At 46.0% G+C, this 60,948-nt stretch overlaps 2 protein-coding genes across 3 annotated transcripts in view; both read left to right on the top strand.

Annotated features, from left to right (window-relative positions):
- Positions 1-4,353: 4,353 nt before the first annotated feature.
- Positions 4,354-40,446, top strand: LOC144102447 (sodium-coupled monocarboxylate transporter 2-like; the record flags this gene model as incomplete). The annotated part of the gene is made up of 15 exons (XM_077635716.1): positions 4,354-4,549; positions 5,126-5,259; positions 6,608-6,862; positions 11,311-11,376; positions 11,926-11,977; positions 22,490-22,557; positions 24,427-24,584; positions 27,576-27,716; positions 27,805-27,934; positions 30,018-30,106; positions 35,177-35,286; positions 36,033-36,100; positions 36,193-36,279; positions 37,178-37,362; positions 40,181-40,446. Coding segments are annotated over 15 exons (1,854 nt in total), but the record flags the coding sequence as incomplete, so codon positions are not given.
- Positions 40,447-49,903: 9,457 nt separating this feature from the next.
- The window catches only part of LOC144101798 (sodium-coupled monocarboxylate transporter 2-like), a 25,799-nt gene continuing 14,754 nt past the window's right edge, over positions 49,904-60,948 (top strand). Inside the window, exons 1-5 of one of the 2 annotated variants that reach the window (XM_077635015.1) lie at positions 49,904-50,113; positions 50,943-51,083; positions 53,248-53,502; positions 54,106-54,171; positions 54,878-54,929. In XM_077635015.1, coding sequence (XP_077491141.1) covers positions 50,973-51,083; positions 53,248-53,502; positions 54,106-54,171; positions 54,878-54,929 — 484 coding nt within the window. In that variant the 5' untranslated portion in view covers positions 49,904-50,113; positions 50,943-50,972. Of the gene's footprint in view, positions 50,330-50,942; positions 51,084-53,247; positions 53,503-54,105; positions 54,172-54,877; positions 54,930-60,948 lie in introns of both variants that reach the window. The other variant, XM_077635014.1, reaches the window with a different exon arrangement.

The following is a 60,948-nucleotide window of genomic DNA, read 5'->3' as shown; positions in this document are numbered from 1 at the left end:
AGGATGTTTATCCACTTCCTCGGATTGACGACGCCCTCGACTGCCTCCAAGGTGCTCAATTTTTCTCTAGTCTTGACCTCCGATCCGGCTACTGGCAAATCTCCATGCATGAAGAGGACAAAGAGAAGACAGCTTTCGCCACGCCAGATGGCTTATATGAATTTAACGTTATGCCGTTCGGCTTGTGCAATGCTCCGGCTAGGTTCGAACGCATGATTGACACCGTACTCCGCGGGTTGAAATGGAAAACTTGTCTCTGCTACCTGGAAGACATCGTAATTTTCTCCTCGACTTTTTCTGAGCACCTCGCCCGCCTCGATGAAGTTCTAAGTGCTCTTTCCGCGGCCGGACTTCAGTTAAACACAAAGAAGTGTTGCTTTGCTTCCACTTCTATCAAAGTTCTCGGACACGTCGTTAGTCGCAGAGGCATAAAACCAGATCCTGATAAAGTTGCTGCAGTACTGCATTTTCCCCGCCCCACACGGATTAAAGACCAGCGCAGTTTTCTAGGACTCGCCTCATAATTTCGTCGTTTCATCCGAGGTTTCGCATCCATCGCCGCGCCTTTGCGTCAGTTTCTTGGAGTCAGCATGCCCTTCGTTTGGTCTGAGGCCTGCGAGGCCGCCTTTACTTCTCTAAAGCAGGCTCTCACATCTGATCCGATACTGGCTCATTTTGATGACAGCGCTCCAACGATTTTGCACACTGACGCCAGTGGACACGGAATTGGTGCCGTTCTTCTGCAGCGCCAGCAATCTTCGACTGAGCGCGTGATTGCTTACGCAAGTCGTACCCTGACTGCAGCGGAGCAGAACTACACGATCACTGAACAAGAGTGTCTTGCAGTTGTCTGGGCCGTTCAGAAATTTCGCCTCTATTTGTACGGTCGCCAGTTCACCATTGTAACTGACCATCATGCGTTGTGCTGGTTGTCGTAACAGAAGGACTTGTCTGGGCGCCTCGGCCGCTGGATTCTCCGGCTCCAGGAGTATGATTTCACAGTCACCTACAAATCGGGAAAAAAACACAAAGACGCCGATGCGCTCTCTCGTTGCCCCCTCGCCTCCGCAGAACCTCTGTGCTCTCCTCCTGTTGCTTCATCGCTCCCAACTACTAATTCCATCGCTACCCACGCCTCGACGGCCCTCGTCTTCATCTGTGAATATTCATCATCATCTCGCATCTTCGTCTTTTGAGGAGTGGCCGCCATATTTGCCAGCGGGAATAAAGAGCTCGCTTGTTCCACAGTCTCACAATATATAATTTGTTTAATGATGAACTCATTAATCACTGAGTTATAAGCGATTAAAAATAGTGAGGTGACTAGTTATTTATGACGTCCCAAAATCACTGACCTCGCTAGTAAATCACCAATTCGATATGCTAATGACGTCGCCAATAAATCCCCAATTGGGTTGCTATATATATTTATTATGGGGGCCGCCATCTTGAATTCCTCGGACAAAAAATTCCACGCCGAAAGCAGGTGGTAGCAGACCCCAAGAAATCGAGAAATATTTTGAACAAGAGCTACCACTCTTAAAATGGCGAGGTGAATAGCACCCACTCAAGAGAAGCTGTTCACAAAAATAACAGGGCGTTGGTACACAGCATCGACTACTTACTCAATAAAATGCTGTTAACGGCCGCCTTTAATGGAGGAAATAGTTTGGCGTCTCCGTCAATTGTTTCGGTCCACGTTTCTAACGCGATAGTTGTTTTGTTTTGTTTTTTTCATGCAGGCGCATTGGGTGCACGCCCAAGCATTTGCGGTCTTGTACCTAAATTTCCTTTAAAACTTTCTGAACGCTGCTCCACTTGAACTTGAACTTTCAAGGTGGCATCTGAGACCAGTTCTTAGGTCAGAAGCAAAGAAATCAAGCAGATTCCCGTCTCGTATTTCACGGGGACCCACGATAAGGAATGTATGCCACGATGGAAACCGTTTCCTATTTTAAAATTGCAGTGTCATCCTAAATAAATTTAAAATAGTTCAGAGTAAGATTTGTCGACGCATTATATTGTCCTCGCTGGCATGTGGAAAAACAGACAATTCATTAATTACCCATACCATATGCTGTGTATCCTTGCAAACGCGACGTCCAATACTGATATGTCTGATTTGGCCAGCAGTGCTTAAGTGTCCTTGGCATTTATCAAGAGCAGTTCGGCTGGCAAGGAGACGGCTTCTCATCCTGACTGACGCAACACACTATGTATCTCAAATACTGTCGCGTGTGTGCGGGGCCGACGATACGCATCGCGCCCAAATGAACCTAGACTGCACCGTGAAACTGTAGCAGCGATACAGCGAGAGAAATGAAATACAGCCAGCTATCCGGAGCTTCGCTCATGTATCGCAGGCCTTTAACCGCACTGGTTGTCGGGCTGGCAATCACAAGGCGCCGCAGGTATCAACAGTCACGTGGTCATGCATCTGCACCAGTCGTGCATTCTGCTCTCGAACTCAGGCACGAGTACTAGACCGTTTCTCGCGGGTTTACTGAAAATGTATCCAGATTGGATACAAAAGCTTTTGCAGATTCTCAGGCTCAGTAAAAAAAAACAGAGCCTAAGCATGAGCACACTTCGAACGACCGCCAGAAATAGCGTAATCTGGTTAGACTTTTCTCCATGAGGTCACCAAGAGTAGGACACCATCACGCCACTGATTAATAAGAAGCGCCCCTCAAACGAAATCTGCCTTGATTACCATGGCGCTCGGCTGTTGACCCAAAAGACGTGGGCTCGATCCCGGCCGGAGCGGTCTAATTTCGGAGGAGGCGAAATGTTAGAGGCCCATGTGCTGTGCGTGTCAGTACACGTTAAAGAACCCCATGTGGAGGAAATTTCCGTAGCCCTTCACTAAGGCGTCCCTCATAGCCTGAGTCGGTTTGGGACGTTAAACCCCCATAAGCCATAAACCATTTAAGTAGAAAAGGTTGCTGTCGACGTCATTTAACTCTTGTAGCACGGAAGTTATTTAGGCGCGTACTTCATCTAAATTTATCATCTAAATAACCTTGTCTTGCCGCCCTCCACCTTTCAAACAGTGGATGCGCTTGTCTGATAACTTGCTAGTTGATGATCGAGCATATGTGCAAAGCGTATACTAGCCCACAAGCGCGTTGCTTTTGTCGTCTACTTTAGCTAAGTTTCGTACGCGGCGCTACAGCATGCGTCGAAATCATAACGTCAATGCCCAATTTTCAAACGACATACTTGCAGGGATGAGTTCGTAGCGGGCGCAGTGGATTATTTTTATCACAAGAATAAGCAGTACGATGGCTGGAATGCCCCAGAAACATAATTTCTTTTATCATTTTTGCTGTCACCCCAATAATTTTTCCAATACTCGACACAAACGTTGTCTGATTACGTGAGCATTAATGCGCACTAATGCGATTTAGGCGCTGTCATTTTTTTAATGCCTAACTGATTTTCACTTTGCATTCTTTACGGTTTAGAAATGGGTACACGGAAGAGAATATTGTTTAAGCACTGCACACCATTGAATAAATGCAGTGCATAAAAATTTCGGGCACTCTTGAGTCTTTTTAAACCGCTGTTTCCAAAGAACATCGCAGTTCCTAAATGAAGGCGATCGGTGGACTTAAGCAAAATAAGACGCAGTCCGTCCTCTTTCTATAATCCTTAACACATGTTTTCAACTGAATCTATTCTGGAAGATTAACCTTGCGGCTGATGGAAAGGTTGGCAGTTAACAGGCGGCTGTTAACTATGTCCTCTTTCTCAAAACGCCAACGTGACGTTCAGTTGTTTTAGCTTTTAAATATATTTTCCATGGAGCGCATAGACGACGCATTAGCAATTTACTGAAGAACGCGATGAGAAGCAAAAAAAAAAAGTCTTTAGCATCAGGACCGTGCCGCTGAAGATACTATGGGGTCGTCACATGAATCCCTCTTGTATAATTTTTGTCACCTTTCACGGCAGTGTACCATTTTTTTAAAATGTCAAGCACATGGGAGGCTTTAACAGTCCTCTGACAGCGATATCCCTACTTGCAACATCTGGCACAGAGTGACAGCGGGGTGTGCCTTATATTGTCGCTGGGGGGGCGTCGGTATACAGTGCAAGCAACACCGGTCTCTCAGTGAGAGCCCATTGCTGAATGTTGCCGCTTCCCGTCGTTCAGTGGTTTAAGAAGGTATGTTTCCCCAGCTGCAGCTGCTAGCATTGCGCGGAATTGTTTTTTCTGTATTTATCTCCTCACACGAAGCTGAAAATGGGGGCGGAAAAAGAAAATGAAATAAAGAGCGGCTCTTATTTTTGAGCAGTTGGAACTGCTACCAGCCAGGCACTAGTTGATAACAAAAGCAGCTGCTCTGACGCGACAAAGCTGCCGCATCGAGAGCGAGCTTGAGCAGTCCTGACACGCGTGCGACACCGGCTCTCTACGGTTGGTTGAGCCTTGCTGAACAAGTTCGTTCAGGAACGCCACCGGCAACAACTGCATTAACAGAGAACCAAAGGCAGAGAGGCGCTGGACAGATAAACACGCTGCACCAGGAGACCCACAAGGCAGGTAGGTCCCCTAAGCTATAAATGCGATAACTATCAACACACCTATTCCGGACAAAAGTCACGGTAAGCACCTGATTGTTGATGGCACCACGCATTTGAAACACCATTCGAAAAGCACGAGGAAATTTCAGACAGGTTATACGGAGCGAAAGCTGGATTAAGCATAGTTATACGCGGTTTAGCTTTGGCGCAACGCAGAGGCGGTATCGCACAGCCGGCGAGCACTGGCCTTTATTCAGCGAGAGCGAATTACGTGCGGCGACAGCTGCGACAAGTCACGTGGTATGACGTCATAGCCACGCCTGCGGTGAGCCTCCAGTTAGAGGTCAAATCCAAGCCTCATTTGAACTTCAGCTTTGCATGCGAGAAGTGGAACTTTCGCTTCAAATTCTGTCGCTCATTCCTTAGGAACATGTGGCAGAGGTTGGTGCACTTTGCTAGCTTGTCTGCATCATCGTTTGCGGTAAACGACCATGGTAAACGCAGCCAATTAAAAACAGTAATGATATAGAAGATACGTTTTCGAAGATGCGTTATCGGATACGTTAACGCAAGAAGAGATTATGTGTAAATGCAGCAACAGTCATCGAAGAGGGAAACATGACAGCCTCGAACAGTCTCGGCGCTGCGGACTGCGCCGTGTTCGGCGTACTCACCGCCCTGGGTTACCTGGTCGGCCTCTACTTCTCCGTGGCTCGTCGCTGGAGTAAGGTGGGTTTTTAATACACCCGCGGCGGCTGCAGTAGTCCGGCTGTCCTAAGTAAGTGAAATGTTTGCATCTAAAGCAATACGTTGAAATTTTTAAGGAAATATGTCAGAGACGTAAGTGTTCTTAAAGACAAATAAATCAGCATTCAAGCAAGCGAAATCTCCGACGTGATTTGTGCGAAATGGCAGTTTTTTTGTTTCTGGGTAGGCAAGAGCTAGTTGTTGTTTGTTTGCTCAGACAAATATTCACATCGCGGCTGTGGTGCTATTTCATTTTTAAAAGCGAACAGGCGAAAAATAACTTCTCAAAACACTGAGCTTGATAACATGTATCTCTACATGGTCATTTAACGGATCTATCAGATATCACCACCGGTACTATTATCCTTTCCCGCTTTTCCATCGCTCCGTGTATCTTCCAAATATAGATCTGATTCCCTTATTCACGAGCGCTCATCATTCAGTACACATCTGACAAATCATCGTGTGGCGCTGTCGCGGTCTTCGTCCACTGTGACAGCTTATACAAAATGTCGTGTGTGTGAAAATAGCCAATAAAATTTGCGTCGCAAACCGCACTAATTGGATTTCTTGAGCCCTGCGTGGGTTCTTTATACAGAAAATAATTCTGAGCAAAAGGTGAGTGGTGAACAAAAGGCACACATTCGCATAAATACACACTCCAGGAAAGATGTACAACCTGCATCAATATTTGTAAAACTGACGGTGTCACTCGCATTGACAGTGTCACTGATCAACTTATTAATATTAACCCTACTAGGTTTCTACAGCGTAATAATTTCCTTTTACCTAAAGTTAGGACTAATTACGGAAAATTTGCTACCGTGTTTGCTGGCATATCCCATTGGAATTCCTTACCGTGTGAAATTAAAAGATTCACTACTTTTCACACATTTCACCATCGTATCAAAACTTATTTAATTGGATCGCTGTCTAGTCAGCAGATCTAGGCAGCAATATCCCAGTTTTTGGTTGTGTGTTCTATTATGTAACTAAGTTGATATTTTACATGCTAATTTTGTTTTCATTACAGATTTCATTGTTACCGTTGCTTTTACTTTTATTGCCACCGTTGCTTTCTGTACGTTGTATCTTAACACTAATTACGTACTTCACTGCTTCACCTTATTTGTTATTCTACCCCACTTGTTTTGTTCTAGGAGGTCCCCCCGACAGTCATGTACTATGGGACCTCCTGCTGTACTACTTTTATTGTATTAATCTTTTTCAAATGCATTCCTGAATAAAATTGAATTGAATTGAATTGAAAAAATAGGAAACCACAACGCGAGAGTTGTACGTAGGAATTAGAGTCAATGCCGCAACCCAGGCGCCTCCTGGCGAGGGGGCCAGCCCCGAGATGGAGGCTTTTCTGGGCAGCCGCACTCTTCCGGCGTCGGCGCTCATGGTCTCCGTCCTGGCGTCTTCGGTGAGCGGAATGGCCGTGGTGGCCTTCATGGGCCACTACTACGGCCACGGCTTCCACTTAAACTGGTGGATGGCCGCGATGCCGGTGTCAGTGGTCATCACGTCAACTGCACTGGTCCCGCTCCTGTACAAGCTTCGTGTTGCCTCCATCTTCCAGGTGAGCCCGTGGTGGATACCTCCTCCAGAGAGGTGCGCGTGATAGTAAGATCAGTACAAATGGTAACAGTCACTTCACTGTTGAGAGCCAATTTTGAAGCGTTAGGTGAAGCCGATTTCGCCGTGAGCTGCCGGTTGACCTCAAAGTGATCCGGAGGTCATGTGTGGCTATAGACCTTACCAAAATGATCAACCATGGTATCGCACCATTTGACCTTTGACCTTGTCTTTTGGCCTTTACCTTTCACTTTTCGATTCGCCTGTGGAGGAAAATAGAGTAGCAACGTAAAATGAATTTGATTTATAAAGGGAAAGGCGATAAGATGAACATAAAATCCTTCCGACCGATTACGATAACAGCAGTTATATACAGGCTGGCGATGAAGGCGGTGAAATTAAAAATGCAGTCATGGGTAGAAAGTGGCAGAAAACTAAGAGAAATTCAAGACGGGTTCAGAGGGGTAGACGCTTAGATGATAGCCTGTTCGTGCTTACCCAGTGATTAGAAATAGCTAAGGTGGAAAAGAGACCCTTGTATTTAGCTTTCCTGGACATAAGCGGTGCATACGAAAACGTGGACAGGGAACTCCAGTGGAACAGATTAAAATATGAAGGTATTGGTCATTAGTAGCGGTCATGAAGCTATCGGTTGTTAATTGATTTCCTACAGGAAATATATCGAGAAAATAAAGCTAAATTGCATGGGCAGGGATTAAGAGTACGACAACTGTCAAGGTACACAAAGGATTAAAGCAAGGTGGTCTTCTATCACCGCTGCTGTTCATGCTTTTTATGATAAGTACGGAAAGAAGGCTACAAGGAAGGAATTTAGGCTATAATTGGGCGTACAGATTAGGTGGAAAGGTTGTTGAGCAACAACTACCGGGTTTAATGTATTCGGACGACATTGATCTGTTAGCAGAGAGCCAGGAAGATTTGCAAACTGTGGTTAATTGCTGTGGAGACGAAGGAGACACTCTAAGTTTGTTTTAGCGCAAACTAAGTCAGGTGTTATGATTTTCAACGATACAACTGATCAAGTGCTTACAATACAATGCCATGAAATACCCCGAGTGGCCGAATAAAAATATCTCGCGGTATGGGTAAACGAAGGGCATATGTACACGGAAAAGAACGAACAGTCTCTCGTAGCAAAAGGGCGAAGAAATGCCAGGATAATGAAACGTGGGGCATTATGGGAGTACAACAAACATCAAGTGCTGAGAGGTATTTGGAAAGGAATAATGGTGTCGGGGCTCACTTTCGGGAATGCAGTTCTGTGCTTAAGGGCAGAAGTTCAGTCCAGATTAGAAGTAAATCAGAGAGCTGTTGGAAGATTAGCATTAGATGCCCAGGGGGAAACCACAAACGAGGCAGTACAGGGGGATATGGGCTGGGCAACGTTCGAAGCACGGGAAGCTCACACTAAAATACTATACGAAGAATGCCTGTGGAAATTGGACGATAACAGGTGGGCAGCTAAGGTATTTAAGTACTTGCACAGAAAGGGCGTTGACTCACAATGGCGCGATAGAACTAGGAAGCTAACCAGTAAGTATGCGAGACATGAGGACAGAGAAAGAAAGAGCATTAAACGACAGGTTAAAAACATCGAAGGTAAAAATTGGATAGATTCAATGGAAAAGAAGCAAAGTGTTGAACTATATCGGTACTGGAAAAGGCAGATCAGGAAGGAAGCGTTTTATAATAACTCGAGATGCAGTGCCCTACTCTTTGAAGCTAGGCCAGGGTGTCTTAGAACGCGCAGCTACAAAAAGAAATTTAACGAATAAGATGACACATTTTCTATGTGTGGTAAATCTGTAGAAACAATACCTCTTACTAAACCCGCCTAACACACACCTCAAACACACCTCACACTTAAATGTGATGCTGTCCATCCCGATGTCGATGCAGGCACAGTCCCTCTTCCTGACGCCTTAAGGTTTAGAAATAACGATGGTGATGTAAATAAATCTGCGGTGGAAATTAGGAAAAAGCGATCGGAAGATTATTGGCTCATAAGCAGAGAAATGACATAAGTTTAAAAGTGTAGGGAGACGTATTTAAAGAAAATGACGAATTTTAATAACTTACAACGCAGTTAAACATACAAAAATAAAGTAAAAATAGCTGAGCATGGTGGCAACCGCCATCACCCCGTTTCAAAGGGGACGCTCCTACCTTTCGTCCATCCATCTGACAACCGCGTGATGTCTTACGATGGAAACTGACGTTGTGACGTCAGTCTGGGGGGAATACATATAAGCCGGAGCCATCCGCTTCACTTACACGCCATGCAGGAGTGCAGCGAGGAACGTACGTATAGCATTCATTGGGTGACCAAACTCTCGCGATCAGCCATTAACTCAACTTCCACCGGCCAAGGTGGCAGGGTGGGCGCGCTGCCTATCCAGTGTGCGGAACGCACTCAACGTTACAGACGCCAAGCCGCGTCAACTTGCCGAATACCCCATAGCATTTGCTCTCGAACCTGATTCAGCAGTAGTTAAAAAGCAGGTAATCTTATTTTACATTTGCGCCGATGTAAGAAGAGCAACAAGGAGGCCGCCTATCTAAATGAAACCTACTTGTCAAGAAAGGTAGAACAATGTTTTACCCTTGTGCCTAGAGGGCAATTGCTGTAAACATGCTGTAACCTGTCATCCTTCAGAACTTCCAAATCTCTGTACATTGTGTTTTTTGTAGAGGCGGATACGAAGAGGTGCTACTTGAATCAGAATACACCGTCTTTTGTGGTTCAACGCTAAATGTGTGTTAAGTCACGACTAATCTGCGGTAAGGCTACGATTTAAGATTCGCACTTTATTGAATCGGCATGTTACAAGCGTTTTAAGTTGAGCGCTTACCTGATATAACATATCGTCAGGTCATGAATGGTTACTATAGACGTTTCTTGAAAACAGTGCGCGCGTACATGAAAAAGAAGTTAGAGAAAAGTTCTGTATTAAATACTCTGCAACCAGAGATCCACCCCAAAAGGAAATTCGGTCTGTCAGTCTGTCCTCTGTCCGTCAACTTTTTCTCTTGTTTTTCACTCCAGAAACTTGTGTCCGCCGGATGAGATTGCTGCCCTAAAATCTAATCCTGTACATTCGGAACTCTTGAAAATGACATACATGTTGCGTACAGCCCTAACAAACCTAGATAGGTGATTTCTAAATTACATTTTTCACGCCTCTGTGAGTAAGGTCACTAACCGCCTGTGTAAGCATATTCTGTGTCGCATATGCTTATGCCCCAAAGAGATAGAGAGGGTTTATTCACTTGAAAGGTAGAGAGGTTGGCCTGAAAAATATCTGCCCTGCTACTCTGCACTGGGGAACGCGAAAAGGAGGGAAAAAGAGGGTTACGATGGGGAGGGGGGGGGGTGATGATGATGAAAGGAGGCAGATGAAAAAAGACAACAAAAGGCACACTTTCTAACATCACAAACGCAAGGCAAGGTGTCCCAAAGGTGCCCTCCCCAGCCTTTGCATGATATCGCCGCTAAAGTTACCAGAGCCTTATTCGGGTCTCAGCTCCGATATGACAGCTGCCTACTGTCTGTGTTTGTCGCCTTAATGAGCTTCCTGAGACAACTAATAGAGTCCATACAAAGGTGTTAGGATTTTTTTACATTTCCTCTTTCATAATATAAACAGTCCAAGGCATCCCATGTTCTTGACCATTTTAAATTGACTGTTTTTTTCGAATTTGTTTGTAGCAGCAAATGAACTGTGCTAAGACATTGGCTGCGGCGGGAGCTTGGTAAGAGTGTTGATAGTCTAGTGCTATAGGTTAATTGTCGAAAGTTTAAAGCTGGACGGCGAAATTTGCAAAGCTATTTCTAGCGAAGCCATGGCACATACTGCGTGATAAAGCTGCCCAACATTTAAAGGCTCTCGATCCATTGCGTATGACTTCTTTGTCATAAAGAGCATGCACCGTTAACTTTCTCTCGGTTTCGCTTCCTTCCAACTGCCTGTTTCATGATGTATGCAAGCTGTACTTTTGAAATATTTCGGACACTACTGTTGTATTAACCAAGGACACAAGTTAACTATTTGGCATTCAAAATTCCGGTTATGTCTCTTTATTATGTGTCGGGCACTTCTGAGCACAGTTTTGAGTTAAGCTCTCCCTTCTGTACTTTTTTTACAGATGAGGTGAACTTTGCGTTGCTGAATTCCGCTAAGGTTTAGTCATTTAGAAGGGTAGATGTGTAGGTCAGTTGGTGAGGCATCAAGGGGCGGTACACCTCTGTCCTGTGTCTGCTGTGGTGTACAGCCCCTTTAATAATTTATTCAGTGTCTATTACTCTTACTACTTTCTGAATGACTTCCCTATGTTGCTGTGTGTGGCAGAGTTTATAGCTTGTCAAGCATGCGCATAATCTTTTTACATCATATAAGAATGCACACCTTTATTCATTTTCATGAACTCAAGTACTTGCGGATGCGTTTCGACAACAAGGTCGGCGTCACGGCTTGTATCGTCTACTTCGTTTTCAGTGTAAGCAATATTGTTGAAACTTTTTATTAACGTTTAACATCAATCTATATGTGGTTCTAGCCCTTACTAATATTCCAGATCTAAGGCAATGACAATGAAACATAGCCACATTAGCTGATCACCAAGCCTGCTTTAAAGCAGTTAGATTAACGGTAACATAAAAGCTTGCTGATGGCTTTCGTACGTTTTGCTTGTCTAAATAGAAATACTGTAAGGACTAAGTAGCACACATATGTGCTATCCACTTTGTTGCATCATTTAGTCCCTTTTTTTTTCGCCATATATTGAATCACACCTATATCAGCCTGGATGATGAAATGGTGTAAATGAAAGAAATGACTACTAGATTGCATTCGCACTGCAACAGTGCGAGTCATTGCACTTGGCAAGTTGTACAAGGACCAGCTTCAAGGATCTTTGAACGTCCAGGTATGACAAGCATGCAAATTCACTCGCTATGTGTCCAATTACCTGGTCACATTTGCATTACAATATTATAATTTGACAAGAAAGGTTGGTCGTTTCACAGTTCCTATTTATAAAACGCAGCAAACCCTCGGCGCAGTGTCTATCTACAGCGCAGCCATAGGGGTCTCAACAAGTACGTATTTCGTTCTTGTTTCCGACTAAGTAAAATGATAGCTTATTTAAGCCCATTCAACGCAATTAACAATCAATGAATACACATGTGCTCCTGAGCATAAAAAAAGCACGAAATGTTAAAACTGCGTTTCAATATTCACCGAAATGCTCATTGTCCTTAACTTTGCACTCACCGGGGGACACAAGGATAATCACCCTATATCAGCCTCAGTTCTCGCCCTAGCTACGCTATATGTAGTAGCGACGCATGGAGCTGTTTGACTCATCCACGCTGATTGTGGCAGGTTTTCGTGTCATACAGTGACTTGGCCGGGGTGGCTCAGTGGTTAGGTCGCCCGGCTGCTGAGCTGGAGTACCCGGGTTCGAACCCGACTGCTTCAGCCGCGTTTCGATGGAGGTGAAATGCAACAGGCGCCCGTGTGCTGTGCGATGTCAGTGCACGTTAAAGATCCCCAGGTTGTCGAAATTATTCCGGAGACCTCCACTACGACACCTCTTTCTCTCTTCTTTCACTCCCACCTTCCTCCCTTCCCTTACGGCGCGGTTCGGGTGTCCACCGTGATACGTGAGACAGTTATTGCGTCATTTCTTTTTTTCAAAAACCAATTTTCAATTTCAATTTTCAAAGCTTCTTCACTCATTCTGAGCATGCGCTATAAGTTAACGAAAGCCAGTACACAGCAAAGGCACAAGTCCAGTTTTTATACAAGGCCAAAAGGACGCCCTCCTCTCAAGCAAATTCTTGGGATGTGCGCATGTGCTACGCCATCAACTGCTAACGCCAGACCAGTCTGATGGTTTTTCCGTGAAGTATGCGTTAATGTAAGGTTATACATGTGTATTAGTTGTTAGTTGATGTGTGCATGCAAGGTTGTTATATGGCCTTGACACCTGCTGCGCGGATGCTTGTTCAGTCCTTCTATGACATTTGTCTTAACGCCTGTGTACGTGGACGTGCATTACGTCTTTGAGACCTAACGCATCTTGCTGTATTTTGACATCAACTCCTATCTTCACTCGTTCTCCTCCTGTGCCCCCCTCTCCTGCCCCTCCAGGAGAAGGCTAATAAAACACTTCACTTGCTCGACCTTCACAATTCGTGTCCAGTGGGCGCCAACTGCAAACTAGACAACGCGTTCTCATCACTGACGATACTTCCAGGACATGCTCGAAATGATATCCTATGTGTGTCTGTTTTTCGCATGGATTCTAAATAACTCATAAATCTTATAAAATCTGTCCGAAAGCCTATAGAGAGTGTCAAATAGCGCCATCAACGACACAGCGGGGCTCCTGAGAGCGTTCTAGACGCGTATGTGATTCACTGCGCACTGCACACCACACAGGAGCACACTGGCAAGAACTGTAATAAAGAGGATCTGACTGGCAACTTGTTGTGTGCAGATTTATTGAGCTGGCAGTAGCAAGTGGCAACCAATTTCTTATCCAGAGTTAATGAAGTGAAATGGACTGTCACAGTATTGAAATTCGAAAATAAAGTAGGATATTTCGTTTTCAAATGGCATTACCAAGAATTTATGGAGGAAAACTTCTCCGTTCCAGCCTCTCAAAAAAAAAATCACATTTATCGCGCCGTGTTTAAGAATGGCGAATTTATTTTTTCGTTCAAAAGCCGGCAAAGCTGCAAAGTTATAGATTGCATTGTTCCAAGCAAAGTCTTCGCGGCTCGATTGCAGTTAAGGATATTGCCATTGCACACGCGTTTTTCACTCTCCATTTAAGTTCTCAAAGAATGAATAGGAGCTGCAACAACCTCTGTGCTTCGCGGTTGCCATGAAGTTCTCGTTTAATTTCATTTTCCACTTTATCTGGACAGTCTTGATCCGCCGAGGAGGTTCATTACGTCACAAGCATTCTTTCCAGCATCTGATAATATAATGGCTGTCGACTTCATGCTCACTGCGGCAGCTTAGTATAAATCTTCTTCGGATATAACACTTATAGCCTCTGCGATAGCAATGCACGTTAAAGATACCCACAAGGTCGCAATAAATCCCAAGTCTTCCGCTTCAGCGACCGCATCACTCTCTTTTTACCACCTCTTTCGTCCCTTCACGGGGGGCACGGTTGTAGCGTCGCATTTACACCGCATTTACCTCGCATTTACCCCGCATTTTTTTTTCCTCTTAGCCACCCGGCCCCCTTGAAAATGGCGTGGTCTCGGTCTTTCTGAAAGAAGCAAGCAGTGAAATTAAAACGTCTTGCGGCAGAACTGTACAAAGAAAAACGCGTATTTGTAAAAGGCTTGCAAAAACATGTTACCGTCAGCGCTACATCTATAATGTGGAAAGATGGTCCAGCACCGACGCCAACGACAACGAAGCGCTTGCGCCCCCGTTTACTGAGGTAAAGAAGAAGAAGAAGAATCGCGTCGGATGCTCGTGCTGGAACGCAGCCGCTTGTATCCCAGTCTCTCGCCTCGCTGGCTCGTAGATTACTTGTGCTAAGGTCTTCGTCGCCGGCGCTTCCAACGTGCCCAATAAACCGCTCTACAATGCGATTAGAAAGTACGCTTTTGTGTTTAGATGCACTAATCGGTGTACGGGGAACTTTCCCCCGGCAGAACTCGATGGCCCTGCCCGCATAAAATCTCGATAATGAAAACCACAGCACTCCTCTGCTGGATAAAGAAGCCGTGAAGTAGGCGGGTGTCAGCCATAATGGCCCGGCCATAAAGGCGAAGTTGTAGACACAGTGAATGGTAAATGGGCACGGCCTCGCTTCTCCTTCCTCCGCACCTTGAGCGAAAATTTCAGCAGCTCCTGACTCATCAATTTTCTTTTTTCACAGAGCAGCTTGCTTGATAAAAGACTAATGTTGTTGCTTGGTCCTGTGCTACGTTTCCATTGTTCTTCCTACTTAAGCACGTCTGTCGGCGAAGCCTTCCAGCAACTATGAAAGCACTCGAGTCCAGCTTTCTCGGGCAAAAATATTTAAAATTGGAAAACTATAAGTCAGTTTTATGAAAATATTGAAGGTAATGGCCCATTATTGTGATATGTAGTAACATCTTTCTTTTAAAGTGTCTCCATCGACCGCATCGAACAGTTAAGACTGCCGTAGAAAACCAAAGGAGTACGCTTTCCACGAAAGCAAAAACGTGAAAAGAAAAAGAAATACAAGACTGCCTTCGGGTGATCTGCGGATATATTGATTGTTATAGTGAAATCTTACATTATATGAAAAAACTGCGTTCATAAATGGTTTCCCGCTCAAAAATGCTTTTGTCCGGAATTGCTCGGTACGTGCCCTTCTGTGTGCAAGGAATTCTATAGCATTGCGAGCAGTTTTGGAACAGAGCTCGGGGAATGCATGCTTCAGGTCCGTAATTTTTCTCTTTTTTAAATCCCACTTTTACTCAACGGATGTGCAACTCAACGCACTCGAGCATCCCCATCCGACATATGCACGCTGCCTGCAGCTGGCCTGTGGTTGAGGTGCACAGCCCTATAGCCTACATTGAGAAACGTCGTGTCAAGGACAGCGAGAATGGGGGACTGAGACAAAATGTAAAAGCATAAAACAGGTGAACTAGAATAGCGGCATCAGTGTGTACCATCTCTGTTTAACGGAGGCAGCAGCGCACAGTTAGAAAACGTTTTTCGTGCTTCTGCTGGTGTATCACGGCGTAAAAATGACTGACGTGGCTCAATTTTTATATACAAGGTCTCAAATGCTCCAGTTTTCTGATGAATGTTCGTGTGTGTGTTTGCACGTGCTAGATGCTGTTATATTTGAAGCTCCCAAACGGAATTTGTTTATTCATTTATCAGCGTGCCGCTGATATCAAAGGCATTGCGCAGCTATATCCGATACTTGCCTAAAAACGATACTACTGCATGTCACACAAGTCTGCCAGCATCGATAAAGAAATGAAAGCAGTGCGAATAAAAAACACACTCCTTAACCGACTGTGGGAGCAAATGCTTGATACATCCAGCACCAATCGGAAAATGCAAAGGAAGCAATGAAAAAAAAAACAATCCCTGGAAATTATCACAACAGAAAGAAGCATATATAAATGAACAGGCCAGTCTCAATTGACCATTTTTCGGCGGGAGGTCAGTTCCAGCTCGTTGGTCTACATAGAAGCAGAGCACAAAAATTAGCAGTGGCTTAGCTCAGCTCGGCTATGCCAGGATATACGTTGCGAAAGCCATAAGGCATACCTTGGTTAGCCTTGTTTAACCTTGATTGCAAGTCCAGGTTAGTCTGGTTGTCTGGCTAGTTGTTCCCAAGTAGTTCGTCATGTGGTTTGTCACGTGACCAGTCACGTGACCAGTCACGTGGTTGGTCACGTGGTGCGGTGCACCACGTTGGGAATGCGACCACGGTGATCGGAATGCAAGCACAGCGAAACTGTGAGTTCGTGGCTATTGTAACTTTAGCTACAAAAAAATCTTTTCATGCGTCACAACATCTGTCCAACTTTCTGTCCGGGGTTGGAAGCAATAAATTCACAGGTACGGCGATCGCTAAATAGAGCACGCACCCTGAGTGAAAAATTGGAGGTGACGCTTAAGCTCCGCCTTAAGGGTATCACGCGATAGCTTCACTATGTTAATGGCCCTATATGCAGAATTAGTCATTCTACACTTAATATTCATATATCCCTGGGAGTTCACATACCACTACTGGCGCGGTTGTGCAGCGGTTAAGCAATGCGCAACTGCCCTGCGCAGGCAGGTGCTGCCCCCGGTGTGGCTTGTGTGATCCAGATTGCTCTTCGCGTGCAACCTCTATCAACAATTTAATTTAACTGCCGCCTTCCACGGTTCGCACTTTGCTCACAATCCGGTGGGCAGGATTTGATGACGCCACAAGGTCACACGACCTAGGTGGCCCACCTGCCTCCTAGGCTACCTTCCGGAGGGTTTTTCGCGGATTTTTCACTCATGGTTAACGAATATACTAGCTCCATAACGCTATCGCGTTAAAACAGCGTTTGGCGCCACCTAGGTGGGCGCCTTCACACCCCTCCATCGGCCTTGCTTTCACCCATCATGGATGTCCTCCTTTTTGAATGACCACGCTGAATATTTGGCGGTGCTTCACCCGAAGCACTCTCCTACTATCTGCACGTGGTAGCGATTGTGGCTCGGCTTGAACCAGTGAGCAGGCCTGTGCACTTTCCTTTTCTTTCTTTCTGGCAACAACAGACATACAGGCAGACACCCGAAGCACTTGTTAGCGCGTTGACGGGCCTAGAAGCCTTCGGGCTTAACAGTTTTCTACCTTCAGGAACTGTGCAGTGTACCGCTCAGGATCAAGTTCCTTGACTAGGACATACCCAGCAATCCTGCACAAAAAGAATTTTAGAGCGGTAAACTATTTATGAACGCATTTTTTTTCATACAATGTAATATTTCACTTTAACTTAAATCAATATATCTAAAGGTCACCCGACGGCAGTCTTGATTTTTTTTATTAACCGTTTTGCTATCGCCAAGAGCGCTCCCCACTGGTTTTCTACTGGAGAGAGAGAGAGAGAAAAAACATTTCATTGTAAGAAAGAAGACCGGAGACGATACTGGGTGGGGTCCTCAGTCCAAGACCCCACTGGCTTCCGCCGACGCTTTGGCGATGGCGACTTGCGCCTCCTTGTCTTCCAGGGTGCCGCTGGCCAGCGTCGCGTTGTGCGGCTTTAAGTGGTTCGGCCTATCTAAGCTTGACCGTGCAATGTGCGTGAATGCGGGAATTTCGCCACGCCAAGGACATGTATCTGCGTATATTGTTGGATAAATGAGGTGTAGGTGGTGGAGGTAGGGGAAAGTAAGTGTTTGGGTGCGTCTCAGGTGGTAGGAGTCCTCCGGGGAAGGTTTCTTATATGGCGGGGGGTAGAGACACCTATTTAGGCGGAGGGCCTCTGGGCGGGCCTAAGAATGGGCTGAGAGGGGGTAGGAGTAGAGCCAGTGTTCCCCGCTCGGTTGGTGTAATCTCAAGCTAGGGTATCCGCCCTAATATTGCCATCGAGACCTGCATGTCCTGGGACCCACGTGATGGCATGATCATACTGGAGATGGCCGCCCAGTACGCGGAGAGCCGTGCGCGGGACACGTCACTCGTATCGGCTCTACAGGCAGCTTGGCAGTCTGTAAAAATGTGAATGCCGTAATGTTGTGGGTCGCTCATTTTGATGGTGATGGCTATTGTAATGGCTTCTGCGGCCGCCAGATCCGATGCCGTGAAGCACGCTCCAAAATAAGGGGAGTTGGCGGGATTGACAGCAGCGCAAGCACATCTGTGGGGCTGTGCACAGGAAGACACATCCGCATACATAGCCGAGGTGTCTTGGCCGTATTGCCTACGGAGGCTGCGAAGACGAACATATCAAAAGAATGGGCCATTACCATCAATATTACCATAAAAGTATTTTACAATTTTAAAATTTTCAAAATTTTTGCTCGAATTTGCTGGGCTTGTGTTTTTAGGTCAGCTTGCGAACCCTGCAAAGAACTTATTTCAAATCAATTAGCTTTGCAGGTTGCGCTTAGACATTTACATATTGCCCGACTTTCTGTCGTTTTATTATTGCTTTTCCTACATTCTCCTCACACAGAAAAAATAAGTGAAGGCCTGGACCAAGAATGCCTGTTACTTTCCATAACCTTCACCAGCACGTTATAATTAAGAAACTCTTGTCACGTTTTTTACACAGTTGTGCGTACACCTTTAGGAAATAACTCCGGCAGTTTCACCATTGAAAACTGATTGCCTTTTATTGGGCCTGCATCGAATTGATGGGCGGAAAATAAATTTTAGAAGAAATGATCGTCCGAAACGGCTAAAAATTCACACGAACCACGCTACGCAGAGCAGTTGACATCGAAAGGAAACTGTTTGATTGGCTTTATGCTTGGAATTCTGGCCCCCGATCTCCCCTGAAAAGCAGAAGGAAGGGAGTAATATGGGAATGGGATATGGGATATAAGGGTGAGGTTATGGGAATTAGGAGGGAGTGGAGACAGCGGAATTTTTTTCGTATTTCTGATCCCTTTGATCTCCTTTCCAGGCGTCCGTAGAGGACGAGCACTCAAACTTCAACCGATAGTGCGGCCCTCGGCCTGCAAGCATACTTCCATGCCACGGGGAACGTCTGCCGGGGTCTCTTGCCATCCAAGACAGGGTAACCTGACAGGGGCTCGACCGAGGCAGTCTAATCTTCTCGAGTACCTTTCCCGCTTGATACTGATGGTGACCAAGAGAGGGGGCTGCATTCGCGTGACCGTCACTCCTCTGGCCTGTGGCCTCTCTCATGGCCCACCAGGGAGGCGCGGAGCTCTCTAGGCCTTCCATCGATTATTTTGTTCGACGTGCGCAGATCTAGGCGTTCAGTGAATGCGCGAAAGGGGATTCTTCTTAAAGTGCATGAATTTCATGACTGGCTGTCTCTAGCGGGTGTCTTACTTCCTTTTGAAAATCTTCCCTCCCCCTGTTCAAGAGCTTTGTGGGCTATGGCAGCTGTGATGCAGGGCCTCTACCAAAGCTTCTCCATCGACTGCTCGACGTTTAAACGTTGTTGACTGCAATGCCTACCACCAATAGCAATCGCGTTCGAGCAGAAAGCAGAATTGCAGACACAAATGCAAGAAGTGAGCAGAATGCAGCGTTGATTACCAAGTGGCGGTTTCATTATGTTTTTCACACTGTGCGCACACACAAAAAAACAGCCCGAACAATCAAAGTAGCTTTTGTTCGTAACTTAACATCTAGCTTCCAGTCAGACGCAAGAACCAAAATATGTGGTAGTAATCAATATAATAGTATTCATCAAAATGCCGTTTTACGGCATTTCCCTTACAAAAATGATATATAGACAGTCAGTAGACTTCTTGTCGACTCTATTGCCTGTCTATAGATATTTATTTTTGTCTATTTATAGTCTATAGACTGTCTATACACAAAATTCTACTAAAAGTGTATGGCCATAAATCCATGGATTGTCTATTGACTGTTTATAAGATTTGCATTGCCTATAGACTGTTCTCCAGAGATTGTCTATGGAGACTCTATAGACTTTATAGAAAGAAGTCTCTGGACACTGTATAGACTGTGTAAATAAATTTTTCTAAGGGCTTTGCTCAACACTTCTTTCAACGGCTATATTTAAAGCTTCTTACAAAATCTTTACGCCTTTCGAGAATGCCTATTAGTAAAATACTCAAGAAAATAAAGACAAAAAGTTAGGCCGCTACTAATCTAAGTTTAGTACGAGTGGTCAGCCCTTCCTGGTGCTCAAAATGGTAAACACTGTGATGGCGCCACTACCGCTGCCCTGCTGCTACAGTGAACTAGAATGAGCAGTGTAGCGGGCGGCTGTCCCCTCGTGTCCATAACGGCGTCGCCAATAGGTGTCCGCGTTCAAGAGTTTCACATCGCATCACCGCCAGAAACAGGCGGATCACCATGTTGATCAATCGTGCGCATTTTTTCTGCTAACACACTGTCGGATTACTGGATGCGCAAACTCAAAGGAAAAAAAATTGGTGGTTGTTTAGCTCTCGTCAAACCTGGAGTGACACGATAGCACTAGCTGGCCGGTTGGAACTTGCTCAGTTGAATTGCAAAGTCAGTCTTTCGCCGCTCCGTTTCACTGGGCCTTCCTTCTTCATCTTCGTCCCACTTGACACAGCGCATGCGCCCAGCTGTTGCAGCTTGGTTTCGCCGGCGCGCCGCGCTGCCAGCAGCAGCTGCTGCTCCGCACCACGTGGCTGGTCACGTGACCAACCAGGTGATGAACCACGTGATCAGCCAGCTGCTCCGCACCACGTAACAGCGTGGCGGCGCAGCCACGCTGAAGGCTCGAAATGCTACCGAAATGTAGCTATCGCTACAAAACTCGTATGACACGAGCTCCGCCTGAAGGGTATTAAATGAAAATTGGCTTTAAGGAAAGGAAATGACGCAGCAACTGTTTCACATATCTTGGTGGACACCCGAACCGCGCTGTAAGGGAAGAGATAGAAGGGCATGACGCGATAGCGTAAACAGGTAACTTTAGCGGTACGGGGTCCTCTGCATATCACCTCGCAGAAACGGACACTGTTCTTTATATGTATAATTTATTGTACTCACCTATTAGTTTGTATTTTGTTACTTCCTTTATTTACCACGACACACAGGGCCTCCATTTAACCAAGTTGAACAAACGTTCCTCAGTTGTCGAGTGGTAGTGCGCCCGGCTCACGGCCCAAGGGGTAGTGGCTCGAGTCCCGTCTCGACCACTTTTCAGTGCAATCGCTTTTCTTTCTTCAGAGAAAGTACGTAATGGTTGTGTAAATAACGCTACAAACCCGTTTACAAATGAAGAACTCTGTAGTGGCGTCATCACTGTTGTACTTTGCGATCGTATTGAAGTGTTTGAATTACCCTCCCAAGGTAATTTGGTTGTGACGTCAGTACTCTCTCGACCTATGTCGATTTTCTCGACACACCAACGCCAACCATACAACGTCGGGCTCTCCGCTGAACGGAACGCTGTAGCGTTAATATTTCGTCGTTTCGGGCACCAGGCACACGGCGCAGCGCCAGTTACGAATTCTGTTCGCTAGCGAACTTAGCCCCGCCTTAATAACACGTTCAAGAGTGGGCGACTGCAGCGCCGCTCCTGCAGTCCGCCGATTGGGCGGATTAGTGGGTGAGGGGTAGAAGTATTCGGTTGCGCAGGTAAGTTGGTCTTCACCGAAGGGTGAAAGACAGTGGTGATTGGGCATTTCGCTGAGCCGACAGATTTATACAAATGTATGTATGACATTCCTTTTGTCCTCTATGTCTTCGTATGGTAGTGCTGACCTACAATGATGGGAATGGGGCATGCAAACGGGACAATTACTAAGAAAGAGCACGCAAAGCTAGGTGATATAGGCTGAGACACCTAGCGCTCTAATTATCGGCAAGCACTTGTTCACAAGCACGCCGATGCACATGGAAGCACTTGCGTAACTACCGGACGCGAAACTCGGAGGTCGTTGGTTTGGATCCCAGCGGCGGCATGTGGATGTTTTCTTCTGCTTCCTAATAAATTGCTTTTGTAAAAAATAAATAATTACCCTATCAATCCACCATTGATGAACACAAATTATTAAAAAATCCGTTTTGTTTCCTTTTTTCGGTGACTGTTGGCTTCCGTCATGTATCTCGAACTTTGATATTTTCACCGCACTCATGACGCGCGCACTCTTTAGAACGCAATGCGTGTTGTTGAAAATTGGTTTTGAGTAAAGGAAATGACGCAGTAACTGTATCACATATCTCGGTGGACACCCGAACAGCACAGGGGCGCCTTTTTGCGTTTCGCCTCCATCGAAGCTCGGCCGCCACAGTTGGGTTCGAACCCGGGTACTCCGGCTCAGTAGACGAGCGCTTCAACCACTGAGCCAACGCGGCGCTTCAATGTGTGTTGTTCTAATCCACCTTTGATCATAGCCCGCCATGGTCAACCGATCATCTCATTACATTAACCGGTTCGTTTCATTCTTATTTCTTTCAGTGTTTCCAGTGTCTCTGCTCTACTCCAACATTGCCATTGGTCTAGCAGGCACCATTTACACAGCTTTGGTAACGTCGGTTTTGATCTATTTAACTTCTGAGGTTCAGTTATACAAGTGGCTAGAAATGCTTAAATGTCCGACCATTCTGCGGTGCACCCCATTTACTGAAATTTATTGGTCGTTAACTAATCCCAAAATAATTATCAACATTTCGGGAGCCGCGTGGCTTTCTTGTTAACACTGAAGCCATTGGCACTGGACAGGGACCAATGAATTCTTGCAACTACGTTTCCTGACCACGCGGTGTACCGTGAAACCGTGGACTCCGTACGTGCAGCCCAGTGTCTTACTGGCTTGAATCACCTTCTAATATGCACATCGGGGATAGAATGTTTCGAAAAGCGTGCTTGCACTTTCAAAAACTCTGGGTTTATATTTCATGCTCTTAAGACGATGCATTTGTTACGTGCGGAAAGCTTCCGGAAAGTTAGATTAAAAGCAGCAGCAGGACACTGTCCTGCAACAAAACTGTCTTAGCTGACACCTTGGAATGGTTTTAGGCTTGCTGTCTCGTGAATTAGTAACACTGGAAATCTACCCCGAGTCTTGAGCAAGCAGTTGTACTTCTACGGGCTTAGGAATAAACAGTAACGGCAAATCGCCAGAGGTGCCTTACTTCAACAACGAACAAGCCTAAGAATAACATCCAGTGCTTCGGCAACCTTTGTTGTATTGCTGTAGCTACAGCGCAGCGTCTTAAGGGGAGAAGTGGGGACCAGAGGTGATTTTTTGTTTTTTTTTATGTGGAGCAGTGAAATGTGGCAAGCTTATTGGGAAGTCCGCTTAATGCTTAAATACAAAATTTCATTGAAATGTATTGTTTTTTGACATCATAAGCTTTCATATGGCATCATTGCTGTACCAAACTTGCAAAAAGCCTGGCGTGACAACAAAACAAGGTAGGAGCCTGCAGTCATCATTAAATTATACCCAAAAGAACGGTTGATGCAATGACAATTTTCAAATATATTTATCACCGCAATTTTTCCTAATTCTGAAATCCAGGAACGTCACTGCATAAAACCTTTAACCATGAACAGAATGTAATAAACCGCCTGAACATCCGTGAGGTCATTGTCATGTTAAGCTTTCTGCTAGCAGGGAAGACCGGTAAAAAAACACTTTTGAGAAAGGTATAGGAAGGAAGAAAAACTACGACCTTCACGAAGATTTCAGCCAATTTGTTGCCGCCTACGCTCACAAAAACATTTCTTAAAGTCACTTCTGAGCTGTTTTCGCGGAACATTTTTCAGGATATAATCAAAAAGGCCTTGTAGGTGCCAAATATGCGGTTTTCTAAAATTCGTTTCTTTTTCGAGAATTTTGCGATTTGATCCCCGTGTTCCCACTGAACAGCACAAGGCCCAGGAGGGCTGCGGAATAATTTCGACCACCTCGGGAACCTTTAAAGTGCACTGACATCGCACAGCACACGGGCGCCTCTGCGTGGAGGCGAAATGCAAAGGCGCCCGTGTGCTGTGCGATGTCGGTGCACGTTAAAGATGCCCAGGTGGTCGAAATTATTCCGGAGCCCTCCACTACGGCACCTCATTCTTCTTTTCTTCTTTCATTCCCTACCTTATCCCTTCCCTTACGGCGCGGTTCAGGTGACCAACGATATATGAGACAGATACTGCGCCATTTCCTTTCCCCAAAAAACAATTATTATTATTATTCGGCGGCCGCGTTTCGATGGAGGCGAAACACAAAAGGCCTCTACTTTATAGCTTCCCTTAAGGCGCGGTTCACGTGTCCGCCGATGTGTGAGACAGATACTGCGCCATTTCCTTTCCCAAAAAACCAATTTACCAGGAAAGCTTGTAGTTTTGTTGAAAACTGTAAAGTTTCAATTCATGGCCCTATTTTTGCATCGCAGGGAGGCCTGCGAGGCGTCGTTTGGGCGGACTGCGTGCAGGCTGCTGTGATGCTTGCGTCTCCAATTGTAATCACTGGAAAAATCATCTACGACTCCGGCAGTGCCAGTCCGCCACTGAGGCCACTCAACAATTTCAACTTTACAGATTACATGCTCCGGTATGGCATACATTCTCAGTATTTGAGGATAATTTAGACACATTGGAATGCACTACAACATCAGGGCTACATTCGCACGATTGTTGCGCGCTATGGTATAGCTCTGTCATCCTCTCCCAGCTCTCTTTACTGCGCAGTGGCTAATAGCTGGGCAGTTGTATTCGCCTTACGCTTTCACCAACATTTTGTAGCAAAAGCTACATTGGCCAAGAACTCGCAGTTTCGCCATGCTCGCATTCCCACCGTGGTCGCATCGCACCACGTGACCGATCACGTAACCAAGCGTGTGACGAAGCACGTGACCAGCCACGGCGCCACCTCCTATGTAATAGCTTTTGCTACGTATATCCCGGCATAGCCGAGCTAAGCCACTACCAATTTTTAACGCGACAGCGTTAAGGAGCTCGTGTCGCAGAAAAGCCCTTGTCGGCGTCTTTGGCCGTGAGCGAAAAACGGCGCATCTCGGTGGACACCTGAACCGCGCCGTGAGGGAAGGGATTTTCCTTCTCTTACGGCGCGGTACGGGCGTCCAGCGCTAATTGTGAGACAGGCGTCATTTCCATTCCTTAAAGCCAATTTTCATTTCAATTTCCTTCCCTTAAGGCAAAACGCTAAGGCGCCCCTGTGCTGTGTGATGTCAGTGCACGTTAAAGATCCCCAGGTGGTCGAAATTATTCCGGAGACCTCCAATACGGCACCTCTTTCCTCCTTTATCCGTTCCCTTACGGCGCGGTTCAGGCGTCCAACGATATATGAGACAGATACTGCGCCATTTCCTTTCCCCTAAAACCAATTATGCTATTATTATTATTATTAGTATTATTATTATTATTATTATTATTATTAGTATTATTATTATTATTATTATTATTATTATTATTATTATTATTATTTTTATTATTATTATTATTATTATTATTATTATTATTATTATTATTATTCCCTTGCGGCCCGGTTCGGGTGTCCACCAAGATATGTTTTATGTTTGCTTTCCTTAAATTGTACTGGCGAGGGGTCGCACCGAAGGACGATGGCGTTCCGTGGATTCCTTGGCAATGCTTCAACACGCTGTCGCATCCTGCTCTTAAAGGCGTAGCTTAAGCGTCGTCCGAATTTTTTCCTCCCTCCCTCCAGACCGGCGGCGCCACAAAACATAAAGGAGGGAGCATATTAATCATGAATATACGTGAAAAGCTACAAACAGACATCATCATTATCATAATTATCAGCATAAGTCCTTTCTGATATCCTACAATTACCCCTCTCATTTGCAGCTGCGGCCACTTTGCCCAAGCAGCCTTTCTACACTCTGCGACAACTTTTTCTTGCAATGAAGGAGAAGCTATGGTGCCTAACCGCGCTCTCTTTTCTGACGCCGTGGAATATGTGTCCAGTACGTTGTCTGTTGAGGTGTCACACAAAACCTAGCGGCGTCCCCTGAAAACTTAGTCGGGTCGCTCTCCGCGGCTTCCCCAGCATCGCGAATATGCCGGTCGTGCGGGTGCGCGTTTACTATTTCCTCGGTGACAGCAACCTAAGAGGGGTGAAAGCTTTTCATTCTTGTCATGCACCCGACGTTGCAGCAATGCACAGTCCCCCTCAATTCCGCTTGAACACAACATGCTTGCCGTGGACTATAGTGTCACAAAACCTTGCGCAACGTGGAGCTCAGCCGTGAAAACCCTGAACAAAGCTCGTTTTCTGTTAGTTGTTTAAAATTACTGCCATCTTCCGCGCATTACGTTTCATGCAAAAGGTGACAGGTCCAATTTGTTTTTCTGTGGAGCGCATGGTGACCGCTTCGCGTGTCCGTTCAAGCGCACAGCAGCGACAAAAGCGCGCGGAACAGTTGCTTCAAAGGCACGCTTGCGACGAACACGGTAAATGATAACCGACAATGTCTTTGACCATCTATGCCGAAGCAGACAAAGTAGTGAGGCACACTGCTGAACAACAGAGGAGCACCTATGTTAACGTAAGCATCACTGATGTTTGAAGGAGATTGCGTAGCATGCGATTGCGTCCTCACGCGCTGTCACCTCCTGTTTCCAAAACTGAGTGTGCAGCCATAACATAGTCTCAAGTGCATTCTTCAACATGACTGCAGCAAAAAGAAAAAACTTTTAAATGACAACTAAAGTTAGTTTGACAAACTGCTGTACTGCTGTGAGAGGCACCGTTTCTTCCCCTCGGGTTGTACCATCCAGCGCTTGCGCTGACAGCGAAAGAACACCCGCTCACTTTTCTTTTTCGCGCGTATTAAGAACCGCGCAAACTACAGGGAAAGAACCAAGACATTAAGAAAGGAGAGAAGAAGGGAGATAAAAAAGGAAGGCAGAATGTAAGGCACGAAAAGGCAGCAAGGAATGATGGGAGTGCTATTTTGCTACGAGGTGATACGATGTGTACCCATAATGTGAACATGATCATTCAACTTGCCTGCTTTCAACCTCTGAGACCTCGTCTTCAGGTATGCCTTCTGCACAGCTCGCAGGAGGCCTGCCTAACTGAAGACGTTTGCTTCCGAGAATCTAAACTTTGTATGGGTCTGCAAGATGTTTTTTTGCCAACGCGACATTCTTTGTCGGCTGAGTTAACTCGGTTCTGTATAGCATTCCTCGGTAGCACTGCTCTAGCGCTTCAGTATATCAACGTTCACCTATTTTCCTCCCGTCTGCAGTGCCATGTGATCCTTAAGACCCCCTCTTAAACGCATCAACCTCTCATTTCCCTACCATGTATATTAACAGGGGCTCATCTTTCCATGTGTCAACTTGGGCTACACCCCGATCTGCGCTGAATTTAAAGAACAGCACCTCTAGGTGCATTAACTCGTATTCTTTACTCATTATTCACTTCAGCTGCGAGATATCCCCACCAAAAATTACTGCTCTGAGTAATGACTAATTCTGAAACACGTCATAAACGAGATAAACAAAATGATGATGCTCATAGCGCCTGCTCTTCCCTCCTCATTACTTCAACTTCAAGAACCAATTTGGATCTAGCGAGTGACGAGAACGTGTGGAGTAGCCTGGTGGGAGGGCTGCCTTTCTCTCTGGTGCGTACAGGATTTGACCAGATGGCGGTGCAGAGATTCATTGCGGCGAGAACGCTGCGACAGGCGAAATGGCACGTACCACTTTTATTATACATTAGTTCACAGATAGCAACTTTAAACGTAGCCTCTATGCAAAGCGATCCTTCAATATTGCTCCAGGATATCAGTGGGCGGTCCGGCCGGCTTCGCGCTCTTTCAAATCCTCGTGGGACTCGGATCTGTATCCTTGATCTACTGGTACAGGGACTGCGACCCACTGCTGGCCGGTGCCATAACGACCCAGGACGAGGTAAGAAACACTCGTGATTCCTGTGCGCAGTGTCAAGCGGAGAGAAGCAAGCACGATAAATTTTAAGTGAAAAACAGGAAACTAGGGACAACATACAAACTCAGGTACACAGAATGACTATGCGGGTGTCTCCAGTAATTAAACGAAATATTTCGGCTCGCCAGAACGAAATGATTATGAAAGATTAAGCGCAAACTAACAAGGTCGCAGGCGAAAGAACGGACAGTACGGGCAGGAAGTACTCAGAGCTTCTCCTGTCCGTCCATTTCGCCGTTTTGCCGTCACTTCCCTAATAAAAGTGGTCTGTAGACAGTCTATAGACTTCTATAGACTCTATTGCCTTCCTATAGATATTTCATTTTGCCTGTCTATAGACTGTCTATAGACAAAAGTACAGCAAAAGTGTATCAAAATAAATCTATAGATTTTCTACAGACTGTCAATAGGATTTGTATGTCTTTATACTATTCTCTAAGATTTGTCTAAAGCCAGTCTATAGACTATATAGACAAAAGTCTACGGACAGTCAATAGACTGTCTAAAGAAATTTTTGCAAGGGTTCGCGCTAACACGTCACACTCGCCAAAAATATTGCTTCGTTTGCGGTTGTACGCCACTTTATCTGCTAACTGCAGGATTTATTGCCACTGTAATTCCCGAAACGCTTCGCATTGCAGGATTATGATTACAACCATCCTGTGCGTCCGCGATGCCAGCACATAAGGTCATCACGCGGAATAGCGCCCTATTTCGACTACTCGGACACCGAACTATATCCCCCAGTTTGGCAACAGCCCGCATGGGCAGATAAACTTCAGTAAAATATGTTGCCTCGAAAGTTGGTTCTGCATGTTAACTTGTACCCGCCGCGGTGGCTCAGTGGTTAGCGCGTTCGGCTACTGATCCGGAGTTCCCGGGTTCGAACCCGACCGCGGCGGCTGCGTTTTTATGGAGGAAAAACGCTAAGGCGCCCGTGTGCTGTGCGATGTCAGTGCAGGTTAAAGATCCCCAGCTGGTCTATATTATTCCGGAGCCCTCCACTACGGAAGGAAGGAAGGCACCTCCTCTTCCTTTCTTCTTTCACTTCCTCCTTTGTCCCTTCCCTTACGGCGCGGTTCAGGTGTCCAACGATATATGATACAGATAATGCGCCATTTCCTTCCCCAAAAACCAATTATTATTATTATTATTATTATTATTAGTAGTAGTAGTAGTAGTAGTAGTAGTAGTAGTATTAAGTTAACTTGTGAAAGAAGGCGCTACATTGACACACAAAAATACAGGACAAGCCCAGGTGCCAACTTCCAACTGTTTATTACACCATAGAAGCACATATATTTATAGCATCCAGTTATGCCCACATTTGCAACTTCATGCTTAGCACTTGCCGAAACTTATCACACCGCCTTATAATTGGCGTCTGTGCTTGGAAGCTGCAACGTGGGGCCTGTGTTTGTCTTCCTGCCCTTTTGTGTGTGTTAATGTAGTGCCTTATTTCATAAGTTAACATGGGCAGATCAAATTTCAAAGTTTCGCATAGCTTCTTGAACGAGGCAGTGACGATTACGCTATCGTAATAACAAGGAGCATTGCAATAACGCTTCGCATTTTCCTTTTGATTGCATCAAGCCAGAAGCGTTGATTCATCTTTCAGCTGGTCGACGGGCGCCTTTGTTCTAAGTAAACTTTTTGTCAACTGCGCGCGACCGTCAATAAAACCTCGTGCGACTTCGAACAATACGCAAAGCGTGTAGCCTGCGCTCATCACCGCCTATAACATCCCTCGATAAAGATTGGCAGTTCAACATTCAGGGTGTAGAACGACAGGTCACAGAAGTGTTAGTGGTAACATCTGGTGATATCTGGCAACATCTGGTAACATCTGGTAGCAGAAGTGCAACTTTGGGAAAAAGTGCCGGTGTGGCATTACAGATATGATAAAGAGATAACGTCTTCACAAATCTTGTGTCGCAGAAATGTTGCACTGTAACAGCTTCTTACTACTTGCCTAACCTGTACTTCCATGTGTGCAGAAAGTCTTGTTCATAGATTCTTTATCAGCAATTTTTTTTGTGTTCGACAGATTGTTCCATACTTTATACGAGAGCGCCTCTCTGATGTGACACTTCTTCGAGGCTTACTGCTTGCAGGACTGCTTGGTGCTTCCACAAGGTAACGTGTAAACAATTCATTTGTTTGGATGCCATTGCGACACTAAATTTAGTCTATTAGCAATCGTTCAAAAACGTCTTGACTCATTTGGATTGTAAAGCATTCATTGCGTCGACAGCAGGTTCCAGGAGACACATACTAGATGGCCGCTAGCCCATTGCTGGCGGCTACCTCACTAGCCCACTCGATTGCCCGTACTTGAATGTTAGGGTCCGAGCTGACCAGCACGGCCTCCCACCGCTCGGGAGAAGGGAGCTGTATCAACTCCGTTGGAAGCGGATCATTTGCGCAGTTCCAGAGAATGTGGCCGTATGTGGTCCTTTCACCTCATTTATGGCAGTTAGGGTCGTACTGGCCAGGGTACATGAGGGCAATCACTGCCGGATTCAGAATGGAGCATGCTTGCAGTCGGCCCCAGGTGACTTCCTGCGCTTTTATTAACGATTTGTGGGGAGGAGGATATGCGCGCCTCTCCAGCCTAAAGTGATGGGTGATGTCATGAAATGAGATCAACCCGACCCTCGTGAAATTCGGGTCGGATGGCGCACTCACTGCCCGGTGTACGAAACATGAAAAACGATGAGGTGCAAGTATTGCTCAACTTAGGACTTCTCACATATTGTTTTCCGTTCACCTAACTTCTCGCAGAAAACGCTCTTATAGATACTCAAGAAATAATTAAATTCCTGAAATAATGGTATTTTTAAACAAGCACTAAAGAATGAGATTCCTTTATTTATCTAATCCATTAAACAAGTATATTCATAAAGATAGCTGTTTAAGCAAGCTGATAGCTAAGCGGAAGGCTACGCGAGCACAAAAAAAACCTAGAAGAACATAAAGAAAACCCTGCTGAACACTGAGTTATGCAGCTTTTAGCAGGAATAAAAAAAATTAACAGGGATGATCATGAAAGATAGATAAACAAAAAACTTTAAAGGCGATTAAATGAGTGCTTACTCGCTATCACTATCAAAGAGAGATACGGCTTTTCTTAATGGCGTGAATAATAGTTAGAAGGTGTCGCAAAAAGTGGCTCTCTTGATGAAAGGATTGTAAAAAGTTATGTTAATTGTCTTGCAGTGTGAGAAAACCAGTACGAGCTCTGAATAAAAGTCACTTTTAAGTTAGCGCGTCTGTAGTCCTTACCGTTTGGTCCTTGTGTTACCGGCGAGACATTTTTCGCCATAAACGCATGTACAACCTGATTCACGTATGGGTAACATAGTATAGATAGCCGAAGAACTCCATGAAGGTAAATATATTAGCCGAAATTATCAGGATCATAATGGAAACGTCAGTGGTAAGAAATATTTTGACATCCTGACAATAAAAAAGGAAGTAAATTTCTCGCATGCAAAGCAAAAGGGGAAAGCGGCAGTTAGGATCATGTAACTGCAATATCTTTTGCAGGACGGCGGGCAGACTATGATAAAAAGGTTTGCAACCCTGTAAACGTAGTGCCTTATGACCTCCAGCATCCGGAATCTTGGGAGAACACGAACATCATCTTAATTCAAAATAAATGAGCAGTCAAGAAGTTTAAAAGCTGCAGGCCGATCACATTATTGCATCCTGTTAATAAGCAATTTGTGAGGTTATCGGAAATTGATTTAGAGCAACTCTGGACACCCGCCGCGATGGCTCAGTGTTTAGGGCGCTCGACTACTGATCCGGAGCTCCCTGGTTCGAACCCGACCGCGGCGGCTGCGTTTTTATGGAGGAAAAACGCTAAGGCGCCCGTGTGCTGTGCAATGTCAGTGCACGTTAAAGATCCCCAGGTGGTCGAAATTATTCCGGAGCTCTCCACTACGGCACCTATCACTTCCTTTCTTCTTTCCCTCCTTTATCCCTTCCCTTACGGTGCGGTTCAGGTGTCCAACGATATATGAGACAGATACTGCGCCAATTCCTTTCCCCAAAAAACCAATTATTATTATTATTAACTCTGGACGTCCGTGAAGAAAAGGACCACCAGTTTGGTTTTCGGAAAGGCATCTCGACAGTAGACCATGTTCACACTCTAAATTAGGTGCTAGATAAATGAACAGAACCTAAAAGACCTCTGTATATGGCTTTTATAGATTTCGAGATGACATTTAACTCACTCGAACCTATGGACTCATGCAGCTAGCTATTCCTTAACCAGAGTGTAGAGAAAGCCTATATAACGGTTCTGGAAGACATCCACAGGGAACGCACAGCGACAATAGTCCTTCAGGGGGAAAGTGATAAAATATCGATCAGCAACGGTGTCAACGATCTCCCCGGCCATGTCCAGCCTTTGTTTACAGGAGGTATCCAGACATATTGATTGGGAAGAATTTGTCGTAAAAGTTAATGGAGTGTACCTTATAATGCAATTCCTTGGTAACATTGCATTACTAAGTAACACAGTGCATGAACTGCGAAGCATGGTCGAGGGTAAAGACAGGTACAGAAGTAAGGCTGATCTATGAATTATTACGCAGACAACTGAAGTAATCTTCAACGGCCAGCGAAGGAATCAAGAATTCACAATAGGAGCAAAGCGTTAGAAGTGGAAAGAGAATACATCTACTTAGGGCAGGTAGTGTCGGCAGAAAAGTAAAATAGGAGACTATGAATGGAGTGGATTGCACTTTGCCATAACTTTCAGATAATAAGTGGCAGTTTAACTGTATCGATCAAAAGGAAATGAATAGCAGCAGTATTTTACTGTTATTACTTACGGGGTCGAGGTAAGGAAAATGATAAAGAGACAGCACGATAACTTGAGTGGGTAAGAGAACCAACGCGGGTTAATTACATCCTAGTCGAAAGCAATAAGAAGGAATAGACATAGCCCGGGCATGTAATGAGAAGGCGAGACATCCGATGGTCACTGAGGGCAAAGGAGTGGATTCTGAAAGGAGGCAAGCACTGCAGGGAGCGGCGTAAGGTCAGGTGGGCGGATGACATTAGGAAGTTTGCAGGGAGTTGTTACTGGCGAAGCGTTGCTTGTTGGGCGATAATGATAACTAATCAATAACGCGTCTGGGATTTGTAGACCGCGTTTTAAGCTTGAGCGGTCTAGTGTGACAATGCATGGGGATTAAGTTCGCTGGCGTTTGGATTAAATGCTTTGCCACTTCGAATAATTTCTGTGGCACGCGAATTAAATTGAATGGCACTCAGGTTAAATATTCTGGCGTTTGGATTAAATTGGGTGGGAAATACTGTTGTGTTAGTTGGCAATTTTACGGTGATATGCAGTGAATGCTCTCCCATAATTTTCTATCGAAGAGATGAACGAATGGCATTTTCCCTCTCCGCGCCGTCCCTCACCTCGGCAACTACAATTAAGAAGCCGCCTCCGCAGTTTCCGCAACACGGTGTTCTCTCAGCAGCCTACAGCCTAGAGATACATCAGTGGGCAGTCACTAGACTTTTGCGTCTACTGAACGGCCCGATTGTTAGGGCGCTCTCCGGCATCCCTAGCTTCCCTCTAAACATCTGCTACTTGTGGCAACACGGTGTCCATCTACAAGTCAGCCACTCTGTCATAAAGCGCCAAATTTCCTGCAGGCGCACTAACTTTGTTGCCGCATTACTACATGAAAAGCGACCATTACTCCCTGAAAGACTCAATCCGATCCAGAAGGACATCAGCTGCGCCTATCCTCAGAACTCACAAACGTTGTTCGTGAAGAGTAAGTTCTTTGGTTTACGGTGATTCACGAAAATAGAGAGGCCTTTGTTCCCCAGCTGGCGTAACGCGCCTGGATCGAATATTGATAGCAATTCAATTGTATTGTGAGCGTACAACGTTTTCTTACGCGCTTATAAACTTTATGAAAGAAACTTCAGTTTTAGATGCACCAACTAGCTCAGTTATTCACCCTCGATCCTATGAAAGAAATATTTTTAAAATGCCGTCAAAGCTGCCTTTTATCGGTAGCTTCTTCCGGGATGTTTTCCAGACAAGAAAAGGACACAAGCATTACAGATCGCCCAAAAATAACATTAAAAATTGGCAGTGGCTTAGCTCGGCTATGCCAGGATATACGTAGTGAGAGGTGCGTTTCCATGGCTGAGCGTGTTGTGGCCACACTGCAGAGACGGAGACTGTCTGGTGATCTGTGTAGTAGCATGCAGCGGTCTCAATTTTGTCGATACAGTATTTCGATTTGGCAGAGCCTCTTTAGTATACGAGCTCTGCAGTAGTTCCCAATTGTGTAGTCTGGACGTCAGGGTCCCAAGCTAAATTAGTCAAACCTTTCTTTCATACACTAAGAGAGTCCTAGCTGTTTCCTGTTAAAATCACCCAAAGTCGCACACAAGTGTGAAACTGTGAGGTAGGCTGGTATACACGTGGCAACCACATCAATCGTCTGCTTGACAGATGTTCCCGGTGCCACGTAGACTCCTTGGATGATAATGCCGCTCTCCAGAAGCCGAACACAGCAGGCTTCACCATTATTCACCGGGATCGAAGGGAGATGTCTGACAGCGGTGATACCTTGTTTCACGTACACACAGACTGCAGCGTTCTTATTTGGTTCAAGCCAACTGCCAGGCGACAACCTCAGCATCGGAAGATTTTATCTTCTCTTGTCTATACCGCCGTTTAGCAGCGGCTGGACTCTCCCTCTCTGCATGCATGTCAAACGTTGCGATACAGACGCGCACTAAATCTCCCCCTTTTATACGCAATCATGCGCATGCGACGCGGGGTTCGGGTGATACAGCGGCGTGCGGCGAGGCGGCGCAGCGGTGGGGTCTGTCTGGTTACCATGGTATCTGCGCATGAGCACAACTGCTCATCTGCGTGACGACACGCTCGGCTTTGACAGTGGAGCGGGCGTACGGCCACGACGAAGCGCACGGCGCACTTTTCTCCTCTTCGGTTGCCATGGTAACGGCGCATGCGCACAACAGGTCTCTCCCATGTACCGCGAAATGCTCGACTGGTAGCCCAGTGTAGCTCTCGCTACAAAACTCAACAAATTTTTCTTACCCCTGCTTCACGTCTCTCTCTCTCTCTCTCTACGCTTTGTTCTCCTACTTGTTAAATTCGAATATCCCTCTTTGCCTTCCCGTATTCTGCAGCACGGTGTCCTCCGTGGTCAACTCTCACGCAGCCATTTTCTACATCGACGTGGTAGCACCGTTTGTGAAGATGACAGAGCGCAGGGCAGTCGCCGTGATGCGCCTCCTGGGTACTGTACACGCTTATTACGCATTTCAGAATTACCCTATGCAGCGAACTCGCAAACCCTTGCACGGAACAACTTATGTTATTATGTTTTCATATGTAGTTGTCTAGCAAACCCTGGCACAAAATAATCGGGCTCTCGAACCATGGAAGGCAAGAAGCAAAAACCAGGTTCTAAATTTCGCAAAGGGGTGATGTACAGGACAACAGCATAATAGAAAAGCACCAAAATTAGTTTCACGAACAACGAGTACGCAACTTCTTAGAAGGCCGTTGGAACAGAAGGCAAAGAACAAACTTTAATTGCTGCTTGTGTTCTTAAATATCAATTCTTCCTTCCGGTTTGTCTGGATCCAATTTAGAAGAAAAAAGGTTATCTGTGCCAATTCTAGGCCGCTTCTTCTTAACACTCTACAATTATTTGGCATGTAATTGTTGACAGATCATACAAAATTCAACCAAGGATTTTTTTATTGATGCTTTCATGTAGAAAACCGTGTTGCATTACAAGGCTGTGGCATCTGATATTTCAGAAGCACAACTGTCCGCCTATTTAGGAAAAATTCGAAATGAAAAGCGGAACACTTCGAAAGAATAGTTAGCCCTCCCGAACGTGATTTGTAAGCTAACCTCATGACTGCTTAAAGCAAACCGTTAATGCCTAGTTCTAAGGCACTGAAAATCTCATTCGCGATTTTCAATAACAATCTTGTTTTCTGATGTCAATAATAGAATTTTTTCTCGTTTCAGCCTTTGCAAGCGGCACCGTAATGACGGTGTTTGCTATCGCCGTTCCTTACATGGGCTCTGCCGCTAAGGTGTGTTTCACATCTCACCCCTCAGATATTTCTGCATTGCGCCGTGCCTACATTGTTAACAACTCTGTAAAATCGCTCTATTTAATTCGCAGCTTTTCGTGAACCTGTACACGTCCGCATCAGGCCCGTTCGCTGGTCTTGTCATCATTGCCATCTCGTCGCCATGGGTGAACTCCAGAGTAGGCTTCCCTTTATTACTCTGCTCGTTACTGTTGACACTGACTTCACCGAAGGCTTATGCGACATGCATCTGTGAAGTTTAGAGCACTGCAGTTTACAGTGGGCACCGAATGCGGTGTTCCACTGCGCACAACAGTTATGATGTAAATGATGCAACAATATTTATCCGGAAAATGTTGCCGTCAAATGAGCCCTCTATTGACACTACACCACCTTATTCGATACCCTGGTGTAGTGGTGTAACAATGTACGGTATACGTGTTTAGCATTCTCAATCTGCATATAGGATATGACAAGCGCCCCAGTGAAAGGCTTTGGATTACTTCCAACTACCTGGGGTTTTTTAACGTACACTGACATCTCATGCATTCATCTCGATGTGTCGTGTCAAAAGTCTCTTCTTTCTCTCTATTTCTTTTATATTCCTATCTCTTCTTCTGGGTCCTTCTGCATCCTTTAACCCGGTAGAAAAAATGAACCCTTTGGACCATTACCTGGCTGCAGTGTTTGTCAACCTCTCCTACTCCTTCCCTGCTACAACCAGCACGTACCCAACGAAATGGGCTACCTAAATTCAAACTGTGACGTAATAATATTGCTAATTGGTTTTGGGGGAAAAGAAATGGCGCAGTATCTGTCTCATATATCGTTGGACACCTGAACCGCGCCGTAAGGGAAGGGATAAAGGAGGGTGTGAAAGAAGAAAGAGGTGCCGTAGTGGAGGGCTCCGGAATAATTTCGTAGCTGTTACACAATCTTGTCTTACGAGCGATCATTATTCAGAGACGCTGCTCGCTTCATTTAGCAACCTTCCGTAAATATTCGGGTTTCAACAAATACAGTAGCTGACAAGAGTGTTCGGACAGATCACTCATCGTTTACCGTATTGCATTACAGGGCGCTGCGTGGTCATGCCTGTTGGTGTGCGCACTCCAGCTGTGGCATGGAGTGGGCAGAGGACTGTCCGGCGTTGGCCGGTCTCCGGTCATAACGGGGACGTTAGATCGGTGTCAGCAACATATCAACGGTACAGAGGGTGTCTTCGGCCTAAACGCAACACTAAGCCAGTCACAGGAACACAGGTTGGTACTGTCTGTGGCTCGTCCAGACCAGCAGCGTGCGGAGACCTTTCACTTCTAGACACAGGCTCTAGCTGACATGCGGAACTAGGATAGTATGGATTAGTTCCTCATTTTCTCCGTAACTCGTATGATCGAAAACGCAGGTGTCAAGCCCAGGAGAAGTCATGCACATGTGTTAATTACACGTCCGTACTAAGTTGCTTCCTGTTCATGGGGCAGCAATAAGTGATTTGAAAAGCAATTTTTTTCCAGATTTACAATCCTAGATTCACCAGTACGACTAAAGAAAGAAGCTCGTTTATGAAAGTGTTAGTGAATGAGAGGCTTTCCACCGGTACATTTTTACTTTCCTGTCCAATTTCCTGCTGTCACGTCTCTTTTATCGGCTTTTGTTCTCAAATGCGCAGTGTGCGGTAGATTTTAGAAACAATTGAACATCTTATATTAGAAATGGTTTATTGGGGTTTAATGTCCCGAACCGACTCAGGCTATGAGGGACGCCATAGTGAAGGTGTCCGGAAATTTCGACCTCATCGGGTTCTTTAACGTGCACTGACATCGCACGGAATACATGGGCCTCTAGAATTTCGCCTCCATCGAAATTTGACCGCCGCGGTCGGAATCGAACCCGCGTCTTCCGGGTCAGCAGCCGAGCGCCATAACCACTGAGCCACCGGGGCGCCTCTCTGATACTAGAATGTGGCGGTATTCATCCGGATGTCGACGCAGACAACGTAACTCTCCCTGAGGCCTTCTGAATTAGAGATAACAGTGGTCATGTGAACGAATCTGCGGTGAAAGTTAGCAAAGAGCAATTGGAACATTGTTTGCTCAAAAGCAGAGACGTGACATAAGGTTATAAGGGCAAGATTTAAAAATTAATGTGGATTAGCCTAGCTAATCCAGGATATACAAAGTGAAAGCGAGATTGAGGTCTCCACTGACCCACGGAGCCGGTTGTGCGCCTTTCCTTTCGTGGAAATGAACGGTCTTTGCAAAGTTGTCAGCGCCAATAAACTCTATGAACGCCGTCAGCTCACTTGTTTTGTTTGGTTTTTGAGGAAAGGAAATGGCACGGTAGCCGTCTCACATATCTCGGTGGAATCCCGAACCGCGCCGTAAAAGAAGACATAAAGGAGGGAGAGAAAGAAGAAAGAGAAAACTGAAAATTGAAAGTTGGATATTGAGGAAAGGCGCGGCGCTAATAATAATAATAGGTTTTTGGGGAAAGGAAATGGCGCAGTATCTGTCTCATATATCTTTGGACACCCGAACCGCGCCGTAAGGGAAGGGATAAAGGAGGGAGTGAAAGAAGAAAGGAAGAATAGGTGCCGTAGTGGAGGGCTCCGGAATAATTTCGACCACCTGGGGATCTTTAACGTGCACTGACATCGCACAGCACACGGGCGCCTTCGCGTTTTTCCTCCATAAAAACGCAGCCGCCGCGGTCGGGTTCGAACCCGGGAACTCCGGATCAGTAGTCGAGCGCCCTAACCACTGAGCCACCGCGGCAGGGCCGCGGCGCTGCGCAACGGCGGAACACCTGAGCCTCTGTGCTACTAGTGGCGCATGCGCAGTAGTGACTAGGGAGCGAGAGAGAGAGAGAAAGATGACGCGTATCGCGCGAGAGTGGCCACCTGCGCCGCGCGTGACGTCACGCGCAGCAGCGGCGAAAGATAAGGCGACGGAGTCGGCGGCGGCCACCTGCGCCGTGAGTGACGTCACTCGTGCTCCGACATACGCCGGCTCTCGCGAAGCGCGGTGTTGACTAGCGTAGTGAAGCTTTTCGCTTCAAAATTGGATTTAAGGAAAATGGCGAATTTCTGCACCAATTTATTACACTGATAACACCGTTACCGGAATATAAAGAAAAAAACTTAGCGCGCTGGCAACTGCCAACAGCCCGTTCCAACGAGTATGCCCCTATCCTTTATCCATCCACACATCCATCGACGGCGATCACTTGGTGTGTTTACTTACATCGGCAGCTGTATGGATGTGGACAGCAGTAAACCCAAAACGCTATTCGTTCTTAATTAGCGTTAAGCTTGTTCCTGCAGAAATTATGAAACATATTGTTTCCAATAGAAAATGTACCACATACCACTACTTGAACGCACATGCCGCACCTCAACATTCGATTAAGGCAACCCCAAAGACGGTTTAGCAGGAGGCCATATCTACCTTCGTTTCCTTCTATCTTAAGCTGCACGTGAAAATACTGCCTTAGGTATTCACATTTCTTCAGCAGTCGAGTAAAGATATCATTCAAATGGCGTTCTTCTGCTCTGCATGAAGTCGCAAGTTATGTGCCTTGCCTTGACCGAATTCGACTAGGTCTTAATGCTAAATTCGTCATTATACGAACATTTATTGCAAAGCCCACAAAGAAGAGCCCTAATATACCTCGGTAACTTTAAACCACAGCGCCCCAAGTGTAAGGATCCAAAAGGGAACCTTGCACATATGATGTACGGATGACCCAAGCTTAAGCCTAGGCCAGAATGGCATATTAGCAACAAACAGTGGGAGACTGCGGTAACCAGCTCGGAACCTGAAGTTCAGAGGCTGGAAGTGGATTGGGCACTGGAGGTCGCCTGCAGGCACGAAGCCGCGTCAATAGCCTGAAGCCTGGACCCAACACCGCATCCACAGCGGTGACAACGCAACCTTTATGGCTCACTAAAGTTTTCAGCGAAAAAAAAATGGAAAGAAAAGGTGCCTACAGCGATTAAAATTAAAACATGTCTCTACTACGGCCCCTGGCACAGCCTGCGCCATGGCGTATGAACGTAAAAATCAGTATTTTTCTTTGCAGCCCATACGTGCTTCCCCTGTACCGGCTGTCGTACCTCTGGATCGGCTTCTTTGGATTCCTACTCACGATTGCTCTGGCAACACCCTTGAGTATAGCCACAGGCGAGTGTCCGTAGGGGAGTTATCTTCTGTGATCAACGCCGTTGCAAACTTTGTCGTAAATAAACAAGACGAGTTGAAAACGAAGCTGTGGCGCGAATAAACTAATGAACACTTTTTTTAGGCCTGGCACAAATACTCTTCGTAGCGATAGCCAGGCAAGCAGGAGGCAAGAATGTTTATATTTGTGACTATATTTTATTACACTGATAAGTTTTACCTCAAAGCAGAGGGAGAGCACTTGTTCTAAGCTCCGCGATTTCATCCCTGACGCCGAAATAGTAGTGGTATTGGTGATAATGTTGTTTGCATGCCTGCTAATAACTTAATATACATTTACTATGATGTTATTGCTATTACACAGCGCAGTGCTTATCGGGCTATGTCGTAAAGAAATGCTAATGACTACATCAATCCTCCACCACGTGGTCAGCTAATCTATTCTTCAAAACTGACGGTATATTTCTCCTTTTACCTCATTTTACTAGGAATACAAGTTGCCTCGTGAAATAACAAGTGTTGTGCTTTGCTTCTGTTCTCGTTTGTTTTCGAGGACTGCCACAGATTCAAGCAATAGACTTCTCCTGCCATAAATGACGTTTACCAAGGCTCTAAGACCCGAAGGACATGCGATTGTCGGAGTATAAAAGCAAGCTGATTCGTACAGCGCCCACACACTTCTCAAGAGCATGCGAGAAATGCACTGCACAGCGCTTAGACGCCATTTTTCATAGTACTCGTGACAAGAGACTACTATACGGGTACATTTCTATTAATCTTGGTTTATATATCACGCAAAAGACGTTCAGTAAATTCGACAAGGCAAAGTCCGTCAATAAGCGCCCGAGTGGACCTTTCAGGCTCTGCAGACAGCTGTGTGCAGCATTTGCGGACAATTTGTAAATCTAGCACTACTAGCCTTTGCTCTAACTTCCAGCCTATAGCCAGTGGCATTGGTAATTCTCAATAACCCTCTTCCCTGCTTAATTTTATGCTTATGAACCTGACATGGCGGATTTCAGCACAATGCGCAGTTTTTTTTTACTTCATAGCAACCCCTTTTTTCCAAACCTGAGGGCTCTCAATGGTGCTTTTTTTAAAGCCGTGGACCTTGCCTAATTCTTTTTTTTTCCTCAGGTGGCGCTCAAAAGGCTCGAACCAACCACCGCCTCACAAGTCCATTATTTCTGAAAGTATGGCGCCACTTCAGATCTCTTCAGCAGGTAATTCAGCTGATATCTCTGATTCAACAAAATTATCTAATAAATTTGTTGAAATTCTGAAAACTCTGCAAGAGATCTATGTATTTTTATGCGTGTTGCGACCCCACGCGCAATTTGATGATGGTTTAGTTATGAATGTGATCACGTGACCAAGTACGCTCTGGCATTCCGGGTACTCTGCTGCTGAGCGCGGAGATAAAGGAACCTCGCTTTAATAATCAGCACTGTAAAAAGGCTTCCTCGTTTGCAGTAGCAAAGTTCAAATTTACTTCTACTCACTTTGATTACATATTTTCACGGCATGTATTTGTATACGTTGCCTATTATTGGTCTGCATGTGCGCACAACGCTAATATAACGAAAGTATTGTTTTGCAGTGACGAAACTGAGACATATGAATGTTTTTAATACCTAGTTAGATGTGGGCGACTTGCAGGGGAGGTCATTTGGTTGAGCTATACCGCGTTTTCTCACGTTGTATCCTATTCCAACAGGCTGAAGAAGTGAAGGAAATGGACACCAGCGAAGCGCCCTGGCCAATCCCCCGCCTCAAGTACGTGCCATTCAGCCTGAGGAAATCAACATCATCATCAGCGGCATGCCATCGAAATGGCGACGAACATACGCCGCTTGGCGTCGAACTCACCGCGCTGTGAAGAATGGGTTCCTGAGGAAATACTCTGGCGCAAGAAACGACTGTTCCGTCTAACTGTGATAAAGATGGCCGCTTTTATGCACGTCCAGAAGTTGCGAAACTCACAGACACGACAGCGCTGAGACATATATCTAGTTTTCTTCAGCAAAGCATTTTATAAAAGAATTGTCACTGAATTAAAACATCTTGATGTGACCTCGATGTCGTTCTCATAAACTTTCCCGGCCAGCACGCCTTATCGATGGTGAGCTGTCACAAGATTATAACCTCTGGTTGGTGATGATGATGATGAATTTTTATGGCGCAAGGGCATCTGTGGTCAAAGAGCGCCATGGCACAAGGTATTTTTTTCTACTCAAGGTGGGGTCAAAGACCCATTTCCCAAGCATTTCACCCTAAATAATCCAAGCACCAGGCCAGGGGAAACTTGTACCCATTGTATCACCGGTGGGTACCCGGCGGCACTGGGGACTGAACCCCGCACCTCCCGCATGCGAAGCGCATGCTCAGACCACTACACCATCGCTGCGATAAACCTCTGGTTGGTTAAAGAGGGCGTGAGCAGAACAGAGAATACCATCAGTGTCGAATTAAGATTTAATACAAACTTGGGCTTCGTTCCCTGTTTAACGGCTTGGATAGTTTTGTCGTAAATGTGCCAATCTCCTACATGCGTCCAAGTTACCTACGTCTATCCCCAAACTTCACGGCACCTGGCTCTCACTCGATGTTGCAAAATGGCGCCGTAAATCCAAAAACATCCATTTCCTCTCTCAATACAAAACACTGCATTATTTAGGTTACGACACGCTCTCTCAGCGAAGTCAAATCACGGACTCCCTCCAGTGCTAACTCAAAAGTTTCTTCAACCTTCTATATATTTAGGTGGTTCCAGTTCAAGGTAGTTCTGTCCAGCTTAATATTCCACATTTAAAATAACGATGATGTTCTTCACAACTGCTGTAAAAATCGCGTTTCATAAAGCCAGAAACTCGGGATCAGCCACACTGACTCCGGATCAGTCAATTATATATTTGTGCTAATCGAAAAGTTAAACAATTGTTATCATACGTGCGCTGGTGATAATACATATATCAAGAACTCCATCATGGCAACGCACTAAACAAAAACATTAGGATCCGAATGCATACATTAAGAGTAAATACCTTAAATACGTACAGGCAATAAAAAGAAAAGGTGAAAGGCCCCGAATAGAATTTAAATCAAGCCAAAACTGAGCGACAAATTTCATGGTATACCGCAGTCTTGCTGAGCTTTAAATGACACTGCTTTCTTATTGCTACCGGTAAATAACAGGTTAACGACTGCCAAATGTAGATAACTTTGAGCTCATTCGAACTGTCTATTCATAATACGCACGGGTTATCAGAATATTTGGGTATTACGTTCCACCTGCGCACACTCGACGCACACTTGGAAAGCCGGCGCGCCGTAGACGGTTTGAGAAACGTGGAAAAAACTTCGCTCATTGCCGACGGAGAGCAGGTAACCTCGAGCGTGCGCTGACGCGCTCTCCACTTCGCTCGCGCGCGGCAGCGCAGACTAGTCCGAAAGAAGCGTCTCGAATTTTCTAGAAGCCTCTCTCCACGCCTGACCAATGGCGATGCGCGCCCGGCGGGAGGGTGAGAGAGCAATTGTGTGGCTAATGCTCTACGTGCGTGCGCGCCTGTCTTGCCACGAAGGGACGAACAGACGCGGCGCACCCTATCTGTGAAGGGCGCTTAACGCCGTGCCATCGCCAAGCTTCGCAGAAGCGCTCCCGCGCAACACCCGAGTCGACAAAACTCGCCCAGCCGAGGACCTGTGAGGAAGCGCACGCGTCTTCGGGCAGGCCCCGTCGTGAAACCCTGGTCGTCGGTCTGTCGCAGTGCCCGATGAACAAATTGTGTTCTGTCTTTTTTTGCCTCTCTGTGCGTAAGTGCACTTTAAGTGCGAGATATCTCTTGTGTCGGAGTCTCTCTAGTGTTACTTTTATGTGTTGTATTGTTTTGGAATCACTTTGTATGTGCTGTTACGAGTGATTGCAAGTTCCTTCACCCTCAACTACAATACAAAGATACAATAAACTAGAAATATTCAAAGGTATAACAGATGGTCTTCCATTATGTTTTATGAAATTTCTTTGCTTCCATTAGCAACAAGATAATAAAAATTGAATTTTCATGGCTTCACCTGAAGAAAACCATCTCGAAGTATGATATATTAGTAGTCGTTTTATATTAAAAGTTCACTTGCCATCTCGAATTATAATCAACGGGGTCATAGTCAGGTTCTCTGGCAAAAGCAAGCTCGCTAGTCTACACATACCGCACGCTGTGTATGCAAACCATCGCGGCATTCACAATGTATGGATTCTCGCACGGTTAACGGTAGTGCTTTGACTGGCAAGCATTTTACGAGAGGTTGTAGCGTTTGTCAAGAGCAGTTAAACCTTGAAGCAGAGAGGTCAGCATACTGCTTTGCACACCGCTGTGCAAAGCTCAACTGCTGCCGCGCGTGTGGGTTGTGATCGATACGCGCCGTGCCTCATCGAACCGAACTTAGAGGCTGCAGAGTTGATGCTCGCATGCTGCGCAGGATTCAGGCTAAATTTCAATACTGCATAAAAAGGCTAACTCCACACCAGGGGCATGCGCGTATATCTTGCCTTAAAAAGTCTCGTCGGTACAGGAACCGCAACAATGCAGTTTGCTTCAGAGTCAGCGTCGAACCCGACCGCTTGTATAGGGTTAGTATGTGCCGGAGAATTTATAAAATACGCCTAAACCACTACCAAAGGGAACGCTTCGCTCCACTGTTCTCTTGTTAAAGGCACCTCTAAAAATAGCAATTGAAAATGCTAAATTAAACCTGAAATGCTTCGCTGCACACATTCCAACCCACAAAATGCACAAAAAGCCTGGCTGTACATAACAGCGTTCAGCTTCTTTTTCAGGTTCAAAAAGCAGTTCCGCAACCCCTCTCGTGTCCATTTCCAGCTCAGTGGTGACATTTTTGCGGCTCAATTCTTGGAAAGAGGAGTCAACTCATTTTTGCACTTTCATATCTAGCCCTTCATTAACGCTGCTTAAGTTTATTAGTGCCAGGAAAACTGCAATTTCTTGATCGTTCCACATTATGCACTGCCTGAAGGGGCCATTTTTAATGCGAGCTTGTGTCTCGTGACTAGACACACTCGTTTCCACAGTTCCCCACCCTCCGATTGCAGTCAGCCACGTTTACATGCTTACTGAATGTAGTGTCTAGTGAGTGAGCCCCCCCCCCCCCCCTGCCTCGTTCAGCTCCCTAACCACAACTTCGGACGGCGTTTAAACGCCACTCTACTGGTTATCAGCAATCCAAACTTTCCCACGGATATTTTTGTTAGCACCATTCTGCACAAAAAGCTATCACGTCTTAAACTTTCAGCATATTTGTTGGCTCATGACGTAAAGCCATAAAGACATGAAACACTTCTTCCAACCATAGATCATTGTACAGACAGAAAAATCCTGAAAACAGCAGAATTCCGCCGGACTTTTTTTAAGCAGTAAGTTCTTGTCTTTGAGAGGAGAACTTTAAAGGCAGCCGAGTGGCACTGCCACCGGCGCGGTCATTTCAGCAACAGCTCCCAACCTGACAGTTGGGGGGGGGGGGGGGGGGGGGGGGGGAACGGCAGCAGTTATTGAGAAAAAAAAGCCAAATGTGTATGCGCGATGTCCGGGACTCATTGAGCGTTCTAAATAAGTTAGAGGTGCATAACTACCTTGCCCGTATCAACTTTGTCTAGCGGGCGACATATTCACAACAGAACGCTATAAAGACAGAACCTTGCTCTTCATTGGCATGCTGGTAGAAGACCAACCCTTAAAGAAATTTCTTTATACAGAAATACAGACAGTTTATAAAGACTGTCTAAATAATTTTTCTATTGATTTTCTATAGACAAAACCCGTAGACTACTCTAAAGGCAATACAAATCCTATAGACAGTCTATAAACAATCTATAGATTTATGGTCCTCCACTTTTAGTCGACTTTTTTATAAACTACGCGTTGACAAAAAGAAATATCTAAAGGAAGGTAACAGAGTCACTAAGAAGCCTATAGACAGTCTTTAGACCCTTTTTAGGAAAGAATACTTCGAGTTTTGTGCGAAAAAGAAGTCAGCATACACTACGATTCCATTCAAACCACCCAACGAGCCACAAGGCCCTACCCGTATAAAGGATAACCATCTATTGATGAAAGCAGTGTTTCATGTCTTATCTCTTTCCGCCATCTCAGCTATTCTGTCATAGGAGAAGGCCATCTGCTCTTTGCAAAGCGGGACAAGAACGAAATGAGCTGCCGTGTTTTTCGATCTCCAGAACAGTGGCTACACGCGTAGCTTTAGTCAAACTCGTGTACTGTCGTCATGCCCGCAGAACACAGAAGCAAATTAACATTGAAGCCAGCAAACGTGCTCGATCGGGCCATGCCGTGTGTTAGGTGCGTCACAGAAGCCTTGGCAAGCATTGGACGAAAGTAAACAACTGCATGGCCTCAAAGCCCCGTCGAAGGCCGATCGCTGCCTACCAATACCCAAAGACCTCATCCCCATGAAAAAATTACCAGGTGTTCTCTACATGATCCGTAACAGCGTATACCTCGACTAAAGCAACAGAAAAAAACTTAATCACTGCAGTCTGCTACAGTTAAGAAATGAGAAAGCAAAAGTCATACTATGTCACGTGACTTTAGGATGACGTCAGCTTCTTTTGCAAGTCATCCTAAGTCACGTGACTTGGATGATGTCATTTTTTGCGAGTCACTTTAGGTCAAGCGACACTTCGTTATATACGGTGAGTTCTTTATATCCGGTCTCTATTAACTATCATTATGACATACTACACTGGCCTCAATTTTATAACCATTACCACATATACGTCACGAATATGACGTCATTTGACTTCCAGCTCGACTGTCTGAGGACAACTTCAGGTCAGAGATTCCGCGGACAACTTTTCGTCTCGCGGGCTATATAATACTCTCGTATTAAGAACAACGTCCGGAAGATTAACACATAACTTACTGACCTTGCCGACTACGAACGTTTCGACCACAGCATCACATTCGGGCATATGGGTCGTTGAGGACAATATGTTTAAGAGGTCTCACCACGAATCATGGCATATTTAGAACACAGGCGCGAACATAAGTAGGTAGCAGGGAACCCTGCCCTCCGCCTACGTAATATCCTACGTCACGTTACCACAGAGAAGAAAAAATACTTAGTCGCCCCTAAAAAGGGAACGAGTTAACGCCGAAATATTTGTTTTTTTTTTCAACCTTAGTTGATGTCAGTCTACTATATTGCATAACCCCACTCAGACAAACTTATATCGAAAATATTTCACCTAGCAAGATGAGACATGTCATACTCAACCTAAGAATTGATTTAGCTACCTCTGCTCAAGTTGTTTAGAAAACCGAATTTAAGTCTATTTCGACAAAAAAAAATGTTAGACGGAGATATGTAGTGAAGCATTGCCAGCGGTGAAACTTGAGCCTTTGTCGAGTCCAGAAGAATTGAAAGCAAGCGAAAGAAAGAGTTATTGCCCGTGCCAACGCAATGCATAGCGTAAAGCCCAACGACTGCTCGGTACAGATGAAACTGCCTAGCGCAATCATGCAAGCAAACGAGGACACAAGCATACAAGCAAGAAGAAATAAACAGGGCAGGGCGCGATCCAATCCTCTTATTCCTTCTGTCCTGAGTCATTTCTTTGCGCGTTAGCCCAATGCATTCTACTCCGAGTCGCCAAGTAGGCTTTCTCTTCGTGTCAATTAACTCGGTACGAATTAATGAAAGTGCTGCAACGTGTGCGCAAAAACTTGCGTCGAAGACGGAGACTGAACCACCAGATTAGGTGCGCACCTAGATCGACCAAGTAGCTTATTTTCACGGGGCGGTCACCAGAGTAGCTGGCTCAAGTATGGAGAATTTTGCAGTAAATTGGTTATCAAGACAAAATTGCACCCAAAAAGCAACGAAACCAAATTACGGTCCTCAAAAGCCACCAGTTCATTTCCCAAGGTAACGGTATCGAATCTCGGCCACCGAGGCCGCGTTTCGAGGCAGGCGAAGAGTAAAAACATCCGTGTGCTGTGTGATATGTCCGCACCTTAAAGAACCACAGGTGATATAAATTAACCTGGAGAGCTGTAGCACGGTTATCTTTAGAGCCCGCGCGTCCCCTCAGGGGATTGAACTCCACATACCAGATATCACTGCCCGTACACTCGAAGATTATTCGGTTGAGAGTCCCCGCCGCTCTCATCTACACACTATTCAGGAGCCGCCGCAGTGGCTCAGTGCCTATGGCGCTCGGCTACTGACCCGAAAGAGGCGGTGGGTTCCACAGAGGCGAAATGCTAGAGGCCCGTGTACTGTACAACGTCGGAGTGCGTTAAAGAACCCCAGGTGGTCGAAGTTATCCGGAGCCGTCCACGACGGCGTTCCTCATAGCCTGAGTCACTTCGGGGCGTTAAACCCCCAGAAAACCGAACTCTTCTCAAAAACTGATTATTAACTTTCGACTTGAAGACCCTAAAATACCGACACGAATTTTGGACATCGTATAAAGGGCCTCGTGTGACACGTATAGTTCCTGATCGTGCTTTGCGCAGTCATTATAAAGTAATTAAGATAGCGAAAGGAGGCAGCACGAAAAGAAGCCGACGAACACAGAAAGGCAGAAAGGAATACAGGAAAGGCACCAGTCTTTTCTGCCTTTCTGGGCTCGTCTCTGTCATCACCTCTCGCGCTGCCTCCTCACGCAATGCAAACAGAACGACAAGCACAAAACGAAACTCTAGTCATAAGAATGCATGCTGAAAGCGATAAGCGAAGAAACGAAGTCTCGCGGCAGTCTACAACAATTTAAAGCACATTGCCATCTACTCTCATAACTTCTCCAAAAATTAAAAGAAGCCTTCAGTTATAACCTTTCTCTTTAGAAGACCAAGGATATGCAGTGTCGGTGCTACCGAAATTTTTCAGCGCCTCTTGAAGCATCAAAATGCGCCTTTTGAGATTAAAGACAAGGTTAATCACGGATAACGTATCGCACTTTCAATTCAAGTTGCCTTGGTTTCCCTGCGCTCATGACGTCTGTAGAGAAGGTGACCACGAGCTCTCTAGCACCCCACCAAAAAAACTAATTTCATCATGCTCACTGCGAACGTGCACCGCTTGTGCACCAACCTTCAAGCTGCTGAAATAACGTGCTTATATAGTTGTTACGTACTCGAATATTTAAGTGCACGATCGTTACGCGCAAGGTCACACCTTTTTTAACTGTAGCCTTTTTTTTTTCAACTAATCGGCTATCAATCCGCAATTTAAGACACAAAGCGAAGAGGAGGGGTATGTGCGCAAGCTATTCGCCGGTGGTTACTATGGCAGCGCTGCCAGCGTCCCGCCTTATGCATCGCAGGTTATCACTGAAGCGAGAATGCTAACACCACCGCTAAACTTCCCACATGCCGCGAACCGCGAGACAGTAACGTACCGTTCTGACTCGGTAACCGGATTGTTTTTTCGGCGCTTCAGTGACATTGTGATCACTTCGGTCGCCTAGTGGCAGTGGAGTCTCCATGACATCGTCCCAAATGCAGCGAGTGGTAGCACAAACAGCAGCAGGTGTAAAAGGCCGCGACCTCCGATCGTTCCCCTCGCAACTGCGTCGAGGGCTGCTGCAGCTCAGGATGGTTCAGCAGCAGCTGCACGCTTTGCACGTTCTAAGCAACGTTTTGTTTGCTTTGTCTACCTGCTCACACGAGGAGCAAATGAACCAGGCGGCAAAAGCTCTATTGCAAAGCGTATTTAATTTCAGCAGTTGAGAAACGCACTGCGCCCGGAAGGGTTTCCGATGCCCCGTTGAAGAGACGAGGCCACCGCATAGAGTGCCAGTGTGAGTGAAACGACCCTATCTTCAGTTTATCGCCGCCAACTGAAGAGCCTCTAAGACGGAACTTGGGAAGTTGTCAGGTGCACCGACGGTTAATCAGACGCACATAAGGTCGAGCGGAAGAACTCAGTCTCACCAGCTCACTGAAGGAAACATCGGTAGGCGGACTGAGCTGGAAGCACAACAACCAAACATAACAAGCAAGCAAGCAAAAGAAAGGTAAGTGTATTGGGTGCGCTAGCAGTTCGGTTTTCACTTTTGTTCCGCTGTTCAGATACAGTGTTCCCGGATGGCAGTTGTTTGGATAGCGATAATGGGTTAGTGTCCAAATATGCGGAATTGGTCATTCTCTCCATTCATAGATCCGTGGGAGTCATCCCACCACTCCTCGCGCAGTGGTGCAGCAGTCACTGTCCTTCTATGGCAGGTGCTGCAATGGGTGGGACTTGGGTTGCTTGGGTTGGGTTGCAATCTAGGTTGCTCTTCCCGACCGGCCTCTTACGATTAGTTGAGCTGCCGCCTGACGCAGTGGGCTCGCCTGCCCACCACTGGGTGGGCAAGTGAGCAGCCGGCCCCAAAACAGGCTTCAGAGGAGCACACAACGACTAAATGCGGGTAATGGTCACTATACGTGCTAGCGCACTGAAAATGACTGTTCAGTGAATTGTCATTCGTATCGTTGAAAAGCGATGGCCCGTATCGGTCCGCTTTGCATGCCAGTGAGCTGCGATCAGTTAAGAAAAACTCAGAAAAACAAAGACAAAGGACATGGAAAGAAGGCTCAATTTTTCATAGACGTTTATAATACGAACTTATATGAATCGAAACGCAGCTATCCCCAAGGAATAGCAACAAGCAACAAATGTCAACCCCCAAGAGTCTCGATGCTGCTGACTGCGTCGTGTTCGGTGTGCTCACCGCCCTGGGTTACCTGGTCGGCATCTACTTCGCCGTGGTACGTCGAAGGTCCCAGGTATGGTTTACCCCCTTCGAAGAGATACCTCAGTTTGTAGCGTTAATGCCTTCAAAAGCGAAATAAAAAAAGCGATGTAACAAAAACCTTCATGGCACTTAAGCTCCGCCTTAAGGGTATGACGTGATAGCGTTAACGGTTCTCTTCAGCGGCTTGAGGCACTCTTTGCCTATCACTTCGCCTAGCTTCTGTCCGCATGCCCATATATACAGAATAGGACATTTTCTACTTTACATTCATATATCGCGAGGAGTCCTGAGGCCACTCGTGGCGCAGTAGCCCAATGGTTAAGCGATGCGCCACTGATCCAGCAGATGGCTGTTTTAAACATAGCCACCTGTAGAACTTGTGAGACCCAGTACAATTCAGAAGTTCACAAGTACAATACTAAATGCTGCCAGAGTTGTACAACATAATGTAGACTACCTTAGTAAAAGTTTGCATAAACACTGCCTATAACCCACAAGTGGAATAAATCCGAAATACAAAAAAGTCTGACGTACGTTTTTTGTTCCATCGTTTTTAACCTGCTCATTTTTTTACGCTCTTGGGCCTGTTCTCTTGCACGATTGATCACACATCTGTGAAGTTAGGAGGACATTAAGGTCTACGCACAACTATAGCTAGAATTCTTGGCCAAATATAACAACCACTATTTTAATAACCTGGCTCTATTTTTAGATGAGGCGAATAACTCACTTTCAGCACCTATTATTTCAAAAGTCCACAACCAAACTGCTTGAACAATTTAACGTAATTTCTATTCTTTTTGGGTGATGACTTCTGGTGCTCAAAAAGCAGGTGATTTTACTGCCCTAAATATTTATTTATTGGTAACTAAGCCGCCGCGGTGGCTCAGTGGTTATGGCACTCGGCTGCTGACCCGAAAGACGCCGGTCCGATCCTGGCTGCGACGGTCCGGCGAAATGCTATAGGACCGTGTACTGTGCGATGTCTACGTTAAATATCCCCGGGTGGTCGAAATTATTCGAAGCCCTTCACTACTACGTCCCGTACAGCCTGAGTCGCTACGGATCGTTAAATCTCCATAACCAAACCATCACTGGTAACTGCGTTTCTCACAGTATGTCTCAGTGCAGCCGCATTCGCTGTTCATACTCTCTTTTCTGGTCTGCGTCGCTGATTCTTTGAGTTTATAGTACCTTTTTGTGCTTCCGTAGTGCATCTAAATGTGCCGGAATATATCTACAAAGCAGCCCAGGAGGGACACTTGACCTCTTGGATACACTGATAATTCCTGCATTTCTCAACTTTAAAGCATGTAATTCCATCATCGACAACTGTTAGAACAGCTACCGCGCTTGTAAATATTGTCTATGGTCAACTGACCCATCTCATTTAATTGTGCGCCAAATAGACATTTTTGTCGCGAAAAACGCGAGCTAAAAGAAACGGCTATATTAAGTGCACTGGCTCCATGATAAAGCTATACAACCAACAGCACAGCATTTCTTCACGAGAAATAACGCAAGTTGGCATAAAGATGCGGACATTAACCAAAAGTGATTGCTGCAGCATTGGGCCTGATCGCGCTTTTCTGCCGGAGTTTGTGAAAGCAGAAAAGATAGCGTGTAAACCCTGACATATATCTCTTGAAAGCTTACCAATGAACAAATAGTTTTGGAGCGAGAGCTCCACCACACCATGTTTCGCCCAGGTCATCGGGTGTTTCCGTTTGACCTTCAGCAGGAGGAGCGCCGGAGGTGCGGCTGTGACGTCAGACCACGTGACTCGCCGCAGCCGCCGCGCCGCTGCTCCAACCGCGGTGCGCCGACCGCCGCTTCCCCAGATGTGGTCATGTGATTATGCATGTGACTTAGCGTTCGCTTAAGGAGGCGACGCCCCTTTCGCATGTAGTTTCGCCATGGATGGGAGCGCGGCTGAAAGTGTGCTTCAAGCGTCTAACCAAGCGTAGCCAAGTGTAATGGAGCTTTCGCTCTGTTTAACTAGGTTTAGATGAGTTAAACCACTGCCACTTTTGTCACGCGCGATGCAAAGTGTTACCCTACACTAAGTTGTGTTGACCAAGCAGAGTAGCCCTTCCGCTGTTTCCTCAACCTTCTCTTGCACCATAACAACCGAATCATCGTGAGCACCAGAACAGTTCAGTGCAGAAATAAAAAAAGGCGCGGCCCGAATGCAGGTGGCGTCAGGTGACCGAGTCAGCCCCGAGATGGAAGCGTTCCTGGGCGGCCGCAGCCTCCCGGCGTACGCGCTCACCGTCTCTGTCCTGGCGTCCGCGGTTAACGGATTGGCTGTGGTGGCCTTTATAGGCCATTACTACGGCCACGGCTTCCACATCTTGTGGTGGATGGCGGTAGCGCCGGTGTCCGTGTTGGTGACGTCCATGACGCTGGTGCCGCTTCTGTACAAGCTACGTGTAGCGTCCATCTTCCAGGTGAGCATCTGGTGCATTTCGAATTCAGAAGAATGCACGCACAGGCTGGCTCAAACGTCTTCGGGCATAGGTGTCAGCTGTTGATCCATGCATGGGGGAGAAATTCCATTAGCGTGGTGCCCAAGGATCTCGGGCTTTTGCTTAGGTTTTTTTTATTATGAAACGCACATAATTTGCACTATTCAATCGTTTCTTTACATTTTGTTTTCTTTTTGCTCATTCTACCCTGCTCGTTGCAAGCTCTACTTCACTAACGTTTCGGACTGCGCTTTTAATATAAGCAGACACAAGAGCCGAAACCTATTCGGCATTTAAAACGCGGCTAATGCTTTTGCCATCGCATAATTCGAGTTTTGACATTTTGACGGCATCGAATATATTCTCTTCATGGCAGATTCTCATGCAGTTGGGGTCCGTTTTTCGCTGTTAAATTACCTTGAGGCTTATAAACGAGGCAATCTGTACAGCTGTATTCACTCCTGCACTCAAAGAAGAAGTCCTGTAAATATGGGGCCGCCTTCACAGCTGAAGAAATGTGCATTTTACCCTTTCAAACTTTCAAATATGGATGTATTTTTTTGCTTCTTTTTTCATCAATTCCAGTACCTACGGCTGCGTTTCGACAACAAAGTCGGCATCACAGCCTGCATCATCTACTTCATTTTTAGTGTAAGTAATTTTAGCAAAGCTTGTTCGCGGTCTTTTAAAACGGTGCGGTTTATGACCCCCGTTTGCATTGGGTAGCTTATCTAAGACAACAGCGGTAAGGCATGGTAAGGTTACCTTACCCACTGGGCCGATTAGTATCATTTCGACACAGAATGAACTCGGCGCTTGCTGAAGTATTTCGTGCACACTTATCTTTTTTTAATGTAATAGGATTGAAAGGTCATCGGGAAAAATATGCAATATGGATCTTAAAATGCGCTCACTGACTGAGTGAAAGTTACGTCAGCACAGCGGATAATTCCAATTGCTTGGAGTGAAGTGATGCGACGCCACCAGAACTTGAAGTAATATCTCTTCCGGTAAAAGCACCTACAGCTTCTAATGCCATGGCAGTGCCAATACAAAAGATAATTTGGTGTCCCAGTGAATTTTATAATATGTACCAAACACAACTGCGTCAGGCTGAGTGAGATCTTGAATTAATTTTCAATATATAAATAAAGCAATATGATAACGCTACCAAAGCGAGTTATTGTACAATGGAAGTTCAATAACCACCACCTTTCACAACAGCTGGCCATCCCGGTGTGAAAGATGAATACTTTCGCATGTAATGTGGCATTTTGTCTTGTCACTATATGCATCGCAATCTTATGCCTCAAGAGGGAAGTTCTATTTCTTTGCAATTGTCATTTACCGAACGCAGCAAACCCTCGGCGCAGTTGGGATCTACAGCGCAGCAATAGGAGTCTCAACGAGTATGTATTTTTCGGCTTATGTTCGCACTATGTGAAGCAAGCAGTAACAACTTTTCCCACCTCGTACCAACGTAAATCAGCATGAATGGATAAGCATAAAAGGAGAGAGCGAAAGGGATCTCTTCTTTGGCCTTATGCCATCGCGCTGTTTCGTAACCATGCTCGAAAACCAACTCACCCATCAGAAAATTTGGTGAGAGACGTAAGCTCAGCCTTAAGGCTATGACCCGATAGCCTAATGGGTTACTCGCCATATAGGTAGACCTGGTCATTTTCTACGTTCATAGATCATTGGGAGTCCTCATACTCTTCCTGGCGTAGTGGTGCAGTGGTGCAGCGGATAAGCGATTCGCCACTGCCCTGCGATAGCAGGTGCTCCCAGCGGTGGGCCTTGTGCGGCCCAGGTTACTCTTATCGAGCGACCAATCATTAATTTAACTGCCACCTGCTGCGATGGACAGTTGACTCGCTATCCGGTGGGCAGGTCGTGATGGCGTCGCAAAGTCACGTGACACGCCTCCTTGGTTGCTCTCTGGTGGCCACCTGCCAGATCTATATACACATAATCCAGCGAAAAGTGAATCTCGGCACGGTCAGTTGAAGAGAAAAAACGTAGACCAACGTTTGAAATATTTCAAGCAGTTTATTAATTCAATTTAATATATTCTCGTTTATTAAATTCAATATATATATATATATATATATATATATATATATATATATATATATATATATATATATATATATATATATATATATATATATATATATATATATATATATATATATATAAGGCAACTGAAATGAGGGGCTCGTTTGACAAACTGATGATGATGATGATGATTAATTTTTTATGGCGCAAGGGCGTCTGTGGCCAAAGAGCGCCATGGCACAAGGTATTTTTCGATTACTCAAGGTGGGGTGAAAGACCCATTTTCCAAGCATTTCAGCCCTTACTAGCCGAGCAACAGGCCAGGGGAAAGCTTGTAACCATTGTATAACCGGTGGGTACCCGGCGGCACTGGGAACCCCGCACCTACCGCATGCGAGGCGGATTCAACCACTCGGCCACCGCTATATGAACATATATATATATATATATATATATATATATATATATATATATATATATATATATATATATATATATATATATATATATATATATATATATATATCTTGGGAAGCGCAATCTGGGTCGTAGCAGCAGCTGCCACAGAAGAGCAGTGGCGTATCAACCTCACCGCTCCACCACTGAGCCAGGAATGGTATAGGAAGACTCTCAGGGATCTATAAATGTAAAAAATGACCAATTCCTCTTACATAAATATTAACCAGTTATCGCTATCCGAAGAACAGCCATTCGTGAACACTGGATCTGAACACCGGAACCGAAATGAAATCCGAACTGCTAGCGCGCCTAATTCGCATTTGGCTATATAACTATGCAAATCGACCATAATTTATCTCTATTTGTCTGTAGGAACCTCTTCTTTGAACGTGTTACTAGCGCGAAGGTTTCAGGCATCCGTCACGCTATTGCTAGCGGGCTCCTCTTCCTGTACGCGTGTGGTACTGTTTTGCTTATGTCACGCACATGAGCCAGAAAAACCGCTTCATCAAGCAAGGAATCTCTGCCTTCCTGTGCACGAAATATTTCTGTAAATAGAGCCAGCGTGCACAGTATTCGCAGCAACCCTCGGTGCGCGTACACCGCCTATTCGATCTTTTTTAGCTCTGACAGCCCCTGCGTTTTTTGTGCACGTGCTACACTGAAGCCGTTTACAAAACCGCTCGCTGCAGCCGCCCTGTTATTGCCACTTGTGGTGAGATGAGTTATTTTAAGCGCCGTTAAATCAAGGGTGCCAAGTGCGATCCACTGAAAAATGAAATATAAAGCCTACGCAAAGAGACAAAAAGGCATAGCAACAGCACCGTGTAGCCGCTCTCTTTCACAGAGCAGCAGTGCACAAAAACAACGCATTACAGAGCTGGGAGAGCTCTGCTGTTGGGCGCAGCTGTTGGGCACCCGTTCCCGGGTTGAGAGGTGTGCGTCACCATCCGCACAACCACGGGCACAACCGAGAGTAGAAGGCGAGGATGAACGTGGAGGAGGAAGGTATGATGGTAGCCTGAAAGCAGGTCCGCGGCGAAGACCTCCGGCACCAGAGTAGCGCGCGCCGTCGTCTGCTCGCCGATGACGTCATCGATAAGGAATGCGGCATAGAGAAAGGAAAGAACTCGGAAGATGCGGTTACGCGTGGAGGAAGGAAAACTCAGGAGGGGCCCTCGCCATCCGAGCTGCATGCCAAAAAATGTGCCGGAAGTCACGTTCTTTCGCAAGGACTACTGGGAGTATTTGGCCGCCGGCGCAGCCAATAGCAACGCTGGGCGCAGCGGCGTCGTCTGCTTCGATGTCTGCGCGCATGCGCAAGCGGGCAGAGACGACGGCGAAGGGAGGGGACGCAGGGGGGAGCCGGCTTCAAAAAATGTGACGTAGCCACCTCTCTTCTCTTTTTTCCTTCCTCCATGCGGTTAATTACGTCAGATTTATTGAAGCCAGCTCCCTCCTGCGCCCCCCTACTTGGCCGCCGTCTCAGCTCACTTGCGCATGCGCAAAAGATAATGCAGCAGACGATGCCGCTGCGCCCAGCATTACTATTGGCTGCGCCGGCGGCCAAATACTCCCAGTAGTCCCTGCGAAAGCGAGTGACTTCCGGCACACTTCCTGGCGCGCAGCTCGGATAACGAGAGCGCCTTTCCTGAGTTCTCCTTCCTCCATTTTATGCGGCAAGCGCGTCGCTATGTGTTACAGTTGTTGCCGCTGGTCCCTCATAGATGGTGCCACAGTAGCGAGCGCCGCCGTTCGTTCGCGCGAGGCTCATTGGCGGCGGATCGCTCTCCAAGCCGAAACACAGAGCCACTTCCATTCTGTAACGCGTGTTCCATATGCCCATATGTGGTTGCTTACGGTTCAAATAACGCAACAAGTGCTCTCAAGAATCGCATTACCAAGAAGTTTAATCATGGGAAAACTTTTGACGCTCTTATTTCCTTCTCGATCGGGGGAGAAGAGGATCACTTGACAAAGGTGTTATTTGTCTTAGCTTCAAAGCTCGCTTCGTATGAAGGCTTTTTCTGTGCACACCTAGCGGGCAATGTGAGTTTTTAAGTCTCTGGCACTGCTCATCATGCAACAAAACAGTTTCACACAGTGAAAAAGACGGCTGGGATTAAAGCATTTATACTCATTCGTTTGTTGCATTGCCAACAAACACAACTCTCTCGGATGCTGGGAACAGTAATATAGCTGTTTCTAGTAAGAGTGCGATACGCTGACAAGTGACTTCTTCCTTTCACGCAAGTAATATGTTTCATCTCTGAATCGACGAAGGGAGGGTGGTAATACCTTGCGAATTCTGTAAATCGCATTTCTTAAAACAGTGGGCTACACAGCATGCGTTTCCGCATACTCATGTCAACCTAATTTATCTTGTCTGCTCATCATAGTTTTCCCGCATTAACTCCTGCCAGACAAAGACTAAGCTACATCATGGTCCAGGAGTGACAATTTTCTTCACTCCTCCAAAGCATGTTACAGTTCCTCAGCCGTCGTGGCCGTTTTTCAACAGTTGTAAACTTGCCTGTGCAAGATATATGTTATTGCTTCAAATTTGATATCTGACTTGTTTTATTTGGGCATACAAACACTATTTAGAAGCAACATAATTTTTAATAAAACAAAAATGCTTTAGAAGGGGTTAACAGTTCACAGCCGCCAGGCAGTGCAAAGACCAGCAAATCGAGGGGAAACTCCTAGATGAGCATCATGCTAAGATAAATGACAGAAGCGAACAGCCACCCAAAGCAAGGAGCATAGGGGATGTCTTTTTTCTTTAATTTGTAGTTTTTTATCAATGGGAGATTAATAAAAGCAGAAGAAAAAGCAACCACATGCCGCCCGGTGGGATACGAGCCCACTTCCAAAATTAAAAAAGCAGAAGAAAAATCAACCACCTTTTTCCTTCACCTGTATCCGTCATGCTAAGGCGTTTCTCTAAAATAAACAAGGAGCTGCACATGCAACGTGGAGGCAACAAGAGAAATCGTGCAGTTACAACGAAGATTTGCTGCATGAGCAAAATTCGGGCAGGCGTTCTTCCAAACACAATGATACTGATCAAGCCGGAGACAAAGTTGATCGTAATCCAGGGTACAGCAGAGAATGCGCACCATGAGTAAACCAAACGGTTTCTTTTCTCAGAGCGCAGATATTCGCCGGCCGTTCCTTGTTTTATTCGTAGTCGTTGGCGTTGTTGGCATATCCAGTTGTCCAAGTAGCAAAGCGAAACGCCACCTGTACGAAAGCTCTCACGTGAAGATCCCAGAGGGCGGGGAGCATCGTGACACGCCATCTGTCACGCCACTACGCGTCAGCGAAGTCTGCGTAACACGTCACCTGACAGGTCAAAGGGGACCATGTCGCTCTGCTTCTAACTGCCACCTGAAAGGTCACAGGTCACCCCGTGACCTTTAAGGTGGCAGTTAGTAGCAGAGCGACACGCCTCCTGCCACGGCGAAAGCGGAGGAAAAACACAGCTGGAAGATGGCTTCCACGGGAAGATCCCGAAGGGTGGCAAAACTAAATACCTGAAGAGCCACGCTCAAACATAGCATAACTGAGAGTCGTAATCTGGTGTCAATTTTTTTTATTTGCACAGGCTGTAGAAACGAAGACGCTTTAATCCACATGCTGTGTACGCGACAAATAATTTTCAATCCGCAGACATGGTTTCTTTTCGAGAGGCGTCTAACCCGCTCGATATTAGACAATAGTTTTAGCTGGCCGTGCCCTAGCGTCCCTAAACCGAACGCGTAAACAGTAGCGCCATCTAGTGACAAGACGTCAAAGCACATCAACGCTCAGTTGAAGAAAATTTCATCCGTGATTAGTGATAACTAGGGTGAGTGCATTGTGAGCCTTTTTTTTTGTTCCAAGAAGAAAAACTATCCAAACCAAAGAAGATGTAAGAACTGACTAAAAGCTAGAAAACTGCTTCGCCAGGTGTCGTTGCTATGAGGAAAACCCACTGCATTTAGTTAGGCCCAGGAGCTTGAAAATCACCAAATTATCTGAAAAAAGGGGCTAGTTATCGCTTATACCGCTGCGGGTGGGCAAGAGTAGGCGAAATAAAAGCGAACCGCTACCATTTGAGCGAGCTATTGCGTCGGAGAATCCAGCGGCGACATGTATTTATTCCGAAGCGGGCGAGCAGGGCGCAGCCAACTTGTCAACTCTAACGTACGCAAGCCACGCAAGCGCCGCAATGCAAATTCCGCTGGCTAGCGTACGCACGCAAGATGCAAGGCTTGCGCTTGCGTTCTGCGCATTCGCACTACCGTACCCGCAAACTCCTTGCGTACGCTAAGCCGTTGCGTACGCACAACTAAAACTGCCTATTATGGTGACTCCCGAGAACAGAGGGTAGAATTTGCGTCAAGCGGCGCTGCTCCGGCAAAGGTCCCGTTGGGGCTGTGGATCACAGCGTCCCGCCGCCAATGGGCCTCGACTCGGGCGAACGGCCAGCGCGTCGTCAACGTGCGCTACTCTGGCGCCATCTGTGGCGCCATTTATGGCGCCAGAGTAGCGCCACAGATGCGGAGAGGTGAGGTCATCGGGCGAGCAGACGATGGCGCGAGCCACTTAAGTGCAGTGGGTAGCCGCGGCGCAGCCTGCCTTCGCACTACCGCCGTAATCTCCTCCTATGCTTTCCTCGTCGCGCTCTCTTCGTTATCGCCGTCTTCCATCCTGCGCTGTGCTCCACGCTCGGTTACGACGAGGCACGCCACTCAACTCGGGAACTCTCGCGTAAGAGCTGTGCTTAAGGATAATTGCATTGCGACGGTTGCATTCAAATATTATAATTCGCCTTCTTTCAGTTAGGATTTAACTTCGTACTTGCGCGCGCGCTACAGTGATAGTCTGTTCTTTTATTTACCAAGTCACTGAAAATCTTGA

Source organism: Amblyomma americanum, chromosome 8 (genome assembly GCF_052857255.1).
Source record: "Amblyomma americanum isolate KBUSLIRL-KWMA chromosome 8, ASM5285725v1, whole genome shotgun sequence".
In the NCBI taxonomy this organism is placed as follows: Eukaryota; Metazoa; Arthropoda; class Arachnida; order Ixodida; family Ixodidae; genus Amblyomma; species Amblyomma americanum.
Note: the sequence above shows the minus strand (reverse complement) of the source record. Positions and strands in the feature narration are given on the sequence as shown.